The 72,089-nt window shown below is 40.6% G+C and overlaps 2 protein-coding genes across 3 annotated transcripts; both read right to left on the bottom strand.

Annotated features, from left to right (window-relative positions):
* Positions 1-26,697: 26,697 nt before the first annotated feature.
* LOC119732605 lies at positions 26,698-39,624 on the bottom strand. The gene is made up of 3 exons (XM_038206181.1): positions 39,291-39,624; positions 31,885-32,152; positions 26,698-27,056 (listed from the first exon to the last, which is right to left on the bottom strand). The coding sequence occupies exons 2-3, from the start codon at positions 32,099-32,101 to the stop codon at positions 26,713-26,715; spliced, it is 561 nt and encodes a 186-aa protein (XP_038062109.1). The 5' UTR covers positions 32,102-32,152; positions 39,291-39,624; the 3' UTR covers positions 26,698-26,712.
* A 5,658-nt stretch (positions 39,625-45,282) lies between these two features.
* On the bottom strand, positions 45,283-49,447 carry LOC119732398 (dual specificity protein phosphatase 10-like). 2 transcript variants are annotated; one of them, XM_038205886.1, is made up of 3 exons: positions 49,379-49,447; positions 47,832-47,928; positions 45,283-46,653 (listed from the first exon to the last, which is right to left on the bottom strand). In XM_038205886.1, exons 2-3 carry the CDS (start codon positions 47,904-47,906, stop codon positions 45,595-45,597), a joined length of 1,134 nt encoding a protein of 377 aa, XP_038061814.1. In that variant the 5' UTR covers positions 47,907-47,928; positions 49,379-49,447; the 3' UTR covers positions 45,283-45,594. The 2 variants fall into 2 exon arrangements, with proteins under 2 accessions (XP_038061814.1, XP_038061815.1); XM_038205887.1 differs by lacking the exon at positions 49,379-49,447 and adding an exon at positions 48,220-48,833.
* Positions 49,448-72,089: the final 22,642 nt, after the last annotated feature.

The following is a 72,089-nucleotide window of genomic DNA, read 5'->3' as shown; positions in this document are numbered from 1 at the left end:
TGTGCCTGCATTTGATGAATGCTCGGGATCAAAATATCGGGCAGAGATTTGAAAATGGGTACAGTCCTTTCATGAAAAAAAAATGACTCACAGCACTTTGTGCCATTTACAAACACAATTAAAACATATTCGTGGTATAAATATTTTCATTCGTACAGGATTGCTTGCACCTCTTTTGTAGTAAGCAACACAACTGTTGAACTGCTATTCCATTTATTTTTATCCCATTACAAACACAATTAGTTTTTTATTTATAATTATGCAAATTTATTCATTTTTCTCCATTAGCATTTGTTTATCCTTTAATCTTCTTGTTTATCGCTGCTCAATTTATTATCATCTACTTTTTTTGGGGGGGGGGACCATCACTTGATATTTTGCCTGACCCAATAAAAGCATGAGGTTATTTTCTAACAAGTTAGGGAATAACGTATGCCATGATAGACAAGTAAATGTATGCATACCACAAGAAAACATGGCTTGCAAGCAACATCACACCGTAAATGTATTACCGCAAGGAGAGCAGACTATGAGGTTCGCATTATGTGTTTTTGTTTCATAAACACCTTCGATGGGCTCATGCATAAATATGCGCCATAGGAGCCGATGGAATGATTGAAGTATCCTCTTTGAATCTGATTTGCACCCTGCTCTAAATCATCGATGGAGTGCCATCCTGCACGTAAAAAGGTATGTGTAGACCGTCATTCCTTCCCAGTGTTTCACAAAGTGGGGCATTTTGCTGTGCATCTTTTGGGCCCAAACTAGAGGATATTTAGGACAACAATGAATGAACAATTACGAGACACTAATCTCAACGAACAATATTAACTATGAAAATGAAAAAGCTGCAGACTGTTTCAAATTCAATCAGCCGTCCCCCTTCTAAAAATTATGGCTGTGGCTGAATCACTTGGCTTGAGCTAGAGTCTAGGGCCCAATTTCTTGGCTCTGCTTATGGTTAGCAAAAAAATCCCTGCTTACAATGGCAGAAATTTTTTGGCTTACGTTAAACGTATTTCACGCGTTAACGAGGAATTTTGGTTTATGCGCATGCGTACATCCCGTAACTGCGGATTGTGTGCTTGCAGGGTTGAGCACAGAATTTTTCTGCTAGCGCGGTTAGCGCAGAATGGTGATCGTAAGCGCGGAATATTGTTAGCGGAGCCATGAAATTGGGCCCAGGTTACTACGATAATTACAACTAAGTAAAAACATACCGACAAGAGATGTAGTCATACTCATAGCCATAGCTCAGTAAGCCTGTTTTGAACATTGCCCAAGACAAATATTTTCAAACAAATAGGCGGAAGGCCCCATCTCTCATAGTTACCTTTCTAAAGAAAAGGTAATGTGAGTGCACTTTGGCTATAGATGAAGTCTACGAAATTAACCATCCCGCTCGAATCCCCAGACAAAGATCTGTCAGACCTTAACAAGACGACACTGATCAACGTTATTGCCTGCTGGGTTCGCTTGTCATCCAAAGAGCCACTCAAAACCGAGGTGCACGTCTCAAGCTTGCCTCGCTCGACCATCGTACCGTGTACAATTCTATGTACACACACCGGTGGATGAAGAATCCTAAAGAAAGGAACGTGTCGGTCCAAAGTGCAACACTCTTGTGTTTGCGCTTTCCATATTTTACAGCCGAGGCTACAGCTGTCATTATTATTGACTGTGCAATCAAGGCTCAGATACTGCAGATTTTGAAGTCACTGAGTTTGCACAATTCACAGTTACTGTTGCTTAAACTATATAAACCCTCCTACTATTTAAACAGTCACGGACAGTCAAAATTCACTTGTACTTGCCCTACTATACTTTTAACAAAGGCTAGTCACCAGCGGAGCAGTCATATCATATGTCAAGCAAAGTACTGTGACTAGTCAAACTGGGTCAACAGACAAAGCAGGCAAGTTGTGGTCACAGTTGTTTTATCACTCGCCGGGAGTCAAAGCATAGCTGTATCAAGTTACTTAAACAGTTCCAGCCAGTCAATCCTGCTTTATGTAGGCTGGGAATTCTTAACTGTTAAAAACAGTCACTTGTTTGTTTTTGACTAAAAGGACCAGGCACAGAATGTACCTGGTATGTTTGCAAAGGGTTAAGATACCGGTAGAGAGTGTTTAAGCAGGGGCCCATTTTACAAAGCTGCCAAACACAGCAATTTGCTGAGCATAGAAAAAATATCTTTCTCACCAAAATGGGTTACCAACCAAATTATTATGGGATTTAAATCGCTTGCGACTGGTTCTCTGTCTACATCGTGATCATCACATTTGCTAAGCAGTATTTTTCTGCTTAGAAGCTTCATAAACTTGGGCCCTGGCCCCAATTTCTTGGCTCTGCTAACCACAGAATTCCGCGCTTAGGATCACCATTCTGCGCTAACAGCGCAAGCAGAAAAATTCTGCGCTAACCTGTAAGCACAGAATCCTTACGGGATGCACGCATGCGCAGAAGCCATAATTCCTCGTTAACCCGTGAAAAACGCTTGCCGTAAGCATGGAATATTCTGCTATAGCAAGCAGGGTTTTTTCGCTAACGGTAAGCAGAGCCAAGAAATTGTGCCCTGGTTTCTTCAATAAAACAAGCCCAAATGGTAGATTTTCATCTTCCAAGCATTGGTGCACCATATGGAGACTGCATTCTCTCTACGTGCATGCATGCGACAATTTTCATTAATCATCCTTGTCATTGCAGTCAATTTAATGCCTAACCAGAATTTTCTATTTTCAAATCCCAAATAGCTATCCACAAGTGAAATTGGCTTTGCTCTTCATCCCGGGATGACGGCAGCAAGCATTGGCAATGACAATATTGCCAGCAAAAGTACTCTCACACAAGGCAATCAAACATGTATGTGTACACTGTACATTGTGTATGCCAGCAACACAAAGGGTACCGGTACTTGTATACTTCAAGTCCCAAAATGACAATGACGTACATTATGTTTTTTGTGTTAAGTGTAATCTAAACTTTTGTCACGTCAACTCAAAATGAGGTTTTGTAGCAGATCGCATGTAATGATACGAGACATGATACATTATAATTACTGAGTACTTATTTTTGGCTTATAATTCTGTTTTCAGGTCTGAAATGTGATCTCATACATTTCTCTGGATCAGGTCTCAAATATGAAGGCCTAAAATGTCTCCACAGTTCCCGGGAGCTGATCGCGACAGAATCACCCAAATTGTCAGTTTGTCTGAATCTCGACACAATCCCATGCCCCAAGCTCCAGGCTTTCAAGGCAATCATCAAAAACCAGGCGCGGAAGTCTGTGCAACAACCGGAGAGCAAAAGATCAAGAATAAGTACAAAGATGCCCTGATTGCACGCAGCAAGCAATCATCAATGCAGCCAGACTCTCTCCATTCGGCCTTGGTTACCATATGCTGCACTGTCGCAGCACTCGCGTACTTGCCTTAATGCAATCAAAGTTGTAGTCCTTTTTTTATTCCGTGACGACTATTAGCCCAGTTTGTCCAATCCCTGGCTTTTCATGAGGCTATGCTAAAGACAACGGCAAAAATGGGGCATGAATGCTCTAGTTGAACATAATCCAACCGTCAGATACACAGAATCGCTGTGGGCATGATTATGTTCTTTGGATTATGATTGCAGAAAGGATATATATGTAGAAATGGTGATGGCTGTTGTAGAGTACGTACCTACATTGGCTAACCTGGCTAAAGGGACTGCAAGCCGAGTGCAAATTTTTGGTTTATCTATGTACATATTCGTCTGAACAAAAACAGACGTGTTAGGTCAACTTTTGTACAAGCATCTTATATAATTTGACACTGCATGTGAAGACTAGTACCATGTCCATTTGATTTACATCTATATATTGTGTCTATGAAATTGGGTGATATAGGAGCACGAGCACCCTTCAGATTATTATTCAAACCCTCGCAATGACCTACATGTATATGAACCAATCCACCATCAGGGGATTTTTTTTGGGGGGGGGGAGGGAGGGAGGGAGACTTTTCAGGGCTCCCACATGCTACGCCCACTAGAATCCTGACATCCCTAAAGTGCTTCCTAATCTCACAATCCTAGAGGAAAGTACAGCCCACAAATGGGCGCTTTAACATCCATACAAAATCTAATGTCTTCAACATCAGTCCTTGATGTGATAGTGAAATTTAGCACTGTGTTTGAGTGTATTATCTCAGTCGTAAGTGCTTCCCCAACACTTCAAATCTAATCAATTGAAAACACCCAGTAGATTCTGATCTGATGGTTAGAAATAAAAATAAAAAAAGAGAGAGTCTGAAGAAATCAGTGACATTTAGTTAATTTTTTTTGTTCGAGAAGATAACGTTATCTTCCTCTGGTTGCCCTTTGGATAATGTGTCATATAGCCACGATTAACGATCAACTGTAATGGACACTGCAATATGCTGTGGAACTATTGTGGTGGGCAGTGAGTGTTGGAGAAACAGCCGTCGGGCATGTAGACCATCTTCAGTGCCTTCTAGTAACTGATTGCCGGACTGGGACAAGTTCTGATGAGGTAGTTACGCCCGGAATAGCAGTCCTGGCAATTACCAGTAGAGGTGAGGACACGTATATCAGTCACACTCCGTTGGGCTCAAAAAGAAAGAAAAAAATGAAAAAAATGGAAAGAAACCTCCAGACTGTGCAAAATGATCTCCATTCCTCTGCACTGTATGATGGCAGCTGATGTTGGTGTACACTGATAGGTGCTGGAATTGTCACCTCTTTAATGGTACCCGGCGACCCAACAAATCAGTTTCACAACCTCTGGACATTGTTAGTTACTAATCATTTCTTACCGCCGACCCCTATTGAAATAGCACCTCATAATTTATAGTTTGTTAGGAGGAGGGGGTGGTTAAATGTACACAGCGATAATCACGTAGATGGTGTCAAACTAGTTGTAATGGCACATCATGGAGTTGAGCATCTCACACAATGTAGTCTTAGATTGTCACGTTTGAGATGAATGGGATGAACCATGCCCAGAGTGGCAAGTTTGTTTTGATGGCTGTTACCGTACGTATTTTGGCAGCGTGGAATTTCACGTTGAGTGGTAGAGAAATGAAAAGCCGGCTAGAAAAAAAAAAAAAAAAAACCCAGAGAAGATCTATAAACGAAGTGTACTCAGTCCCAAAAATTTAAACTGGAACTTCTACATGTACACATCCAAAAAAAAAAAATTAATGTGTACATAAATTACTGGGAGCATGCACTCACTGCTATGTGTTACAGTCTATTAACTCTTCAGTCTGTGGTTTAGCATTACCACAATTATGTACATGTAGGTGATGGCATATTTGAAACTGATACATCTAGTATAGATTACAGATTGTGTGTACGTGCAAATGTACTTGTGCGGTGCACGTGTCTACCATTCACTTAAATTTATCTGGTTATTTACAGGTAGAAGTCACAATAAGACATAACGCGCAATAAATATTTTTCACTGCTTGTGGGTCAGACCTCAATTTATGGGTAAATGTGCTACAGACTGATCTTTGCTTATAATTAATACTACATCCATCAGTGGCACTGTTAGGGCACATTAGTGGCACTGTGATGAGACATTGTGGCACTAAGGTGACATAACAGGGGCACTATGACAGCAAATCATACTCCGTTTGCACATCAGCGGCAATGTGACGGCGCATCAGCGGTACTGTGACGGCACATCAGCGGCACTGTGACGGCACATCAGCCGCACTGTGACGGCACATCAGCGGTACTGTGACGGCACATCAGCGGCACTGTGACGGCACATCAGCGGCACTGTGACGGCACGTCAGCGGTACTGTGACGGCACGTCAGCAGCACTGTGGCGGCACGTCAGTGGCACTATTGTGGAACATTATTTTGGCACCATGATTACACATAAGTGGCACTGTGATGGCACACTGGTGACACTTCATTGACACATTTAGTGGCACTTTGATATCATATCAGTGGCACTTTTATAGTACATCAGTGGTACCATGATGGCACATATAAGTGAACCGTTATGACACATCAATGACACTGTGATGCCACATCGGTTGCATTGTAATGGTGAATCTCTATTTTTGTGCTCTGACATATATCTTCTCAATGAACAGTCCAGCTATCAAATCAAAAGATTTAAAACGGCCATACATCAAAAAATATTGGATTTAGGTGATCGAGACAAACATTTCAGTACCACTTAGCGACAGCCATAAAACCATAAATTCTTTTATCACTAATAAAAACAAACCCTTACAGGCAAGAATATGTCACTGCACATTGAACATCTAACCCTTTTATGAACCCTACAGAGTAATAAATACTGCTCCATTTGGGGAGCTTTTGCTCTTGCAAGAGTCCATATTAATTTTGTCCCCTGACGTCACAGCTACGAGTACTGTGCAAGCCAGAGCAATTTGAATTAAGTAGTTGGCAGACGGATCCTCATCGATCTCCAAGAAGCGTGTGGTCTCTTCAGGAGACACTCCAGCTACCTTAATATTTGTCTGAAGACGATGCCTGTGTTAACATTGTCGAAATTGTTTCCCTTATCATGCATGCGTTAACAAAAAAACAAAACAAATTGTGGAGGAGGCCCTTTGCTGTTGTAACAAGCAAAACCCTGCATTAAAAAGAATTAAAAAACTGTCAAACTATCTGCCGTTCAATTCAGCGTTTCCCAAACAGGAGAAATGGAAACCTGCTGACTCAAAACTTTCCCCCAAAACTTGTCCATTTACTCTCTCAGGAATATCTTTGAATTCAGAAAGGAGAAAGAAAAGTCTTTAGGCACTTGTACTTGTCCTAGTAGTAACCTAAAATACTGTATGCTAGAAGAAAGAATGGTTGCTCATTCCTTCCAACTTTACTGCATGGATTTTCTTCCATAATACAGTAAATTGTGTAAGGATTATTCTCCTTTTCATGAAAAATACCACAAGCAAATTCTTCGCATCATTTTTGAGATACTGTACATGAACTGGGGAAATTTGAGAAACGCTTGTAACAAATACTTCTTGAATTGATTAATTACAAGAAGATTTTTGAGCCAAAAATAAAATAAATAAAAGAGAAATCCAATATCAACGGCGGGGCAGATCACCAGCAAATCAGCACGAATGCTGTATCGAATTTCTCTCCCCTTGTAACATTTTTTTCCCGTCGCATAACCGGCGGTGAGCATGTAAGCGAATTGGCCAAATGTAACTTGCTGCAGGTGTAATGATGTGCAATGTAGCCTTGTTGGATATTGATCCACCGCTTGGCCCGGCGTCGCTAGCACAAGCCTTCGGGTGTCGGTGCTAATCCGGTTTGTATTGAGCGTAACCGGGACTAAAACTATAAGAAAAACAGACCGTGCCTAACAGATTAGGGTCAAATGACTCGTTTTTTTTAAGGTGCACAGTCTCCTGCCGACATGTATTGCGCCATTTTCAACATAATACCCTATGCCCTATGCCGTAATGTTGAGGAGATTACCGGAGGAAAGGTGTGTTATTTTACCCGTTTTACCGTGGCACTGCCAATGGGGTGAAATATTTCACCAAATTTAAAAAAAATCATGATTCATCAGACAGTTATTTCAATATCAATTCTGAAATAATTCATCTCAATGTATGTGCTGTACTTTACCAGTATTCCACCCATACAAGTGCATTCTACCCATGTTCATCTATAGAGAGAAAGGGATCTTACAACAAATCTTGTTCCAATTAGAAATTGTAAGCAAGCTGCAAACTAGCGTCAATAATTTTGTCTCAACTGAAGTGCACATTAAGCTTTTGCTGAAGGGATGGAAATAAAATGAAACCGCAAATGGCAAACAGGGTTTTTGTTTTTAGAATGTAGAAATACAAGAGCAGTCTCCTTACCAGAGTGTGCATGTGCTTTAAGAGTATCAACACTTGTACATTACAAACACTTAGAAAGACATTTCCTAACTATGTTGTGCACGTATGTCATCTTAAACGGCATTTAAAATATGCCATCCATCTCTGCCAGAAAATGACAACCACCGGTGCATGCAGGAAAAAAACTACATCGTTGTAAATGATGTACATGTACCAGGGTACTACAGGCAGTGATAAACTACATGTCTATGGATAAACACTCCAAACGGACAAGTCTATATTGCCACGCACTTCAATCCGTAATTCGATCGGGTCAACCCCCCCCCCCCCCCTTCATGTTTGCCTGCCAATTTGCGCTGCATGCACCACACTGCCTGGAAATGAACGTAGTATCTGACAAAAAAGGTAAATGTTTTAGAAATAAACAATACCAGGATATGCATGTTTGTTAACTGCTGTCATATTCGAACAGCCTGTTTTGAAAGTTGCGAGTCTACATGTACATTGTACATGTACAATGTACTACCTACATCCAAGAAGTGTGGCCCTTTAGGAGGAGTGCGTTCATCTGAAGTGGTTTGCTCAGCTCCACTCTGTGCGTGCCTAATGCATGCTTTCACTGGCTCTTTCAGCAGTTATTCTTTTTGCCACTCCATTGGCTGAGTACACTGCAGATGTGCGTCATCCCAGTCAAATTTTCTGGGGCTGTACGTGTACGGTGCAAACACACTTATGTACGCACATGCATGCAGTTACAAACAGGTCTATTTACTCTTCAAGTTGATAAATACACACATGTTAATTGTACAATCTTTTTGTTTTTTGCAATTCTTGCTCATGTCCAGTTAACCGAAAAAGGTAATTATGTAGAAAAGATACGAGTGTGCAAACTGTTGCTCTTCAAACAGGTCCGTTATTTTTTAACACACTTATGGGGTTAATGATGAACATTTATGCTTATTCTGATATTCTTTTTTGTTCTTCATAATTATCCATAACCTTCACAAATCCTCCAAAATTCTCTTTGCAAAATGGAAGATTTTGCAGGATTGAGGCTACAAAATGTATATGGCAAAAGCGTGCTGCTGATTTCGGAGGATGCACTGTGTCAAGGTCTTCGACCGGACCTTGTGTTGATTATGCTCAGCCGATACTCCACATTGCTCCAGGATGTCACTGGCTCGGCCATAACATATTGACAGTGATTGCCAGAGGATTTTGCAGGATTGAGGCAGTGGTCACACGTCCAAGGACCACATTCAAGAAATAACGGAGGATTTGCAAGATTGAGGCTGTATGCTATTTTTACATGGAGGCATTTGGGGGATTTTGCAGGATTGAGGTTACATCCTAGCAAAAATGCCAAGGGAGTTAGGGTTAACATACATACTGTATATTCAGTGCTGACCGAGAGCTTGATTGCAAGGAGAAAATTACAGCTTTCTCGGGTGGGACTCGAACCCACAACCTGCATTGCACTATGGCAATCAACTTGGCCACAAGTCCCCAATGCAAAATTGTTTCTTGCATGTTAATGTTCATATGCTACAGGCGTACCTATGTCAACTTACCTGCAAAATTGTCATGGTATGCAGGAAGCGTTGACCATTTGTGCCCACGCACTGCTGTTTTCACCCTAAAAGTGCTACCTACATTTACATGTATACTTTGATATCAAGGATACAACCTACAGCTATTGCGTTTGTTGAGTTACAGACGGCACGCAGGGTGATCGGAAAGGCAACTGTTTCATTGCATATTGCCCATTGAGGTTGTGAATATTTTTGTCACAAAGGGATAAAAAGAATCATGAAAGTCAGCCTTTACATGTACATGTACTTCCGGTTTGATGACCATATTAGAAACGTCCAAACTGAATATTGATTTAGTTCAGAGAAGATACGTATTCATCGTGAAGTGCAATGAAATTCTGAAAAAAATTAAAATGGCAAAGAATCAATGTATCGGCCTAAATGTGTTTGTACTAATAACACCTAACTTCCGGTTTGACAACGTCACAGGATTTGGTAGCCTTTGGTCAATATTGTATCGGATATTATTACTTGTGAAACAAAGTACAGACATAAACATGTATTGGACACGGATGAAAAAAGAAAACTGATCATACTAAATTTCTCCCTACGATAACTTCCAGTTTGATGATGTCATGATTCTGAAAACTTGCAAAGTCATTTGCGGTTGTCCAAACAATATCTAGGGGCAATTTGGTGACATTTGATGAATGGTTTTAAATTTAGAAATTCAACTGTCTTTGACGTGCCACTAGAGGGCAATTAATTCCCCTAATTTGTTTGATTGTAGTAACAATGCTAATGGGTTAATTCTTACCATATCACTTGAAAACGGTGATAGGGTTGTGCCCAATCACCCAATAAAATGTTCCGAGTGAGCCAAACAAAAAGTATCGCAACCTTCAATTTTGCTTGTCAGAAAGAAGAAAACATACTGCTTGTTTTTCTCTGGCTGTTAGCCAGAGGGTTTCCTTCTGATAGGAGGACTATGCACGTCTTAATGAAATTATTGAACAGCCACCCACCCCCTCCATTACTCTCCTCTGTCCTATGGTGTATCTAATGGAGTATGGATGACCTGTTGATCTTCTGAGAGGGGAGTCCGCCAAGGGTTTTTGTTGAGTAATTGTGTTATGATTTCTACGCTGGTTCACATGGCATTTTTGTTGTTCCCTATGAATGATCAATGTTGATTTACAATTGTTGGATCTCTGGAATTTGTAATTTCACGGACAAATTGTGTATGTTAGACATACCGGTACGTGTACATTGTACGTGTACTCCACAAAGAACTTGCAGGGATGAAACTGTCACATAAAAGATTAAACACAACGTGGAGTGACATTTTATAATAAAAAATAAATAAATACATTTTGGAACGAGTGATCGAGTGTGCCAACTATAAGGTGCTGCTACAAATTGATAGCACTTTGTTATTCTGGTTTGCAGTCATTATCAATTTATACGGAAGTTTAATAATAAATGGGATGTATGTACATGTCTGGCACTTCAAGTAGTAAGTTAAGATTAATGTGCAGGTCCATATTGTTATTACACGCGTAGGGGCTTTTACCTCTACTTTGTGAATAAGGTTAAATCAATTTTTTATCAATCCAACATTGTGGCACCGAGGCAAAACATGCCGACATTTCAAAGCTGTCTCCTCCGTGAAGTTCCAGGCTCCGTTATTCGCTGCCTGGGTTTGATTATTTCTGCAGAGACTGTTGGGGGACCCATAGCCTCTTTCAATCAAGAATAATTCTCGGAGCGCACTGCTTTATTGGCACTCCAGTGTGAGTGTCCCTTTACATGGCGAGTTGAATTCTGATCCACCCGTAGTCTTAAACTCAGATGGCAAACCCATTGCCATTCCACTAGCTAGGCCAAAGCAAAAACCAATCTTGCGTCAGCATTTCTACAAAATATAGTTCAAATTTGACTTAACTATAAGCCAAGTCTACATTGTAGGAATGAAAGCATGTTAAACACGTACATGTACCACAAGTATCGAGTTTCAATCCATGTAATACATGTACATGTATGGCGTATGCACTGCAACATTTTCTGTGAGAAATTGTGCTTCAACATTTGTTCAATATATGCAAAGTTCTGCAATAAAGGTTTAGCCCAGTATGCCTTTTCGTATAAATGTATGCTACATACATGCATGAATGAAAAATGTTTTGGGAAAAATGTTTATAAACTGCCCACTTGTTGATAAAACAAAGTGATTAAGAGGGGACAAAATCCACTCACACTGACCTACTGAAAACTTACTAAGTGTACATGTATGTATTTCGTGCTCTTCATTTTGTGTGCGTAAACATGCATGTACACTTCATTTCGCTGGTTCTTGTATTTTCACGTAACCTGTTCACTATATCTTACACAATTTTATATTTCAATGAATTCATTTTCTGCCACTACATTAAAACATCCATCATTACTATTAAACGCATATTTGATTTCATGAGCACTGAAAATTAATGTAACCTGGTATTAAAAGTCATCTTTAGTGCTGCTGGGCACCAGCTGAATCCATCTGTGGTATGCTCAACCTTGACCCGTTAATTCCCCGGTACCCACGCATCTCAACACTACTTCATGATTGATCTCCTACACCTTGGTGGGAATATTAATATTTCATTAATTTTGTCCTATTTTCAAACAGTACAAAAAAAGGCTGATTTGAAAACGACACATACAGTTGTAAACATTGTACATGTATGGACAGAATGCGTATCATGATGTGCTTTCAGCTACGCTGCGTAAAAACATCGCCTTTGTGCTTCTCTGGCCGGTAACTGAATCATTCCACCTGGGCAAAAATCTATTAATTACTAGCGAGAGCTCCCAAGAGTGCACAGAAACGACACCACCCAAGTTCAGTTTGCCTCATTTTATAAATTTTCCCTTTCAAGGTGAATATCAAATGAGAATTGGGAATTCTCTATGGCAGACCAAGCGTGACTGATTATGTTCTCCGCCTGGCACTGGAATAAAAGGCCCAGTGGCCTGTCAACAGAATCAAGTTACAGGTTTTGTTCAGATGAGGCCAGGTATTAACTGAATGGGTAGCCATTTTGTTTTCACAAGTGGGTTATTGTTCAGGTCCGTTTTACTGGCCTACCAGTGCATATTTTATGGTACCTGTGTCACCAAGTTGGTATGTGCGCCTATAATAAGGGAATAACAGTGTGAGTAGTCGGTCTTCACTGCGTGATAATGACCGGGTGTGGGGGTGACCGCTGTTAATGGACCGAGACGAAGTCGAGGTCCATTAACAGCGGTCACCCCCACACCCGGTCATTATCACGCAGTGAAGACCGGATCCTCACACTGTTATTCCCATTAATAAATACCTTTTTAACGAAATAAACAGTTAAAATGCTCCAATTTTGTGACTTTTTTCCGGCGATATTTCCAGACTTTTTTGTGTTCATGTTCATGGGCCATATTTTAGCTTAACAGCTATAACGACGTAAACTCAACAGAAACTGTTGCCGTAGCGAAACAAATTAAAACAATGTTTTCATATCTTTACCTGATGGAGGAAGCTGAAATCTCGTTTACACATTCCTTGTGTCCGGAATTACAAAGATGCTTGGTTTAGGAAAGGTAAAATGTCGGTGGGTGGTAAAATGTCGTAGATCTACGCTTTCGTCGTAAACATCCTCAGTATATACTGCACTGCTGTACGATGTCGTTTCAAAACTTCCTTACGCGCGCGCACGCACGCATCCCTAGCAACTGTGTTGCGTACGCGCGCGTCAGTCTCACGCGATGGGGGTTGAGCGCATGTGCAGTGCTCAATTGTTAAAAGCTACCGCAGGACTGTTACTATATTTTGACCAATCATTGGCTTGCATGGGGCTGAACGGGGCTGGATCAATGCTGGTTCAGGGGCCATTTATTCGCTTGATCTTTGAAGCCGGTCCATTATCACCGTTAATGACCGGCCACGTGATCGAGTCTCGACCAATCAGAAACCATCAACTCTCCAAAGTATTTATTAATAGTATTTATTTGTTCAAATACCAACAGGAATCCTTGGGATTTTCATGAAGATCAACAATGAGTATTCTTGCACAATTGTACGTACATGCAACAATAAGTTCATTTAATTTATAACTAGCCTACCCCATATCTAAAGTTAATGTTAACAGCAGATCTTAATAAAATTTCCCTGAAAAGTACATGTATCGGTACATGTAGGGCTACAAATTTATAGGGGAATTTGGTATATGAATATAACAAGAATAATGACAGGATACAAATTTAAGTCACTTTTATTTGTTCAAGTGCATGTATCATGGTAAATTTGGGAATTATTGCAATGCCAGAATTTTGCATACCAGTACATAGTGTTTACATGTATAGTGTTCAAGTTAACTGTACAAAAACTTGAACTGCTTTATAATTTCGTAGAAATGAAATTGTTCAAAAAGGAATTATGACTCTGAAAGATGCTGTATTTAGTATTAAAGCCTAAAGGAATGATTTTTACATCAAAAAGTCTGCCAACTTTCACAGTACTCACATACATGTACATGCAGCTCTGATAAAATGAAAACTACCGTAGGTGCCTCACTTTAATTCTACAAACCGCTTAATCAGGAAATAATACAATTAAACCAGCTTCCTTGGAAGATGAAAGATTCACGGGCAATTCACAGGAATCCGTAATCAAATCATGATTTCCCGGACCTCAAAAAAAAACACCCAAAAAACTCAATGATTCTGAATGGTTGCCATGACAACCACGACCATTATCACCCGAACGAGTTACGTTGCGCCGCGTTCAATACAAACAAACCTCAATGCGTTTCCGCGTCTCTGTGAGTGTCTCCATTTAGAATTTGATTAGCTTTTTGGGCTAATGTTGTTGTCTGGGGAGGGGGGTCCAAACAGTCATAATTTAAAACAGACGTCATCTTCTGCACAACATTGTAGCTTGCTGCTGTGGCTTTTTCCAATCTTCTATCTTCTTGATCCTTATCTTGTAATTTTGAAACAACTTGATATACGAGTCTGCCAGACAGAAGAATATTGTATACAGCCTCAATTTTTTTTTAATTTGGTGCAGGAGTGAGTTCATATTGATCCTCGGGATAATAAATGTTCAGAGTGAGCCGCTAAGAAGGCCTAATAAACCTGGACTTGTAATAGATAAAGGCGCCATTAAATTAAGAAACACTCGTCAGAATGTTTGCCACGATCGAGTCGGCAATTTATCATAGTGTTTGTGAAGGAAATTTCATTTCGGGGCCCGGGAGCACTGCATCACATGCAAGGAATTCACGTAATGAAAACAGAAACGACGCAGTCTCGGAGGCCAATGGGTGTGATCCTGTATCACTGGAAAACAATATGCGCTGTCCCCCGCACACCGACAGGATTTGGAACAGAGACGCACCAAAAATTCAATTTGTATTTTCCCCAAATCAGATTGGCCCAGGTATTATCACAGGACAGTGAAGGACTTACAAATGCATGGCCCCGGGGTACTATGCAGACTCAGTGCTGCGAGGGGCTGAGGGGGACAAAAAATCTGACGGCTGCGCACATCAATATGCAGACGCATGATTTCAATATTGGTTTAACTGCAAGGCAATGAACGATATGGATTTTCCCATTCCAGAAATCCTAGAAAAATATCTGCCGACTGACGCAAAGAACATGACTTGCGGGGTTGGTGGGGCTCTGGTGTGCTCTGCTTTGGGGAAAACAACCTTGCAAATATTTGCCAAGAACTCATTTCAGTTTTTTATTTACATGTACATGATGTGCATGTACTCCCGTATTGGTATGAATACAAATATTAATGTACAACATATAACGTGTGAAGCTTGCAAGTATCACATTTCATGAGTTCTGTATCGTTATTTGTACACTTATCTTGTCCTGTCTCTAGTGCTATCTGAATGTGCGTAAGAAGTGCCCGTTCATGTTTATTTATGGGCACTCTTATGCACTTTTTGAGATCATGTGCGAATAAGTTTTACGTGTGCAATAGTTTATCGATGGAAATTTCCACATAAAAATCGTTTCCAAAGCGTGTTAAAATTAAACTTCCCTAGTTAGAGATTTACCACAAAATTCATAAAATCCAGATGTCAGGAATTTGTTTTCACAACTTGAATACATTTAACCCAAACTAAGGATATGAACTTCATTGTTAAATTTATTTTTATTTCTGTCTGTGTACATGTACATGTATGTTGTTTCCACGGTAATGCACTTTGATCTTGTTGAGAGAGCTCTATAAATACTCATTATTATCATTGGGAAATGATAGACAAATATGATGCATGTAGCTTACAACACTGCGTCTTCCATTACTTTGTGAAGATTTTAGATTTTGGAGGGTGGTGTTATTAAACATCCTCGGACAAGTTGCAACAAGAATTTACAGGAGTTGAATCACTGGTCGGACTAAATAACTTCGTCCAACGGCAATAGTTGGCTTGTAGTACTGTACGTTGAATATCATGAATATCGAAAACTTGAAACCAGCGCAGCAGAAGTATACAATCCTTGGTCATAAACCCTGCAGGAAATTGTCCAAGGCCTGGGGTATCCACGGATATCGCCAAAATGAAACTTCCCACAAGTCATGAAATTTTTTTTTATGGTTCCAAAGTGCAGGACCTGCAACAGGGGGTGAGCATACATGTACTTGATATCTTTTGTGAGAAACCTCAAAACTAGATCAGTTGAGCAAATGAACTCAAAAATGAACCCAGTGGTTGACATTAATACATACATGTACACAACAAGACCATCAATTTTGTTTACGTCATGCTTAGTGTTGGGACACAGAACAATAAATCTACTGTAAAATGAATAAACTTGCTTTCCTTGCGATAAAGTCACGATTACTGACTTTCAATTTCAAACACTGGCAGTAAAGGTTGGCTGTAGTGTAATCAACCTTCGAAAGTTGTTATGGAGATGACTAAAATGAATACCCACAATACCCACAATGAAAGGTGACCCCTATAAATAGCAAAGGGTGGTTTGGCCTTGGCAATTGATTACAATAGCTGATCTCCCAAATCCTGCTAAGTTGTGTTAATCGCATTACCCAATGCTGTGTGCTGCTACATATTGGTTTGAGCCTTGGTGCCGAATGTACACAGTGTATGTACATTTTGTATTTCAATGTTATCAGATCTGAATGTGTGCCCGATGAATTTAAGTCAATATTGCCCGCGGTCAGAATGTTGTACAGTTCCTGTTTTAGCTGTTAATGTGAAGATTTCAGTTCCGTTTGCATTTGGCAGACAGGCCTGCCCCTTTAACCGAACTCCGCTGACACACTGCATGAAAGCATAAGCTTTAATCGCTTCAAATGTCTAGAGAACTTATTTTTTTGGGGCTTGTCCAATCTTGGCAGACTATACATGCTTCACTTTGTCAACACAAAGGTTTATGAAAGCATTTATTTTTTTTGGCAACAGGGACCAGACTGTAAAGGAAATCACAGGCCAGTGATTTTGAAAGGGCTGTTTTTTTTATACACAATCAAAAAACAATTTGCGGTTTCAGCGGTCCATATGTCTAATCTCAAAATGCACAAGTATTTGCAATATTTCAATCCCGAGTCGGCCAAGTTAATTAAGAGCACTGCGCCAGGACTGGACATCCAAAATGTAAACATGATGACCAAATGTTAAACTTCCTAAGTTTGAGCAGTGACCTTTGGGTGTTTGCGCTGCCAGGAACTGGCATTGGCTGCAGAACAGGTTGATATGACATACCATATGGTAACTGCGAAAAAGGTATTTTTGTTGGTTGGTTTGAGTAAAAGCTGCCTTGAAAATAATCTGGCACCTAAAAATTACCGAGGAATCGGTTTATTATGAGCAAGTTCAATCAAGGACTAATTACATGTAGTCAATTAGTTTTTGTTTTGTGATCGAACTTACACCTGCAGAAATTACAGCAGCTTGAGCGAATGATCCCTAGATTAACTGACATCTCCAGCTCAATTGCTGTACACTGGCAAATGCACTGCTATTGCAACCAGCCTTGGTCGGCTAGTTACCGGTACCCGTCTTATAAGGTTTGTTGAACTTGACTTCAAGTTAACCATCTATATGACAAGTAACCCTTGTATCGGTATGTACACATATTCAGAGTGGGACTCTGTTGGGTACTGATAAATAACGCCAAATTGGACTCTGCTGGATTCACAGACAACTAAAAATTAGGCACAGTTGGGTTCTGTTGGATTGAACAGGAAGTAACTGTTGGACCCTGTTGGATTTAGCAGGGTAAATAATTCAGAGGTAGGATTTCGATAAACCAATGATATGATGACATCAAAAGAACAGTTAGGTGTAAATGCTTTCCCTGATTTAAAAAGAGTAACACCTGATCTTCCACACCTGCTCAATCCCTTTTACAGAACCCATTTGTGCAAGGCCTTTAAAGTGAGGAGGGTCTGGGGAAACAGAGAAGAATGGATAATCCCTCTTGTGCAATCCCAGTGGGATCAATTACTGGGTTTAGGTTATGTGAATGGGGATTAGAGTGTTGAATAACCACCTTGTAATAATGTTGAATGGCACAGGATTAAACAGGTCCTCCCCAATTACATGTGCTTCAGTGCACTTTAAATCAGACATGGGAACTACCTTGCATTTGTGATGTACAAAATGTTGTGACAGGCCAAACTTTTCGAAAGTTTTAGTTCACGATCTACATGTAGGCCCCTAATCACCATCTTTAAACAACACTTTGTTTCACTGTAGGCCCTATTTTTTAAAAGTGGAATATTTTTTTCCTTCTTGGTAGGAAATAACCTCAGGATATCGTGTCATTGTCCACAGAATCTAAAATTAAATGTTATTGTTTCCTGCCAAAATTAAATGTACTCACTGTTTTACATCACTCAAATAACTTGTAGGAATGGCATGAATATTTTGAATTTCTTGCAAGATCGAACTCACTGTTTGGAGTACTTAGCAACAATGAGAACATTTTAAATTTAGGTCCAATTCAATACCATACAGATCTTTGCAACTCTCTCACGATGCATTGCATTCCAATTTCCACTGAGTTATGCAATATGCAATTCACGTTCAACCCCTGATCCTGCACCAGGAGTGCTTCCAATTCATCGACGCCGATTCAATTTGTTGTCCCAAGAGAATTTAGGGAACTACCTGCAACTCATCCATGCATGCATACATTATATTTACGAGCGTGTGTAGGCCTACACGCAAACACAAAATTCACTTGTTGGTAATTCTTCAAACACAGCACTGAATAGTAAAAATCTTTGATAGCGAAGACTCTCACTGGATCGAGTACATAACGACTTACGGGAATGGAACTCTCCAATCAATATTTTCCTGCTCCTGCAATGAAGCGTGATTAAGTGGCTTTTGTATGGTCCAAACAGCTAACGCCCTTCAGTTCATACATGGCCTTCAATGCTTGGCACAATAGGACACGCTTGGGGGTGGGCCTTTCTAGCACTGGGAATGCTTGGAAAAATCGTGACTGAATTGCTTTCGCGTCAAGCACAAATAATGATCATGTATTTTTTTAATGTACATTTGTATAATTTACAAGGCCTATGACACACTGTACATGATGGTCTCAGATCAAAATCTGTTGTTGTAGGATTATATATCAACCACCACAATATTTTATTTTAACAATTTATATGTAACGTTGATTGTTTCCCTTTATTCTCATTTCATGTACAAATCTGTTAACAGCATGAAATTGAAGGGGATATATTGTACCCCGATTGTGAGTACACTTTAGTGTAATTCAATGAGAAAGATAGTCCTTTTTTTCTGACATAAAAAAAATTGTGATTTCAATGCCTCCTCCTTTCCACCTAATTTGGCCCAATGATAATTCTGGTGCTCAACTTCAAACAAATGCAGAACGTCTCCATTTCACCAACCCCTGCTTTAACCTACATATTACATCTGTACACACTAAACCCGACACGTACCCCTTTACTCTGTAAATTGTTACAGAACTGTGCATTAGAGTCCCGGAGAGCGCGATTGGGCTATCATGTCCAGACTGGATCGGTGCAAATGAGTACAGCCCACAAGACAATGTTTGCCGATGCCTGCTGTATAATAAATATGCGGTGTCGACTTGGATGACAAGTCCTGAAGATGAGGTTTTTAACTTAGTATGGCACAGTGGCTCTCTAAGAGGAAGTTGGAATAAAGAAAATGTGCTCATATCATGTGCACCAGACCTACATGTACATGTACCTCAAGAAAATCACATTCATGCTTGAGTGTATTTCATACTTTTATATTATGGCCAGTTGGAATGGCACAGCACAAGCAGCACTTGTGATTTCCCCCTTAAAAACTAACGAAAAGGAGGAAGTTCATGGCTATAAATGTAAAAAATTATATTCTACATACAGAATGAACAATTTTGATCATTTTTTAAAAATTCTTTCAAAGTTGCGTGCGAGCCAGGTTTCCGTTTGATAATTCCTCGTTTGATAATTCCTCTTTTCTCGAAAATGGCAAAAATAGGCGCAATGATTTCGCAGGAATGGATGCATGGTCCAATTATTTATTACTTACAATCAAGTAGATATTTCATGATATTTGGACAGTTTCACTTTTGAAAATGTTTGCTAATGTCTGATATATCCATTACCTTTAAATTAACAGATAATTTGTTTTCTTCTTCGTGTTAAATATGTACTTTGGCAATCTCGATACTACAGATGCTGCATAAAGTTTGTTTTTCACCTTTAAGGAATATAGGCATTTCCAAATTATAAAGTCTTTCATAAATGTCCTTTTTTGCGTTCCAAAAATGCAATGAATCTGCACATGTATGTATCCAAATTTGTACAAATAACACATTTTCTTTTTTTTATTGGTGCAATATACTTCATTCTCTTTCGTGCTGATAACAAGTGCACCATATCAATAAATTCACAGTCATAATTGACGCTAAAAAATATCCGACAGTTTATGGCCCTTGTCAGTAATGTTATTGCACCAAAACGAAATGACCAGCTGTTTCAGTGAGTCGACTTCAGCGCAGAACGTGCGAAAAACAACACACCATCAGCTGTGCGACGACATCGAGTCTGCTCCGTGCCCTGGTTTTGTACGTGCAACTGTCTGTGTGAACTTCGTAAAAGTCACAGATGTACAAATGTACGCGTGTACTGCGTTCATATTGGAATCATCTGTCTGCTCCGTGGATTTAAACGTACTGGTAGTCAAACATGTCCTTGTACGCCTTTAAGGCTTGGCCATAAAACTGAAAGTGCAACAACCCCAATATGCTTATAAATTGTGAATTTTTTTTTTACAATTAAAATAAAAGGTATATATTGCATGATCTGCCTACCTATATTAGTAAAAATATCTTCATGCACAATCAAACGGCTAATCTAGTGGCTGATTTCTGTATTTAACATTTACAATACAAAATGTGGGAAATTTCTTTAAATAAGGAAATATTTCTTTCTTTAACTTACATGCATACATGTACACGTGTGCCTGTGTGCTGATACATTGTATCATATTCTTACACATTGTAAAAATCCTGTAAAATAGGATTGTTACTTTATAGGTCTTTATTTGCAATATAAGTGACAAGCGGGAAAAAAAATATGACTGTCCAGCAGCAAAACAATGAAGAATACTGTCGCAACTTTCAAGATTCCACATTCTGTAAGTCCCTTTGGTATATATCTTTACTAGAGAGTATCCTGAATCCGCAAAAATCCACCAATTATGTCACGCCAAAATTGTTGGATTTACATGTAGTGACTGCTCAATATGGAGGTACATGTATCCTAAATCCATCAAAATCTTGCAGTACCGCTGGGCTTACAATCCTCAATCCATCAAAGCCCCCAGTTTTCAATATGGAGGTATCCTAAATCCATCAAAATCCTGCAGCTCAGCTAGGCTTACATTTTGGTACAATCCTCAATCCATCAAACTGCCCCAGTTTTTAATATGGAGGTATCCTGAATACGCCGAAATTCTCCAAAACAGGGGTAATGGATTTTGATGGATTCCGGGAGGTTATGGTCAATAAAGATTATAAACATGCATGTATAGGTCTTCATATTTGCAGTGTGTCCACTAGCTGGTTTTTGCTTCAGATATGTGCTCACTACTATTATCGTTTCCTTTTCCAATCCTGTCAATTGGATATTGCATAAAACCATAGAGGCTAGAGCCAGGAACAGCAACTGACCACCTGATGAGGTATGTCTTGGGCCTCTGTTGGACTTTCAGGACTGACAACAATGCCCTGTAGTAATCCGTAATCCAAGCAGAAAAATGGGCAGGACAATGCCGGCACTAGTAAATGTATGCGTCAATAATCACACAAGGGCTCTCTTTCTATTTCAGGTCCCTTGGCGTAACCTGGAATGGAGTGCGTGCAGTCCGGCATGGTGACCATTCACAATGACCATTGGGTAGATGACAATTTCCGAAGAATGCAGGTGGATAAGGAATTGGAAAGTACCACAACCTCTTCAACTAGTGGTAACAGTGCTGCGGCGAGACCATCTTCAATTTAACCCTGACCCTGCTTAATCCAACAGGATCCAACCCTTTTACAATTTTTGTTGGATTCTGTTGGATGGAACAGCAACACCTTGCATATTCCTGTTGAAAAATAAGGCACAGTTGGATTCTGTAAAATTTCTGTTGGATCATGGAGGACAGTGTTCCTTCCTCCATGGTTGGTTTGAGCAGGCAAGTCATGTTATATTGTCTGGTACGCAGCAACTTGGCATGTTCGATTGTGTTGGACCAAGTTGGATTGAGCAGGGGAGTGCTGGGGGACCTATTACATTTACTTGATCAAAAATATCAAGTGAGGCATGAACTGCAGCTATACGAGCATGTAGTTAATGAAGTACATGTAGGTTTGATTAATTTTTCAATAAATTTGACAAAAATTGAAAACATTTTACTAGGATGAAATGCGCCTGCACAATACTTGAATACAACAATTAATGATAGATATAATTCGGGGGGAAATCATCCTTACTCGCAGTTGAGAGGCTGAATTGCGAAGGACATGGCTACAATGTGTTCAAGCCGAAGGCATGTAAAGGCGTAGTTAAGTTTTTACTTTTTCAATGACTGCCATTGTTGATTTATCATTTAATCACGCTTGTCTGCAGACATGGTGAGCAATTGAGCATGCATCAGCCTTTGTGAATGGATACATTTAAACGGTTCTTAAAATATTTGCTAAAGGTTTACAAAATCAAACGCAAAGTCACATCCTTAGCTTCTATTGAGCTGGGCACGTCTGTACTGGGAAGTGGAATAGAAACCTGTCTTCTTTGTAATGACTTCCCATACGGTATATGGAACTACATGTATGGCATGATATCTGCAAATTGTGCAATGTGAAAATCATCCCTTCTATTTCCTTTACCGGGGAGCTATCCCTTCAATCACAAAAAAAAATCATAACACTGAAAAGCGCTGACCAAAGTGCCAACAAAAGCTGAATGTACTACATTTCTGAGTGACAGCCGCTACCCCAACGATCCTGTAGAATATGGAGTTATTTATCACTTTGGGCCATTATTTGGCACATGGAGCGAGAGAGCCTCCGATATTGAAAAGCATTTATCACCGCCGGGTGTGTGATCCGTAATATGCGACTAACTGCCCCTAAAAATAGATACAACAAGTGCGTTGAGTTGCCAACGGATAACATGGCTTAACAATGGCCCCTGGTAGGCAGCAGCTATTCTGCCCTTTGTACGCTGGGGCAAGTTTTTGGTTTGTTTGTCCTGACCCTGAGTTCATATTTTCTGACGGGATCCTATTCTTCCTGGTGAACGCATTTTTATAGCTCAGACAAATTTCAATGAAGTAAAAGGGCCTTCACGAACCACAACTATGTCGGTTCTCTCTTCTTTTCTTTCTACACTACCTGTACGTATTGTACGCCCCTCGGCTGAATTATATTGCACTGCATGGGGCACTTGTACATGTACAGTACACAATGGTACGGATATTGTGTTCCCTTCAGGTAGTTTTGTGTTGTTTTATTTTCAATGGCTTCTGTTTGTTGTGTGAAGTTTGGGGAGTAAAGGCCACACATAATGAACTTTTGTCACACTGAACTGTGGATGTACACAGACACTGTCAAAACTAGCAACCCACGCAACACAGCCACAGACATGTACAGTACTGTACAGTACTGTACAGTTCAGGGCCAGTTCTCTGGGCCCTGTGTGGCAGGTCTACACCCACTGAAATTTTAATGGAAAAAAACCTGCTATTCCTATTCCAAACCCTGACCTCAAGGTCAAACATCACACAGGGATCCATCCAGTAAAAACTGTGGATATCTCTTGCCGTGTTTAGAATCAATCGTTGCTAACCAACTGCATCTTACAAAGTCTTCCCTTGCCTGCATTTTTTTTGATGAATTAGATATTCTGATAGCTAATCTACAGAAATTAAGTGAAGTAAGGTTATTCTTTTACACTGTAGGGTCTGATAACAAATCAAATACAAACTTATTGTTGTGCTTTACACTGCACAATATTGTTGCACAATATTATCTGAATGGTCTTTTGTTTCTTCACAACTCCTACTTCCTTTTATATTGTGTAAACGTATCATGTAATATTAATAACACCTGATATGTACATGTACATGTACTTGTAGGCTCAGTCATATGACTTGACGTCTGCTTTCCTGGTATGAAAATAATGAAATTAACCAGGTTTATATGCAACACTTGTGTTTTTGCTGTAATTTTCAGAAATGAATGGATTTGGGGTGTTAGTATTTTACAGCAAATATTGTTACACTTATCCGTTTAATATTTTGTGTTCATACTAGGCGCAGGAAAAATCAGGGAAAAAATATTGTTCTTGTCGTCTGGTTCTCTGACCCTACTTCAGACGAAACACAGCCATCTACGTCGGGGAATTGTCAGGTCAGGGAACCAGACTAGCTGGCTTGCACCCGTTCGTGGATGTGTAACCGATTGCAAACAAAATGTGGACCTAACAAAATTTGGTAAATTGGGGGAAGAGTTTGAAAAAAGTTTTTTTCAACGATAGTCGGCCGACCATGGTTGCAAATTGATACCAAAATTCCACTTTTCTTGAAAATGACAGCATGAGCACACCAGGTGCCATGATTTCACAGGATGCTTGAGACTATTTTTCACTTACAGTCATATAAGGTATTTTTTTTTATAATACTTTGGTAGTTTTGGTTTTTGATGTTTGCAAATGTTGTACATGTTGTACATGTATAGTACCTTTAATTTAAGGGAGGTACAGGAAATTGTTTCATTATACACTTGAGTTGAAGTATCGCAAGTCATGTTAGTCGTTAGGAATACACACATGGAGGAATAGGAGGATATGGTTGCAATATGTACGATTCAGGCACACACATAATTCCTGCAATGTATGTTTCACGGATGTAAATTTGTTTATATTATGCTGTTGTCTTGACGTGCGTACAATTTGCAAAATAGCAACCCATAAAAATTATCATTAAATCTTGGAATTCTTTTAGATTCGGTAGCAGTATCAAAGCCTAAAGCTATACCCATGTCAACCCACAATGGTTTTAAGTGTGCGCAAATACATGCAGTATCAAGATTGAAATCCGGTTTTCAAAATATGTGTTATTTGATGTGCACAAAAAGTTAATGGCATCAAAAGTAACAGTTAACAGGTATCATAATTCATGCAATAAATCTTGATCACACAACACAGAACAGAACTATTGATGTTTATCATACAAGATGTACATTATGTATGAAACTCAGATCCTGGCAAATTCTTTTTTTTCCCCAATGGCTTTCAACACGTAGTGCAGCTCTGAGATCAGTAAGTAATCCCTAAGCAATTTTGAGTAATGGAATGTTTTGAACATGGGGAAAATATATGCTAGCTGGAAAGAAATTATTGATGTGAACTGTGTTAAAAAAAAGAAGATAACTTGCGCAAGGTGGCTATTTGAATTAATCCATTACGTATCGTATTCACTAGGTTGAATGATGATAGGTAATTGTAAAGCACCTTGGAAGATTAAAAAAGCTTTTGGCGAGGAAGACTGCTTCTGGGTAATAAGTTGTGTAAGTTTGTATAAAAATTTATTAACCCTAACGCCCTTGGCATTGTTGCCTCCATGTAAAAATTGCATACAGCCTCAATCCTGCAAAATCCTTCATTATTTCTTGAACGTAGTCCTTGGAGGGGTATCACTGCCTCAATCCTGCAAAATCCTCCAGCAATCACTGTCATGTTGCGGCAGAGCCAGTGACATCCTGGAGCAGTGCGGAGGATTTCAAGTATAATCTTGGCCTACATGTAAATTTATGCACGGCTGAGCCTAATCATCACAAGGTCAGGCCCAAGACCTTGACACAGTGCATCCTCCAAAATCAGTCACAAATTGTTGCCATAGGGGCCTATAGCCTCAATCCTGCCAAATCCTCCATTTTGCAAAGATGATTTTGGGGGATGTGGGAAGTTTAGGGTGAAAAAGCAGCTGAAGTTTAACTCCATTGGTTTAAATCATGTAAAGACAATGATGAATTCAATGGATTTTGCCGGTAGATCTGATAACTGCAAATTTGCTACAACATTATCATAATCTCCAGGGCCTTGGCATTAAACTTTTAAAAGCATTTCTCTTCAATTTTTTTCACACTAAGTACAATGTATATATGTACCAGCACCTTTATAAAGTTGACCCCATGTATTGCTGGCTGTCAAGTTTCATAAAATTTAACGACTTTAATTTTGTAAAAATAGTCTTAGAAGTTTTTTATTGAAAAAAAGCACATTGGTTATTTACCTCATTGACAGATTTGCTTTTTTTTTCAATTTCATATCACTTGAAGTTTTTCGCCACAGTAGACAATTGCTAGTATGAGTATGAATATGATGTAAACAATAGTGAAATTTGTAAAAACAGTGAATTCATAATTAAAAATGCAAGAACAGTAACTTAAAACCAAACAGTAGTAACTTTAGAACTGAAAACGGTTAAGTTCATAATTAACAAAGCAATAACAGTAACTTTTAAACTCAACATAGGGAACAACAATTTTTAACTTTTGTGCTGAAAACAATGCAAGGAAGTAAAATCATTTTCTTGACATCACCTTGGTGGTTAAGTAAAAAGAATACCGTTGGTCTCACTCAGTTCAAAATCAAAATTATTTAGTTTATAGAATTAACCGACCCTCAAAATAATATTTGGTGGAAAATGGTGATTGGAAAATGGTTAAAAAAATGGTAACGAACACCAAAATAATATAAAATAAATAAACAAAATAAGAATATAATTGAGAACTTACCCTTTCGACTTGGGGTACTTCTTGAACTCTTGAGCGGCCATCTCCTTGGCCGACCTGAGCGCCTGGGGCTCGGCCGAGATACCCAAAGCCCTCTTGATGCGAGGCGTGCGCCCCATCAGGTTGACCAAGGAGGGCGAGGTGGGCAGGACCGATTGGAACTTGTCCAGTTTGGACTGGAGCTCCGTGACATGCTCATCCCGCTGCCGGAGCAGGTCCTCGAGGTGCCTGATGCGCTCATCTTTTTGGCGCAGCGCCTTCTGCAGCTCGGTCAGGCTGCCCATGATGTTGTCGTGGCTGGTACCGGTGGGGCCGGGGACTCCGCAGTCGCCCAGCAAAATTCCTGCAACAACACAGGTACACACACGTTTTGAGAAATAGAGCCAACCCAAAAAGCTTGTACTGTACAGTCACACACGATAGTAAAGATTCCAAAGTTAGCAGCACACTCGAAGTTGCGGTCAACACAATACAAGCTTCCGATCGACTAGCACCTGCTACTGACGGATCCGCTGTGGTGTTTCCCGAGAAGACACCTGTGCAGTCCTGCCAAACAACCGTCGATTTGGCGGGCCTCGGAGGCTAGTGATCTGGCGAGAATTACGAGATCGGGGTAATATATATATTTAGACACCCGTACAACTCCGAAAGAAGCTTCACAATGCACACAGCGTGGTGCATTCCACACACCACATCATCGTCAGATCACCGTGCAATGACCGGTTGCGTGTGTTATTTGGGAATGGGAGTCGAGCCCCACCGAAGTCACACTTGAGTACCAAGCAATAATGGAGGTGTGCGCCCACGTCACGTACACATCCAAAATCGGAACCCCGTGGAGTTACCATAGCCTGTCGACTACCCCCGTGCAAGTAACTCAAAGTTCAGCTCTGTATATCTCGCATTCTAGATTTATGATTCCAGCATAGCGAGTGCATGCATTGGAGATCCGGTTCTCAACAAAACGCTGGTTGCTAACTGCTAACACCGGCCAATAATCTAGAATTTCTTATCAATTTCCGGGAGCGCAAATGCGGGCGCTATTCACACGCACGCACGTCGCGCATAATATGATACAACCCAGTCCCTACGGCGTAGATAATTCATTTGCCAACAGCGAAAAACCAATGAAAGAAATGACACTGAACACGTTTACCAAGAGAGGATTTTATTTTACCTTTTTGAGTTCAAGTTGAATACAATTAGGCTTATTTTTTCCGTAAAGATACTCTTTTCCGTCCTCGATCAAAGGTCACAGAAAATATTTGAGCAGTGAACGCTTAGGCCTATAAACGGTGGGCTAGACTTATTGATGGAGATCAATAGCGGCTAGTAGCCCGTTCCCTGGCCTTTTCTAATTGAAAATCAAAAACAATGAAACACATCAATTCATCTCAACATTTATTTACATATTGCAAAGTGTACATTCAGGTAATTACAGAAGGTCAATTATTATACGAAAGATGTTAAATAAAACACAAGAATAATAATTATGCAAGACACAAATCTCTACGAAATTATCTCTGTCATCACTTGGTAAATTTTGCTTTACAAAATCAAACGTTAGACAATTAATTCATGAACTTGAGTAATTTTACGAATGCCCCGTATATGCATCGATACAGTTATAATTAGTGTTAAAAGCTCGCGCTGACTGAATACGTTTCAATCATTCCCTTTTTTCATACTGAGGCACCAACATTGCTTTCATTTAATGTGTTGACGAATTATCATCTAAAATAAATACTCTGGTCTCTGTCCATGTGAGAAACCTTCACACGTTCTCGACAAGCTGACGCCGCCATAAACTCCATGCACACAGAAAAAGAATGCCAAAGTTTTCTTACCCCAAGAGGGCGCCCTTACACATTTCCGCGGGACAAAAATCCCGCAGTCGCAAATTATGTTGTACTGATTGTCGTCTTTGTCGAATGTAATAAGCCTCTGTACTGATGACGTCACACTTTGTTTTCGTGTGTGTTTTGCTATGGTGCTCAGTGGACAGTGGGCCCCCACTGGCTCCATAGGAAAGTGCACTTGTAAACAAAGTGTGACGTCATCGGTACAGAGGCTTATTCACAGAATGATCAATCAGAAAAATGGTGTCTGACTTCTATATTCTTCAATATTTTTGCCACTGTCTTACTGCTACAGATGCTAGTAAAGAATATCATCGGAAAATGTCAGTCAGTCCAATTAGGGCAGAATATTAACCACAAGCCTGATGTTACGAGGTGAGTTTAGGAATGGTGCCGACTGCAAATTAGTAAAAATTTACCATAAAAGCCAATAACTGCAATAATATGGCAATTAGTGTAAACGTTGAAGCCATGCAAATCAGTAGCAACACAAGATAAAGATGTTGAATGCATGAAACTGCAAAATTATCGTATCAATAAATGCTCTTGTTGCCGATGCCCTCCAGGAAGAACATGAACACTTTTTTGGCCTTTGCAGTCACGCACAAGCCACGCACACAGGCAAGAAGAGCGCGAACTCTAAGGCCACGGGGCCATAAGGAGGCCTAGGTCCGCCGTTTCTTAATGGACAGGAGTGAATTCCCAAGGGAGACGATAATGATGCGGATAAGAGTCTTAATGGCTTTGCACCGAGGAAGTCCGGGAAACCAGCAGCGAATGAAAGGCTGGAGGCGGGACAGCGCTGTTGCATCTGCAGGGGTCTTGGACGCTTGGTATGGGCTGGGGAGATGAGGGGTCCAGTCACGATAAATGAGGAAGCTGCAACATGCATTGAAATGTTTGATTTATGAAGAAAACACAGGCTTCCTTCATCCCACAGTATTTTGAAATGTGCTTCAATATGTTTATTCGTTTCCGTATAATTATTTTTCGTGCCTACTGACATCATATTTTGTATCTGTGAGCGCCACCGGGCACGGCAGTTTTGGCATCTAAATTGCGGAAAGCATAAGTCACCTAAATTCTTGTTATGATAATTATGATGTCAAGCATGAATCGACAATACTCCAGTCCTGTCTTTATACCGGCAATAAGGTATAGGTCTGAACCGGCAATATTCCAGAGTATAAACCAGTAATTTCACATAGTCTGATCCTGATCCAGCAATTATGTCAGTGTTAAAACGGCAACATCCCCGAGTCTGAGCCGACAATGTTTCACAATCTGAATCGACAATTTTCGGAAGTCTGATCCGGCAATAATAATGCTAACTGACAACATCCAAGAGTCCAGAAAACAATTCGCAAGAGTCTAAATCTGCAGCATCCGCAGCATCCAATAGCCTGCCGTTAATATTCCATGGTCTCGACTCTTGACTGACATGAACCGGTAAAATACCAGAGTCTTAACCGGCAGCACTCAACAGTCTGAACCGGCCGGGTTAAACTGGCAGTATTCCAGATTATGAACCGGCTACATCCCAGAGTATGAACGGGCAATAAATTATGAACTGGCAATATCCCATGCTTGCAGAACGTGACTGGCATTATACCAGAGTTTAAACCGGCAACACTAGACAGTCTGAACCAGCAAAATCCCAGGGTATAAACTGGAAATATTCCAGGGTTAACCCGGCAATATTCCAGATTACAAACCGGCAATACATCCCAGAAAATGAACCGGCCATATCGCAGAGTATAATGAACCGGCAACATCCCAGGGTATGAACCGGCAACATTCCAGAGTATGAACCGGCAACATCCGAGACTATGAACCGGCACCATCCAAGATTATGAACCGACATATCCAAGACTATGAACTACGGCAATATCCCACATTATGAACCGGCACCATCCGAGAGTCTAAACCGGCAACATCCCAGAGTCTAAACCGGCAACATTCAGCAGTCTTAACAAGCAATATCCCAGGGTATGTACTGGCAATATTCTAGAGTAGCACCGGAAATATTTCAGAAACTCAACCTACCGTATCCCAGAGTATGGACCGGCACAATTCCAGATTATGAACCGGCAATATTCCAGATTATGAACCGGCAATATCCCAGATTACGAACCGGCCATATCCCAGAGAATGAACCGGCCAAATCCCAGAGTATGTATACGGCAGTACACGGGGGTACGGGTATGAACCAGCAATATCTTGGAGCGCAAACTGGTAACATATCAGGGTCCGAACTGGCACAATCTGTTCCAAGTTTTTAGCAATAACTTCATGGAGTTTGACTGAACCAAAGTTTGTTAGAGGCGTCCCAAAAGAAGCATCACATTAGAAAAGTATCTAGTAAGTATTTTGTAAGTCAATCTCTTTGAATAAACTATGCTTTAGTTTTCGATCAGTGTTCAGTGTTCAACATCCCGGTTTAATCAATACTCTCCAGGAATTCCTGCATTTGCCCTAGAAGAATAACGGCACATTTGATCGAAACGTTGAGTTCTTAGCACCTACACAACTCAAAATGCTATCCAGTCGACGAGATTATCTGTATGGTGTAACCGCAACCCACTATTTTCTCCCTATACCCCAACCATGCATCTTTTCTCAAGAAATTGCATATGGACACAGATACATGTCTCTCCCCAAAAAAGTGTTCGTGTGACTATTTTTGAGATAGACTATTTGTGAAAAATTTGGGGTTGTGCATATACTCCTAATTAGCCATGGCCTCAACCCTTATGAGTTTCATTTAATTTCAGTCACGATCACTACACAATTGTCAATTTATAACAACAACATTTTTGGACCCTGTGATCAAGTTCCTTGCCATATTCAATGTTATTTACTGTGTAAATCCTTCATGTTGTAAAAAAAGGCTGCAGTTGGGATTTTAATAATTTGCCTTGCTAGCGCTACCACTCAAGACATGGCAAGACCTCAGTTTAATGCTCAAGGGCAAATGATTCCAATCCCAAATCACATGAGCTTGTTTTTTTTCACAACATGCAGGATTTTACACAGATTACATAAAACAGCACTGAAACGGATTAAGGCATGGAATTAAGTTGGTCACAGTGTCCAAAAATGTTGCTGTGATCAATTGACAATAATTTTGCATTGATACGTGACTGAAATTAAATGACAATCATAGGGGATGAGGCCAAGGCTTAGGCGTATCTGCACAACCACAATTTGTTCAAAATTAGGACCTAACCTCATGGTTTTGTAGTTGTTTTAAAAACAGCCAAGACGGACACTTTTTTTATAGGTCTAGAAGTTCGTTGAGAAAGGACCAACCTGTAACCAATTGGACGTTCTTTTCTGTCACCGCAGACTGCTTAGCAGGCTCAACCCAGCACTCCCTGAACTCGCTCGAGGCGTTACTTGACGTTTGGCGTAGCAGAGCATCCTTGGACTGTGCATCTGAGTCCCGGGAGTCCCGCGAGCGGACGGATTGCCCACTGGAGGGAAAGACTACCGATCGCTGGTCATGACACACTAGTGCTGAGCCCATGCAAATTGTAGGAGTGGCTACAGTACGAGGGGGTTGCTAAGGGTCATCAGTCTGGAAGAAAATTGAAAAACTCATAAAAAGAGTTTGAAAAGAATTCGTGTCTTCACTTACAATTGACTAAATCATAGGATATACAAACTTACTTTTTTTGTCAGTGGCATAACTGTCCGCCATCTTGTGACCAGATCAGAATTGGGGGAGGGGTGGGGGCGCAAATATGATTTTGTTTGTTTGTTAAATGTCTACTTTAAAAAAGCTCAGTGTCCCCTTCAGACAATAAGGCCTGCTAAATGTCATATTCAAATTGAACCTTAGTTGACGCCACTGTTTTTATACTAATCTTCAAAAACTTTCACGAAAGATTCTCGATAACAACGTAGAACTTAAAAAGTACTATCTAGTATATTTAAGTGACCAATATATGTTTATCTAGGAAAGCACGACATTTAATCAAGTATTACTGAAGGCCGGATAACACTGCGGAAATGGCGTGATCTGTCTTGCTAGAGAGACACACTATAAAACCGAATTCGAATCTTAAAAAAAGAAGCTCGTAAAGAAAAGATAAACAAAAGCAGCAGAGGTTGAGGGAACAAATAGCTTGGTGAACATACACAATGTTTTCACGCGTCTTATTATACGAATACAAACATACACAATGTTTCCACGCGTCTTATAAATCTAAACCCAGCCATTCATCATTACACATGTACACTGTAGTCGTAAAATCCCAACGGTCAAAATATTACTGGCGGCTCCATAGACGACGTAGTGCTGTTGGGCAGTGATTTCTCCCAAGATTGGATGACTGTTGAATATTACAATACAGACATTTTTTTTTCACGGGATCCGGGATGAAAGGCAGAATGATGTGTATGATGAGGCTCTGAAATTGAAAATTACCATTAAAATTATGTTGCGGCCTACTACCTCCATTAAAATTTATTCTTTTGCAATGTGCCCAGATTGTATATCAGGGACAAGTGGGAAGGCATGTATTTGAGTACTCAGAGTATTTCATGGGTACGGGTAGCCAGACAAACTTGGCTCTTGGATGTTAGCAAGCGGGCGTCGGACGGCGTACGACCCCCCGGCAATGGAAGAGCTTTGAGAATTAAGACTGAGCAGGAGATTGTTGGTGTTGGTTTTGGGAATGGGAGGTAGACCGGAATTGAGAGGATGCGTGCATTGGAGTCAAATGGTTACCGTGGGCGATTACTGTTGACATATGAGGAGGAAAATGTTGACAGCCAGTCCACAAGGCCGGTTACAGTGACCGGCGCCGTAAAGAGGACGACCGGAGACTAGCGACAGGAGCTGACGAAAGCATGCATGGCAGGAAGAAGACGGATGAGACAGAGATTATTAGAAAAAGACATGGGCTGGGGAAGAGGAGAAGTTACAACTACAAGATGAGCTTAAAGGGAGAACAGTTTTATCTGGATGTAGTGATGAGTAGACGTGAGGCATACAGGAGGGAGTGACAGTTGTAGGGGGAGTCTGAACCCGTGCGACACGGGACAAATTTCGTAAACTGGCGTGCACATCATCTGACACCAGAGGGCGTTGTTCAAGACTGGACACCATTGGCCACTAGGTGGCACTGTTTATGGCGACTCTTTTGCCGACAGTTATTTGCAAGTTCGGGCAAGGACCATTAGTCGACTAGTGGTTGATTTGTGACGTAACTTACGCCTGCGCACTAATAGCAACGTGCGAACGTCTCTAGTCAAACGCTGGTCAAAATGGCATCGCAAAACTTGGGGTCCTGGCTCCCTGCTTTACGTTATGAGTGCGCGCCTCTATTGGTAACCAGTGATCGGATAGGCTACAACCAGGCCCAGTAGGCTGGTTCCAAATAGTCGAAGAGCGTAGTCAACCATCGTCGACTAGACAGAGTTCGGGCCAACTTTAGTCGAACTATGGTTAACCATTGGTCAACAATAGTTGCGCGACCCTTTCTGCACGGGCACGAACGACCGTAATGATTTGGTATAAGTACAACCCCTTAGCGACACCCCTGATCATAATAGGCTTTGAAAAGAGGTAAGTAGTCCTTCAAACATCTGAGAAGACCTGAAATTCGAAAAGCGCCCACGACGTTAAAAAATTTAAACAGATAATTGATGGTCTAATAATATTTTGGGAAGATGAAAATGCACCTGCGTCGTCGACCTTACCCATCCCTAAATTAAAATACTTTACCACCCAACATTCTCGAGTTACATTTCATATCTATCACACCTTTAATCCAAAACAAATTATACGGTTAAAGTCTGGCCTGTCCATACCGATTACTCATTTCAACAGGGGCTAATCTTGGGAATCAGGCCAGCAAACTTGCAACTGTTACACTTTTGAATTTTGCATGAATCCTAGGCGCCCGAAGTGGTTTTAAAAAACTTCGACCGATATAACCATATGCGAAGGAACTGGGTCGGAGTGGTGGCATCGCCATTCATTTTAAAAACACGAACTTCTGCCCCTCCCTTCTTTTTATCCCCAGCGACGGTCGCACTCCCGTAGCACCACTTAAAAACGCTCTGTCTCAGTTGAATATCACCGCCAAAAAAGGTCACGTAACTGTCAGTGAATATGAGGCAAATCCCTGTGCCACTGCGACTCAACCATGTACCATCAGAGCCCTGAAGAGAGAGGCAATCAAATGAGGACATCATGCCAAAGAGGTGTCAACCTGCCGCAGTCCAATTTTCCTCGTGTATCGTGACACCGATCCTGAGGCACCGTGCGATACAAACGGGTGTCACCGGATCTGCCCAACCTCGCCCCTGCGGGCTTAGAGTTGGCCCACCGCGCGTCTCGAGACTGCGGTTTATACACCGTTATCACGGAAGGTGTCATCAGTCCGCTCTTCATGGGTCTGGCTCCCTTATCGCTCTGTCGTTTATTGAACCCGCCGGCAATGCACGAAATTGAGCTACCCGTGGCATGCTTACTAATTCCTTGCCATTGCCATTGCCATTCTGGTCTCTATCTCAAAACGGACGTCAGATCGGAAACCTCGATTTTTGTCTTTGTAACATCTTCGAAAGACTGATGTGTCCTGCCGGGATTACCGAGAGCCTTGATGTCCAGAAATGACCAAGACACACGGATTTGCAATGTGACACTAGTGGAAATAGTACGCTTACGACATACGTGTGCAGCTCGGAATTAATCACTATTTTTCGTGGTCATTTCATCTGGCACATGACGGGCAATATGCATTTCGCATTCAAACCATTAAGATGTATGTGTGGCTTTAGTGAAACAACCCCACAAAATGGTGATAAAACCAGCTAGATTTCCCTATAGCCGCAAACGTATATTGTGTACCATTTCTTATGGTTCCAATTCATAGAGCTACTATATCTCTATGCTCCTTTTATAATAACACGCAAACTCTCCGTAAAAAGGAAGTTGACTACTTCTCTCCATGTAAAGAGTAAAGAGCCTGAGCGTGTCGGTCCTCCAAGGAACACAGGGTTTTTTTTCCAACAAAGCTTGGGCGTCATTTCGTTTCGGCGGCCATCATTAAACTTGTACCCGGAATTGGCAAAAATTGAATATTTGTGACCACCAAAGAGGGTTGTTGTACCTTTGAGTTTTCGTAATACTTGTTGATCACTAAGTGTCTTCGATATGTGCACAGTGTCTTTTACGGATTATTCTTTTGTATTAGAACTTTATTTACCTTTTAACAAGGAATTTGTATTTTATAGCGTAAACTGGGATACCCCCCCCCCAAAAAAAAAATGGCGACAAATATATTTATTCATTCCACATGACTTGTTTCGTAAGTTTTCGAATGCAAGCTGGGATGGCAATGCCATAATGCCGAGAAAACTAGAACAACTGAAATATTCATGAAGATTTCCCGACTACTTGGCATTCCAATTTATGCATTTTAAAACAAATGTGTTACGCATCATTCATAATTCATATATACAAGACGCAAAAAAAAAAATTCTTTTTCTTCCGGAAGATCGAATCCCCGTGTGTTTTTGTTTCTAGATTCCTTCGGACAGAAAATGCATATGGCTTGAAGGGATAGCCGGGCTTACAAATCCTCGCTTCCTGTCAATTTACCGAGCAGACCAATATCTCTTCGCGTCAGCCGGGCCGGGCCGTTCGTTGTGAGGCATCGGGGGCCCAGCGGCGATTTGCGGGTACGTACCGTCCGCCGGAGACGGAGTCACAATTTATTTGATGGATTCGTTGCCGCGCTCCATCCACTGGTTAAGTATCGTCATGTCAAATTCCGTGGTTAATAGGGCACGAAAGAGAGAGAGGCTAGGAAAGGACATACAAATGTACGACCGTTTGAGGTTAAGAATGTTGACCGAGAAATGATGTATAAAACGGAGCGGTTATGTACATTATGTTACAGTGTACATACAACAGTGACGATTAAAAAGAAAAAGTAGGCATATAAATAATGAACCTTTTAAAATGAAAATTATTATATCATATATTAATGCTGTTGAAAACAGATGTATGAATCCTGAACAAAATAGGATAAAAACTCATACATCATGCAAGCTGAGCGCTTTTAGACAATGAAGCTAAACCAAAAATTGTCGGCTGCGAGTATTTTTCTATCAAGAAAAGTGGAAAAGTTGACGTAGTGTCTACAGGCTTGTTTTGTTTTTGGCCGTAGCGTGCTAAACTCGTTTGCTACCCTCTCTAAAAGTACACTTTTGAGACATTTTGGCTCACACTTGATATTCTATTAAAAGTTTGTTTCATTTCCTCCTTTTGTTTGTATCTATAATAGTATAATGACCTGAACAGTGCGACGGTCCTGATCCGATAAGCAACGGCAATATCACGAATGAGGGCGCTATATACCCTTATCACGACGAGAAAGCGAACCAGCTAATTTCTTGCATCAGGGCATGCATCACTCAACCTTTGATCAAATCGATTTTTAAACAACGAAAACACTTGAACAAAATGTTACACAGGAAATCGTTTGACCGTGGGTGAAACAGTTTCTGAAAGTTAGGACAAGAGACGGTATGTTTGGTGTCACCGACTGCCAATAGGGCCCAGTGAACAAAATGTATATTTTAAAATACATGTATATACATGTTTTTGATTTTTGAAAAACCGTGACAAATCTAACAGTTGACTGTTCGACTGACCGACTAAACCCTGTTTGTTCAGGGTGTTCCTCTGCCCTGGAAACTCATTGCCTGTGTCTCGACAATCCGACCGAGTTCTAAAGTAACCAACCCCAGATAAAAAGGCAAACACAACCAACAAAAAGGTAGCAGATTTCATCAAGTGTGCTATTCTCTGGCCCGTACTATTTACCGCATTATAGGTCTCTTGCGTTCTGGGTTTCCAGGCACTGAAGTGAGTGCGTGCACCGCATTTGGGGGTAAAACAAGCAATTATTGCGCCACGGTATCACAAATCTGTGGAGGGGCTTGTTTTCACGAACAAACAAGCGAGTAAAACATAGCCAAAAGGTCCTCTTATAATTGGTGATAATCGAACAATCGTCTCCGATCGATTGTTGTGGGTTAGTTAATCTTTTGTCAGTTTTTTTTGGCTGAATAATAAATCAGTTTAATATTTACTGGCGTACTTATTTTGGTATCACAATCTGCAAAACAAATTTCTGTGGTTATCGTACAACATATTTGCTTGATACAAGTACTAGCGATTGAAATAGAAAAAAAAAGACCTTTCATTTCAATATCTTACAAATAAATATATAAATATATCGTGCAAATAAAATTTACCTTTATATAAAAAAGGACAACAGCCAATTTCAAAGTAATTGGTAGAAAAACTCTCATTATATTGACTTTTTTTCAACTTTTTTTTGGCTTTCAACTCGAAAGTCTATATGGGCCTATCATAATCATACACTTATAAAACGACATGTTCCAGAAGCCATAAAAATTACTCCTGTTGCAACTTGGCGAAGTTAATATTGGAATGCGTGTTATCTTTAAAAATCCCGACTAATACCAGTATAGGAGGTGATTATGTTTAACGTCATGGGTCAACGATCATCATTAATGACTTGAAAATGTCACTAGGACGAAACAGCAAACAAAATTTATACCAACATTAAAATCACAGCTCTGAACCTTTATCCATACCGGTGTGCAATATATACGAATAATGATGCCGATGAAATAAGTCGCCTTTGGATGAAGTCGCTGAAGTGCGGTCGATTTTAGTCATGTTGTTTTTCGCCATTTTTTCTCACATAATTTACACGCTTTTCGTCATAAATGCGAGTGAAGCCGACACTCACCCCCTTAGGGAAGAATGTGGGGGGGGGGGGGGTAACGGTGTTTGATTTGACGATCAATGACAGTCATAGTCATGGACTCACCTTTCTATTACCATTCTAATGGTCTTTTTGACAATTTAACGCAATTTCTGCGGGGATACGAGGTTTCAAATGGAGTTACTTTTCTTCGAAATTCAATCTCTGACTGAATAGCATAGCATTGTACTTTCGTGGTTCATACATCAACTTGGCAGGGAGTACATTATGTATACAACCTTTAACAACCTGCATAATAGAGAATCCTGAAACTGCATAAACTGTGCTTATAAATAAACCCAAAGGGAGGTTCTAAAGTAGACATTAAGCCAAAGGCGACCTTATGCATTGTGTCAGAATTATGGGTCGAGTGCGAATGGGTATCGCCGTAATTTGTATATACTTCCGGGTTTCCAAAATTATGTTGTCGTGAAATTCATTTACGGCCCTCTGAGTTCATGTAGGACATCACAAATGCAGGAAGAAAACTTACAATGTAGCATAGCCCTATTCTTTTACAAGGAAGAAACAAAATCAATACCCGAGCCCACTTCTTTTGAAAAGGCACATGCACCGTGTTAATCAATGAAAAAAGAAAGACTCTATAGAGGAACTTTGGTTTGTGTCGAATTAGGAGGAGACCTGCGCCTAATTACAGATTCGCCAGACTGAGTGCTTATGCCTTTAACATTTTGATGCACGGTTCATTAAACACGATGGATCATAATATTATGATTTAAGGAGCGTTGGGTGGAAATAATTCCTCACATACTGCAATATATGCACAGGCACACGTACAACCCTCTGCATTACGTTTGATAAGAAACGCAAAACATTTCCTACTCTAATTTGATACTTACAGTCAAAGCAACATCACTAATTAGTAGGTCTACTTACCTTGTGGCAATCATCCTGTCTCCAGATTACGAATATCAAAAAAATGGCTCAACCTGACCAAGAAGAGAAACATTCGAGTCTATGTGTCTAGCTACAACAATGTATGTCCCTCCATGCACACAACATGAACAAATCGACTCCGTGAGTTGTGTGTACTGTAGTTACCCAGCCGGCAACAATAAAAGCCCCAAAGGGGAAAAAGACAGCCGAAATAGTTTGGACTTCGGATTCGAAGAGTCAACAAGCGTCGGTTATTACCATAGGTACAGGCACACTAGTACTACCTGATAACCGTGTTGACTTGAATGACAAAAAAACCCGATGCTTCTAAGGAAGAGCGTGTCTGAATTGTATCATGAGGTGGCTGGCGTTAACCTTTGTGCCTCATTTTTCACAATTTGGGCAATTAGTAGATGTATTGTGTACCGATTTAGAAATGTTTACACCACAAAGAAAACAGATGGCGCTGATTCGGTAATCAGCCTATAGCTCCCGCGCGAAAACGGTGTATTGGACATGATGGTGTTTATTTTTTTTTATCAAGTCGCTTTATCTCTTTGGTGTTGAACCACGGATTACATACCGGACAATTCTTTGAACAAACAAAAACTACAGCAATTAATTTTGATCGCGTGAATGTGATTCACACGCATCAGAGATCAGGGGTTGTGCTGAATGCCGAGATCGGCAAAATGATAATGAAAAACATTGGGAGGAGCTAGGGCTGATGATAGTTCCAAGCATGACACGAACTAGATACTAAGCTTAATGAGTAATGGACGTAGCGGAATAAATTATTATTTACCAATAATTAATAGGGCCTATAATGTATCTTTTTGTAGGTTGTGTCATCCGATTCGACTGGAGACTGGGGCTTGGAAACCCGTTATCGTTGACAGTGGCGTGAATGGGGTCCGATTTGCAGGGGGAACTTCTGTAATAATGGAATCTCAAATGAGTTTCAACAATCATAAAAGTAGCGCTATTTTGCCATCCTCTAATTTGTAAGGGGATGGGGGAGGGGAGCACTGGGCGCCACCTACAGGCTTTAAGTGGGCTTGGAAGAAGGGGGTGGGGGAGGAAGGGGAGGGTGCCCACTGAGTTGGACACAAAAGTATAAGGCAAAGAGTCAAGAAAATCTTCATGGAAGTCAACGTGGAGTTTTCGCGTTTAAAACACTACATTGTTGCGCCCCGACCATATATTATATTTATTGTTCCACGGTTTCTCATGATAGTCGTTCTCCTGATGTTACACATCGTGCTGGACAATCGGTGTACGAAATTTCAATTTCATACATTTTACATTTCTTGACTAGTTTATCGAATACAAGTTTGTTCTTTTTGTTCAATAGTGTAGCATCACGTGTTGATGGGTGCAGGCCAGTAAATTGGTCCGAAATTGCCTACGCCGGCCTAATCACGATTTGCAGAGCATTTTGTAGGCCGTGATTCTTGATGATTTGTAAAAAAGAAGGTTGGAAGCCGTGCAGAGGATTGCAAGCTCGTATTTCTGTGAAATGTGGATGAAATTACGCCCTAAAATGGCTTTATTTTGCAATGGAGCGTAGGCGTCCATTTTGCTTTTAGGAATGATCATCTTTCGATGAAATTTTCTCCCAAAAGTCATCAGTTAACCCCGAGCAAATTACACAGAAAATGAAAGATGATGAAATTAGCTTTAATTTGATGTACGTCTTAAACACCTCAGTGAGTTGTGAGCATTTTTTCCTGAATTTCTGAAGTGGGGGCATTTATCATTGGGGTCTATGGAAATTTATTTACTGGTCTGCAACCGTAAAGACTTCCGTCAACGCGGATCACGCTCTGCCCAAACAAATATGAAACACACTTTGTGGAGACGATAACTCAAGCAAAACACATTGCACTGAATTGAAATTTCGTCTAATAATTGTTTGGGACATAGGACACAAAACTATTGAAAATCGACGAGAACCCTTTCAGAATAAATTTAATATGATTTAATGAAATACAATGTACTAATGGCGAAAAATTCAATCCAAATTCAAGTCACTTTTAATTGAACAAGAAAGCACTCTTTGTGGAGACGATAACTCAAGAAAAACACATCGCACTGAATTGAAATTTCGTCCAGTCTGCAGTAATTGGTCGTGATATACGACACAATACATTTGAAATTCGACGGAAACCGTTGAAGAACACAATTAATACAACAAAAACAAAAACTACAGTGTGTAAGGGGCACTCCCGTACATTGTACCAACATCGATTTCTTCCAAAAGAGGGCGCGCTACACAAATACTGGTTACAACGCGGAACACGATCTGCCCAAACGAAGTCGGCTTTAAAGTGAACAAAAATAAAACACACTTTGTGGAGACGATAACTCAAGAGAAACACATTGCACTGAATTGAAATTTCGTCTAATAATTGTTTGGGACATAGGACACAAAACTCTTGAAAATCGACGAGAACCCTTGTATAATAAATTTAATATGATTTAAAGAAATACAGTGTACTAATCGCGAAAAATTCAATCCAAATTCAAGTAACCTTTAATTGAACAACAAGAAAACACTCTTTGTGGAGACGATAACTCAAGAAAAACACATTGCATTGAAATTGCGTCCAATAATTGGTTGTGATATACGACACCATTCTTTTGAAATTCGACAGAAACCGTTGAAGAACAAAATTAATACAACAAAAACAAAAACTACAGTGTGTAAGGGCATCCGCGTACATTTTACCAACATCAATTTCTTCCAAAAGAGGGTGGTTCGAAATTGCCTACGCCGGACAAATCAAATTCTTCAGTAGAGCATTTTGAAGGCCGTGAACTTGATGATTTGTAAAAAAGAAGGTTGGAAGCCGTGCAGAGGACTGCGAGCTCTTATTTCTGTGAAATGTGGATGATATTAGGCTCTATTTTACAGTGGAGTGTAGGTGTCGTTTGGAAATGGCGATGGGATTCATGACCGTATTTTAAGGGGTGATTATCTTCGGATGGAAATTTCTCCTAAAAGTCATCAGTTAACCCCAAAAAAAATTGAAAAGAAAATGAAAGATGATGAAAATTAGCTTTAATTCGATGTGTGTCTCTAATATCTTGGAGAGTTGTGAGTAGTTTTCCTGAATTTTTGAAGTGGGGGAATTTATCATTGGGGTCTATAGCAGTTTATTTACTAGTTTACAACCCTATGTATACGTATGCTGCACCGACCACTATTTTGTGTAGCGCGCCCTCTTTTGAATTTTTTTTTTATACTTTAGATTGAATTTTCGCGCTTAACACACTACGTTGTCGTATTAATATTATTTGTATTGTTTGTCGATTTCTCACGATTTTCAACAGTGTTATGTTATATAGTACGACCAATGATTAGCCGAAATTTCAATTCAAAAGATGCACATACGCCAAACTGGCGAAAACCTTTTCCTTCTGGGTCACTGTCAAATTCCTTGAGATTTCCCCAACTGGAAAAATATAATGGAAACTCTCAAGGTTTCCTTGAGTAGATGGGAACCCTGTTCTTTCTAAATGGTTTCTTAAAGCTTATATCAACACAAGAATTACACGATTTGAATAAGTACTCGAGTATATTTTGTGCACATTTTTTTATTATAGACAAATTTGCAAGAAACTTCCTTCAAGGGTGAATTTGATTTAAATAAAGTAATCAAACAAAAGGAATATTATTATAAAACATTAGTAAATCCCGATCTGTCAAAAACAAAATGAAATGTGGACATACTAAACAGATGTACACCGTATAGCATGTATAGGTGATGGGATTGTGCCTTTGATGATACAAGCATGGCATTTGGCACACAGTCAGAGTATGTCATGAGAAAGATATTTGGCTATAGGGCCATCGCAGATTTGTCCTTTGAAAAAATATAGGTAGAATAACAAGCAATGTCAGCCATTTTGAAAATGTTTAAACTTGCTTATTATTCTACCAATATTTTTTCAAAGGACAAATCTGCGATGGCCCTATAGCCAAATATCTTTCTCAAGACATACTGTGTACCAAATGCCATGCTTGTATCATCAAAGGCACAATGCCCCCAAACATTTCCCCTATCTGCCCCACTATTAATAGCACATCAGCAAATAACAAATATATATATATATATAGTCTAATGACTGAAATATATTTTGTACCTAACATAGAATGTACTTTGTTCTGAGAGGCTAAAAGAGCACACACACACTGTTGCAAACTATAAAGCAAAACTGAAATTTACAAAAATATGGTAGTAAAATATTTTAATTGACATTATATGTACAATGTACGGCAGGAAGGCTGGTTTGAAAGTTGATGATTGAGGCTAGTTTGTATCTGAATAAGGTCCGAGAAGCTACAAGAGCACACGTTCTATAGCACTGTTGCAAACTATAATAAAGCAAATATTAAAGGGAAACAAATATATTAGTACAATATTCAAATATAAATATGTACAATGCACAGCATGGGGGGGGGGGGGGAAGGGTTGAAAGTGACCTATATATAACTGTTGCAAACTATAAAGCAATGGAAAGAATTCCATACTGGGCCACCTTCAGACCTCCTGCCCGAAGTCTATGGGCCATGACAGAAAAAGTTAAAAGTATTTAACGGAATTTTTGCACTCCTTAAAGCTACAGTCCATCATTTGCAGCTATCCAAAAAGTAACTGACGTAATTATTGTTGAAAAACATACTTGGTTGGAAGATAGTAAGGGGACTAAACTTCCTGTGAAATTATTCTTTCTGGCAAGCTGTCATTTTGAAGAAATCAACGAAAGAAGGACTTTCCAACGGTAAGTCATAAGACGGACGCCATAACATTTACAGAATTTGAGTATGAAAGTTATTTTTGAATATCATTGAGCGTGGTATAATTTAAAAGCTTATCTTATAGCCTTATTGTCAAATGACATTTGTTTTAGAAATAACCATTCCATAACAAAGAAAAAACTGTTTTATAATCAGACCTCAGAAAATTATGAACTTCATGGAATAACCCATATACAAAGCTAATTAATGTTAAATGATTTACATGTAAATATATTTACATGTGCATGTAGGCATTAGCATATCCATTGCAATCAAGAATAAAACTGTTAAGAGTGAAACATTTGCAGTATTACACAAAAAAGACACTGTAGTCCCTTAGTTATGGAAAGAAACGATTAGTCCATGAAGCACATGTACATATATCAGCAAACTGGCCAACTTGTATCAACTGCTCTTTAGAATACAATGTAACATTGATCAGGCTCATTGTCAATCAGACTCTTACGTTTTTTTTTCAATTTCATGACATGTATACCCTATGTTAGTTAATTTGAAACCTGTTGAACTACAAGTGACTACAAGAGGATATGTTTTTTTGCTCTTCACGTTGACCAATGAACAAGGGGTGAATGATAAGTTTGTGTTTTACAGTTTAAGGAGATGAGCTGCATGTATACAGTTTTGACTGATATTATGTGCAGTTGAACTTGTTGAATGATTACACAGACAATTTTAGTTTGACATCACCAGAATGGTATTAGCAATTACTTATGCTCACATACATGATATTAATCAATGGAATACAACTCACATTCAACTTCACAAAATGTACGCACAGGTTTCTTAAATTTACACTAGTCACAAGACATTTAAGAATTTACTGTGCAGCCAGCAAGGAACCCTGTTACATCTTTCACATGACTTGATGGGAAATGCCGACCTTAAAAAATTGTGCCATTCCCAATTTTTTTTAAATTGAATCCAAAATGATTTTAAAAATCTGTAATGTAACAATACAGAAGCTGTAATGTAACAAAACGTGAAGTGGTTCATAGCTTTGCCCTCAGAACAAAAAATTGACCACATTTAACCCTAAATAATTGATACTGTCTCCTAGAGTTGAAGTCACGTCAATCACAATTCAATCACAAGGCAGGCCACAAGTAATAGGGCTGACTTTTGACAAAAGATTGCCTTTGCACAGTCCATTTGAACAGCTTCTTACTTGACTTGAGCTCGGATGACTTGTGATTGGCTAGTACTGACTTGCAACGACTTACATACATGTACATATACTGTACAACAGACTGATCCGTTAGGCCCTGCCAACTACGCATGTGGTTAACAACATGTGCACCCTTTCAATGCCACACCGCATGTTCCAGACATGCGCATCACATGCACATCACATGCACATCACATGCACGAATGTTGGACATTTTTGCACACTTCGCCATAACTCGTGGTTGTGGCTGGTTAAAAAAACATGGGGCGGGGCTTGATGGATCGGTCTATTCCACTCCTTTTTTCCTGGGTTCTTTAACTCAAGTTCATCCAGATCTCATCCGCATCAGTGATCTTCTTCCCGAACAAGTCTCTCTCCAGATCGCCCAGTTGTATCAGGAAGGCTCTGTTGGGCCTGGCCCTGGGACGCTTGCTCTTCAAGAAGGTCAACGCATCGGCAAAACTCCAGCCGCGATACTTCATCAGGAAGGACACTGTGACCGTGGAGCTGCGACTGATCCCTTGCGCGCAGTGGACCAAAACGCGGCCCTGGTTGCGCAGAGCATCTGCAACAAAGTCCGCGGCAGACTGCAGCCTGTGTTTCATGTTGGAGCTGAGCTCATCGGCATACTTCAGCTGCAGGTATTTGCACTCGCTCTCAAAGGTGTTACTGCACTCGGTGGTGACGTTGACAATGTGGGTGATGCGTAGATTCTTAATGATATCATGGCTGCTAGCGTGTCTAGCATTACCCTGATAAAGGGCGCCCTCTAGGACCTCTGAAGGATAAGTGTGGATTTCGTTAACTCGTTCCTGCTCACTGCGGATCAGCCTGTCGTTGCACAGAAACGGATACGCCGTGTGAAAAGCTCGGAATCCCCCAATCAGAATAACCGGGTCTAGCTCCTCCTCCCGCAGCCGGCTGGCCAAGCTTTGCAACACCTGGCCTGTTTCCGTCGCACTGCTCTGTTCGTCGTACAGCACGATATGGGTGTGCTTCCTCAGTTTGCCAGCGGCTAACAGACAGTCAAAATCAGTGTCGATGGCCGTGTGGTGCCTAGCAGTCATGATGTGGGATTCTGAGAATGGGTCTTGCTCGCGGGCATCCAGAATCAGCATGTATTCGTGGCAATGGATGAACGGCACAAGAAAACCGTCGTTGAAGAGGTTGTACAGGCCATGGGGAGTTTCGTAGCCATCCACTTCCTCCTGGGCTGGTAGGCTCTGGGGGACGAGGGCGCCCTCTGGTGTCCTGCTGAGGAGAGGGAGGTATGGACTGGTGGGCGTCTGCTGTTGTTTACTCTCTGCCATGGCGATGGGTGGTTCAGAAGGAGACACGGAATTCTTGACAGGAGACTGGTCACTGCTGTTTTTCTGCAAAACAAAGATCGACAGGAAAAAAAATTGTTGAAAATATGTTTTTCAGAGTTTGAAAAATTCCATATTCCATAACAAACAATACATATACCTCTATAAGGAATTAATTTTTAAAATTTTTTTGCGAGCTTTTACATGGAACAAGCAATACACAAAATCATTTTGTTGAGGCAATCAATTTATACATGTGCTTATCATCAATACCAAATCTGATCACGGTAATGGACATACTCAACAAATAAAGGATATTGAACACTTGCAATGAAGAACATCGACTGGTTTTCAAATTTTAATTCAGATTGTAAAGGGTTAGGATTTTGGACAAGAGTGTTTCATCAGAAGAGTAAGTGACTGATTTATGTATGACTGGAAGCTTGATACAAACCTGGCTAAAATTACGCCCACACAAGTACAAGTACATGGATTATTCTATAAATTTAGGGCCCAAAGTGTGACACTTTTCCTGTCCCTGTTACCTCTGAACCTTTTCCTTTGTATCATTAACAATGTGTCATTAACAATGACAGCAAATAATTTTTTTGAATTTGTTGGGTAGGTAGCTTGCTGTTATAATCACTCAAATTGGAGGACTGCAGCATTAACCCTCCGATGTAAACATACATTCTGTAGTCCTTTCAGTAAAAATGAATCAAGTAACTGTTCAACAACAAGTAAGATTTGAGGCTTTGCATGGTTCAACAACAGTTAAGAATTGCCAGCCTGTATATAGCAGGATTGACTGGCTGTGACTGGCTATGTAACTTGACACAGCTTTGCTTTGACTGTGGGTGACTGATAAGCCAGCTGTGCCCACAAATTGTCTGCTTTGTCTGTTCATGGTCTGTTGACTGAATTTGACTAGTCATAGTGCTTGCTTGACATACGATCTGACTGCTGGTGACTAGCCCGTGTTAAAAGTATAGCAGGGGAAGTGGACGGAAACGTTGACTGTCTGTGACTGTTTAAATAGCAGGAGGGTTGAGAACTGCATCCACAACTGCAAGTGCAAATCCCAGACGTCCGATGTAGTAGGGATACAAAACATGGACCCTAAATTCATAGACTGACCACATGTACATGTATGTTTTGGAGCTGCGAAAAAAAGGAACCGAATGCCCCTTTGAACTCCTCAAATAGTCACAACCTTCCAATGGCTGAAGTGTAGCCCTACTCACCAAAATGTTATTCTGCTTGTCTGGTTCTTTGCATTGGGCAACAGACGTCTTCTTCTTTGTGCACGTTGATCCCATAGCTTACTGTTGTTCGCATTGCCTGATAGTGGAAAAATAATAAATACCTACAGTTAAGCAATTGATCAAACTCTTTTTTTAAGCGGTCATTGTTACAGTTTTGAAAAGGTGCTGAACTTGTTGCCAGTAGTAGTTACATAACTCTTGCAGTTTGAATTGCCAGTTTATTGATGTACTGTAAGAGCTTAACCCACTCGACAAATGTAATTATTAGCAATCTTAGGTCCAAATACACTTGCAAAGTCAAATCTCATTCGTACAATTAAGCAAACTACAACCTTTACCCGTATGTATTTACACTAAACATACTTACCTCCCTAGCAATGCAGTGACCTTATTACAACCAAGTATCACTAACCACTAGGCAATAGGGAAGTACTGATCAGTTATGTTGACTAGATGTCGATCTGACTTGAAACAAATGCTAAGGCATAGCTCACATGCATGCAATATACAAAATGCTGCACACTATATGCATGTAATTACCGGTAGTCATCTTGTAAATCTACATGCAATGTGCATGTTTTTTGGTGGAGGCACAACTAATTCCTTAAAGTGAAGCCATCCAACTTTCTTGACACTGTGCATGTGCATGGTCTATGCACATACATGTACGCGCATAGCGTACACAATGCACCCAAGCATCAATGCCATTTGTTGACATAGACAAGCCCAACTTCAGTTAACAGTTAGACCCAGTTGAGTGATTGTTCTTTGGACTTGAGATTAAGTCAATAGTTACCAACTACAAACTGAGTTGCTGGGCCAACAGCAGCTCAGTATTTTGAGGGCTATGAATTTAGAGGTCAGACATGTTGGGATGTTTTATTAATTAAATTCGCAAATTCTGTCGTGAGAACAACATATCGATAATTGTAAGAAGGGCAACTTCCCAGGCAGTGAATCGATCACGAGGTGGACACATTAACATTCCAAGGTGCATTGCTTAATTGCCAAACCTGAATCCAAAAATGGTCGACAAGACTATTGACCGTTAATGTCATGTTTTTGTAAAACAACACTCTAAAAATAAAGCAACTAGGCCTAACCGTTTATCGCTTTTTACAATTTAAAAAAATAACAAAAAGGTCATTGTTTTTTGTGACTTAATAATAGTAATACCGCGTCATTTGACCGTTTAACAAAACTGTAAAACGACAAAACAGTCCATGGTTTGAGGACTGTGTTTGTTTTTGAGAAAATCTAAAACGGTAAAACGAAATAACGGTATGTACCGGGATTTAATAATACCCATAGTTCTACTTCTACTCAGGCCTATACAGTCATGACAGTCATGCTAATTCCGTCATGTAGTTTGTACAGAAGTTTGTGTCCGGAAATTGGCATACATGATTAATGTGGCGCACTAAAAAGGTTTATTATTTTATACTTAAACATGAACAGACAACAGGTTCTTAATGATTAAACGAAAAAAAGGAAAAACGATATGAAGTTAAAAGGCCTAGGCCTACCATCATCGTTGTATTTTGATCACGATCACATCACACTTGGTGTTTCATGTTCTTGGCTGATTAAGCCGGAACAGCGCCCTCTGTGGCTGGTTCCGCTTGTGCGGCCCGAATACCGAGATACGTGAGTTTGCAGATAAATGACCACTGACTGTGTTATATTGACAGTATAACAGAGACACAAAATTCTTGCTTATGTCGCATTTTCTCCACGACTATTGGGTCTACGGATTTTAAACTTGTTGGACGTTGTTGTCAGACTATCTAGCTCTCCATAAATGTCAAAAATTAATAGTCGAGAATTTCTCATAACAAGATACCGTCAACGTCAAGACGAGATCATATAGATGTAAACGCAGCACGGAGAGAAGCCCAAAGAGAGCTATACTGTATTGCAATTTACACACAAAGAAACTCGGGCAAAATATTCTTGCATATGTCCATTTTTCTCCACGACTATTGGCTCTACGGACTTCAAACTTGTTGGACGTTGTTGCCAGACTATCTAGCTCTCCATACATACAAAAAAGTCAGGAATATAATGAGATACCGTCAAGACGAGATATAGCAAGTAAACACACCAAGGAGTGAAGCCCACTGACAACCTCCTGTATGACAATTTATACACAGAAGAAAGAAACTCGGGCACAATATTCTTGCTTATGTCAATTTTCTCCACGACTATTTGGTCTATGGACTCCAAACTTGTTACACGTTGTTGTCAGATTATCTAGCTTTCCACATATTTCAAAAAAATCAGAAATTTCTCATAACAAGATACCGTCAAGACGAGATATAGCAAGTTAACACACCACGGAGTGAAGCCCACTGACAGCCTCCTGTATGGCAATTTACACACAGAAAGAAACTCGGGCACAATATTCTTGCTTATGTCAATTTTCTCCACGACTATTTGGTCTACGGACTCCAAACTTGTTACACGTTGTTGTCAGATTATCTAGCTCTCCACATATTTCAAAAATATCCCGCTGACAGACTACTCTATGGCAATTTACGCACAGAAACAAACTCAGGCATAATATTCTTGCTTATGTCATATTTTCCCAACGAGTATTGGGTCTACGGACTTCAAACTTGTTGGACGTTGTTGCCAGACTAACTAGCTCTCGATACATGTCTAACAAATCAGAATTTGTAATCACAATTAAGATACCGTAAACACACCACAGAGTGAAGCCCGCTGACAGCCTACCCTATGGCAATTTACGCACAGAAACAAACTCTGGCAAAATATTCTTGCTTATGTCACATTTTCTCCACGAGTATTAAGTCTACGGACTTCAAACTTGTTGGACGTTGTTGCCAGACTAACTAGCTCTCGATACATGTCAAAAAAATCAGAAATTTTTCATAACAAGATACCGCCAATACGAGATATAGCATGTAAACACACCACGGAGCGAAGCCCGCTGACAGCCTACTCTATGGCAATTTACGCACAGAAACAAACTCGGGCATAATATTCTTGCTTATGTCACATTTTCTCCACGAGTATTAAGTCTACGGACTTCAAACTTGTTGGACGTTGTTGCCAGACTAACTAGCTCTCGATACATGTCAAAAAAATCAGAAATTTTTCATAACAAGATACCGCCAATACGAGATATAGCATGTAAACACACCACGGAGCGAAGCCCGCTGACAGCCTACTCTATGGCAATTTACGCACAGAAACAAACTCGGGCATAATATTCTTGCTTATGTCACATTTTCTCCACGAGTATTGGGTCTACGGATTTCAAACTTGTTGGACGTTGTTGCCAGACTAACTAGCTCTCGATACATGTCAAAATAATTAGAAATTTTTCATAACAAGATACTGTCAATACGAGATATAGCATGTAAGCACACCACGGAGCGAAGCCCGCTGACAGCCTACAGTACTCTTAGGCAATTTAAGCAGAGAAACAAACTCAGGCATAATATTCTTGCTTATGTCACATTTTCTCTACGAGTATAGGTCTACCGACTGCAAACTTGTTGGACGTTGTTGCCAGTCTAACTAGCTCTCGATATATGTCCAAAAAACCAGAAATTTCTCATAACAAGATACCGTCAAGACGAGATTTAACATGTAAACACACCACGGAGCGAAGCCCGCTGACACTCTACGGCAATTTACGCACAGAAACAACTCGGGTAAAATATTCTTGCTTATGTCACATTTTCTCAACGAGTATTGGGTCTACGGACTTGAAACTTGTTGGACGTTGTTGCCAGACTAACTAGCTCTTGATACATGTCCAAAAAATCATAAATTTCTCATAACAAGTAACCGTCAAGACGAAATATAGCAAGTACACACACCACGGAGTGAAACCTGCTGACAGCCTACTCTATGGCAATTTACGCACAGAAACAAACGCGGGCATAATATTCTTGCTTATGTCACATTTTCTCCACGAGTATTGGGTCTACGGACTTCAAACTTGTTGGACGTTGTTGCCAGACTAACTAGCTCTCGATACATGTCAAAAAAATTATAAATTTTTCATAACAAGATACCGCCGATACGAGATATAGCATATAAACACACCACGGAGCGAAGCCCGCTGACAGCCTACTCTATGGCAATTTACGCACAGAAACAAACTCGGGCATAATATTCTTGCTTATGTCACATTTTCTCCACGAGTATTGGGCCTACGGACTTCAAACTTGTTGGACGTTGTTGCCAGACTAACTAGCTCTCGATACATGTCAAAAAAATGAGATATTTTTCATAACAAGATACCGCCAATACGAGATATAGCATGTAAACACACCACGGAGCGAAGCCCGCTGACAGCCTACTCTATGGCACTTTACGCACAGAAACAAACTCGGGCATAATATTCTTGCTTATGTCACATTTTCTCCACGAGTATTGGGTGTACGGACTTCAAACTTGTTGGATGTTGTTGCCAGACTAACTAGCTCTCGATACATGTCAAAAAAATCAGAAATTTTCCATAACAAGATACTGCCGATACGAGATATAGCATATAAACACACCACGGAGCGAAGCCCGCGGACAGCCTTCTCTATGGCAATTTACGCACAGAAACAAACTCGGGCAAAATATTCTTGCTTATGTCACATTTTCTCCACGAGTATTGGGTCTACGGACTTCAAACTTGTTGGACGTTGTTGCCAGACTAATTAGCTCTCGATACATGTCAAAAAAATTAGAAATTTTTCATAACAAGATACCGCCAATACGAGATATAGCATGTAAACACACCACGGAGCGAAGCCGGCTGACAGCCTACTCTATGGCAATTTACGCACAGAAACAAACTCGGGCATAATATTCTTGCTTATGTCACATTTTCTCCACGAGTATTGGGTCTACGGACTTCAAACTTGTTGGACGTTGTTGCCAGACTAACTAGCTCTCGATACATGTCAAAAAAATTATAAATTTTTCATAACAAGATACCGCCGATACGAGATATAGCATATAAACACACCACGGAGCGAAGCCCGCTGACAGCCTACTCTATGGCAATTTACGCACAGAAACAAACTCGGGCATAATATTCTTGCTTATGTCACATTTTCTCCACGAGTATTGGGCCTACGGACTTCAAACTTGTTGGACGTTGTTGCCAGACTAACTAGCTCTCGATACATGTCAAAAAAATGAGATATTTTTCATAACAAGATACCGCCAATACGAGATATAGCATGTAAACACACCACGGAGCGAAGCCCGCTGACAGCCTACTCTATGGCACTTTACGCACAGAAACAAACTCGGGCATAATATTCTTGCTTATGTCACATTTTCTCCACGAGTATTGGGTCTACGGACTTCAAACTTGTTGGATGTTGTTGCCAGACTAACTAGCTCTCGATACATGTCAAAATAATTAGAAATTTTTTCATAACAAGATACTGCCGATACGAGATATAGCATATAAACACACCACGGAGCGAAGCCCGCGGACAGCCTTCTCTATGGCAATTTACGCACAGAAACAAACTCGGGCAAAATATTCTTGCTTATGTCACATTTTCTCCACGAGTATTGGGTCTACGGACTTCAAACTTGTTGGACGTTGTTGCCAGACTAATTAGCTCTCGATACATGTCAAAAAAATTAGAAATTTTTCATAACAAGATACCGCCAATACGAGATATAGCATGTAAACACACCACGGAGCGAAGCCGGCTGACAGCCTACTCTATGGCAATTTACGCACAGAAACAAACTCGGGCATAATATTCTTGCTTATGTCACATTTTCTCCACGAGTATTGGATCTACGGACTTCAAACTTGTTGGACGTTGTTGCCAGACTAACTAGCTCTCGATATATGTCAAAAAAATCACAGATTTCTCATAACAAGATACCGTCAAGACGAAATATAGCAAGTACACACACCACGGAGTGAAACCTACTGACAGCCTACTCTATGGCAATTTACGCACAGAAAAAAACTAGGGCATAATATTCTTGCTTATGTCACATTTTCTAAAGGAGTATGGGGTCTACGGACTTCAAACTTGTTGGACGTTGTTGCCAGACTAACTAGCTCTCGATACATGTAAAAAAAATCAGAAATTTTTCATAACAAGATACCGCTGATACAAGATATAGCATATAAACACACCACGGAGCGAAGCCCGCTGACAGCCTACTCTATGGTAATTTACGCACAGAAACAAACTCGGGCATAATATTCTTGCTTATGTCACATTTTCTCCACGAGTATTGGGTCTACGGACTTCAAACTTGTTGGACGTTGTTGCCAGACTAACTAGCTCTCGATACATGTCAAAAAAATCAGAAATTTTCCATAACAAGACACCGCCTATACGAGATATAGCATATAAACACACCACGGAGCGAAGCCCGCTGACAGCCTACTCTATGGCAATTTACGCACAGAAACAAACTCGGGCATAATATTCTTGCTTATGTCACATTTTCTCCACGAGTATTGGGCCTACGGACTTCAAACTTGTTGGACGTTGTTGCCAGACTAACTAGCTCTCGATACATGTCAAAAAAATGAGATATTTTTCATAACAAGATACCGCCAATACGAGATATAGCATGTAAACACACCACGGAGCGAAGCCCGCTGACAGCCTACTCTATGGCACTTTACGCACAGAAACAAACTCGGGCATAATATTCTTGCTTATGTCACATTTTCTCCACGAGTATTGGGTCTACGGACTTCAAACTTGTTGGATGTTGTTGCCAGACTAACTAGCTCTCGATACATGTCAAAATAATTAGAAATTTTTCATAACAAGATACTGCCGATACGAGATATAGCATATAAACACACCACGGAGCGAAGCCCGCGGACAGCCTTCTCTATGGCAATTTACGCACAGAAACAAACTCGGGCAAAATATTCTTGCTTATGTCACATTTTCTCCACGAGTATTGGGTCTACGGACTTCAAACTTGTTGGACGTTGTTGCCAGACTAATTAGCTCTCGATACATGTCAAAAAAATTAGAAATTGTTCATAACAAGATACCGCCAATACGAGATATAGCATGTAAACACACCACGGAGCGAAGCCGGCTGACAGCCTACTCTATGGCAATTTACGCACAGAAACAAACTCGGGCATAATATTCTTGCTTATGTCACATTTTCTCCACGAGTATTGGATCTACGGACTTCAAACTTGTTGGACGTTGTTGCCAGACTAACTAGCTCTCGATATATGTCAAAAAAATCACAGATTTCTCATAACAAGATACCGTCAAGACGAAATATAGCAAGTACACACAACACGGAGTGAAACCTACTGACAGCCTACTCTATGGCAATTTACGCACAGAAAAAAACTAGGGCATAATATTCTTGCTTATGTCACATTTTCTAAAGGAGTATGGGGTCTACGGACTTCAAACTTGTTGGACGTTGTTGCCAGACTAACTAGCTCTCGATACATGTAAAAAAAATCAGAAATTTTTCATAACAAGATACCGCTGATACAAGATATAGCATATAAACACACCACGGAGCGAAGCCCGCTGACAGCCTACTCTATGGTAATTTACGCACAGAAACAAACTCGGGCATAATATTCTTGCTTATGTCACATTTTCTCCACGAGTATTGGGTCTACGGACTTCAAACTTGTTGGACGTTGTTGCCAGACTAACTAGCTCTCGATACATGTCAAAAAAATCAGAAATTTTCCATAACAAGACACCGCCTATACGAGATATAGCATATAAACACACCACGGAGCGAAGCCCGCTGACAGCCTACTCTATGGCAATTTACGCACAGAAACAAACGCGGGCATAATATTCTTACTTATGTCACATTTTCTCCACGAGTATTGGGTCTACGGACTTCAAACTTGTTGGACGTTGTTGCCAGACTAACTAGCTCTCGATACATGTCAAAAAAATTATAAATTTTTCATAACAAGATACCGCCGATACGAGATATAGCATATAAACACACCACGGAGCGAAGCCCGCTGACAGCCTACTCTATGGCAATTTACGCACAGAAACAAACTCGGGCATAATATTCTTGCTTATGTCACATTTTCTCCACGAGTATTGGGCCTACGGACTTCAAACTTGTTGGACGTTGTTGCCAGACTAACTAGCTCTCGATACATGTCAAAAAAATGAGATATTTTTCATAACAAGATACCGCCAATACGAGATATAGCATGTAAACACACCACGGAGCGAAGCCCGCTGACAGCCTACTCTATGGCACTTTACGCACAGAAACAAACTCGGGCATAATATTCTTGCTTATGTCACATTTTCTCCACGAGTATTGGGTCTACGGACTTCAAACTTGTTGGACGTTGTTGCCAGACTAACTAGCTCTCGATACATGTCAAAAAAATCAGAAATTTTCCATAACAAGACACCGCCTATACGAGATATAGCATATAAACACACCACGGAGCGAAGCCCGCTGACAGACTACTCTATGGCAATTTACGCACAGAAAAAAACTCGGGCATAATATTCCTGCTTATGTCACATTTTCTCCACGAGTATTGGGTGTACGGACTTCAAACTTGTTGGACGTTGTTGCCAGACTAACTGGCTCTCGATACATGTCAAAAAAATGAGATATTTTTCATAACAAGATACCGCCAATACGAGATATAGCATGTAAACACACCACGGAGCGAAGCCCACTGACAGCCTACTCTATGGCACTTTACGCACAGAAACAAACGCGGGCATAATATTCTTGCTTATGTCACATTTTCTCCACGAGTATTGGGTCTACGGACTTCAAACTTGTTGGACGTTGTTGCCAGACTAACTAGCTCTCGATACATGTCAAAAAAATTATAAATTTTTCATAACAAGATACCGCCGATACGAGATATAGCATATAAACACACCACGGAGCGAAGCCCGCTGACAGCCTACTCTATGGCAATTTACGCACAGAAACAAACTCGGGCATAATATTCTTGCTTATGTCACATTTTCTCCACGAGTATTGGGCCTACGGACTTCAAACTTGTTGGACGTTGTTGCCAGACTAACTAGCTCTCGATACATGTCAAAAAATGAGATATTTTTCATAACAAGATACCGCCAATACGAGATATAGCATGTAAACACACCACGGAGCGAAGCCCGCTGACAGCCTACTCTATGGCACTTTACGCACAGAAACAAACTCGGGCATAATATTCTTGCTTATGTCACATTTTCTCCACGAGTATTGGGTGTACGGACTTCAAACTTGTTGGATGTTGTTGCCAGACTAACTAGCTCTCGATACATGTCAAAAAAATCAGAAATTTTCCATAACAAGATACTGCCGATACGAGATATAGCATATAAACACACCACGGAGCGAAGCCCGCGGACAGCCTTCTCTATGGCAATTTACGCACAGAAACAAACTCGGGCAAAATATTCTTGCTTGTGTCACATTTTCTCCACGAGTATTGGGTCTACGGACTTCAAACTTGTTGGACGTTGTTGCCAGACTAACTAGCTCTCGATACATGTCAAAAAAATTAGAAATTTTTCATAACAAGATACCGCCAATACGAGATATAGCATGTAAACACACCACGGAGCGAAGCCGGCTGACAGCCTACTCTATGGCAATTTACGCACAGAAACAAACTCGGGCATAATATTCTTGCTTATGTCACATTTTCTCCACGAGTATTGGGTCTACGGACTTCAAACTTGTTGGACGTTGTTGCCAGACTAACTAGCTCTCGATATATGTCAAAAAAATCACAGATTTCTCATAACAAGATACCGTCAAGACGAAATATAGCAAGTACACACACCACGGAGTGAAACCTACTGACAGCCTACTCTATGGCAATTTACGCACAGAAAAAAACTAGGGCATAATATTCTTGCTTATGTCACATTTTCTAAAGGAGTATGGGGTCTACGGACTTCAAACTTGTTGGACGTTGTTGCCAGACTAACTAGCTCTCGATACATGTCAAAAAAATTAGAAATTTTTCATAACAAGATACCGCCAATACGAGATATAGCATGTAAACACACCACGGAGCGAAGCCCGCTGACAGCCTACTCTATGGCAATTTACGCACAGAAACAAACTCGGGCATAATATTCTTGCTTATGTCACATTTTCTCCACGAGTATTGGGCCTACGGACTTCAAACTTGTTGGACGTTGTTGCCAGACTAACTAGCTCTCGATACATGTCAAAAAAATGAGATATTTTTCATAACAAGATACCGCCAATACGAGACATAGCATGTAAACACACCACGGAGCGAAGCCCGCTGACAGCCTACTCTATGGCACTTTACGCACAGAAACAAACTCGGGCATAATATTCTTGCTTATGTCACATTTTCTCCACGAGTATTGGGTCTACGGACTTCAAACTTGTTGGACGTTGTTGCCAGACTAACTAGCTCTCGATACATGTCAAAAAAATCAGAAATATTCCATAACAAGACACCGCCTATACGAGATATAGCATATAAACACACCACGGAGCGAAGCCCGCTGACAGCCTACTCTATGGCAATTTACGCACAGAAAAAAACTCGGGTATAATATTCCTGCTTATGTCACATTTTCTCCACGAGTATTGGGTCTACGGACTTCAAACTTGTTGGACGTTGTTGCCAGACTAACTGGCTCTCGATACATGTCAAAAAAATGAGATATTTTTCATAACAAGATACCGCCAATACGAGATATAGCATGTAAACACACCACGGAGCGAAGCCCGCTGACAGCCTACTCTATGGCACTTTACGCACAGAAACAAACGCGGGCATAATATTCTTGCTTATGTCACATTTTCTCCACGAGTATTGGGTCTACGGACTTCAAACTTGTTGGACGTTGTTGCCAGACTAACTAGCTCTCGATGCATGTCAAAAAAATTATAAATTTTTCATAACAAGATACCGCCGATACGAGATATAGCATATAAACACACCACGGAGCGAAGCCCGCTGACAGCCTACTCTATGGCAATTTACGCACAGAAACAAACTCGGGCATAATATTCTTGCTTATGTCACATTTTCTCCACGAGTATTGGGCCTACGGACTTCAAACTTGTTGGACGTTGTTGCCAGACTAACTAGCTCTCGATACATGTCAAAAAAATGAGATATTTTTCATAACAAGATACCGCCAATACGAGATATAGCATGTAAACACACCACGGAGCGAAGCCCGCTGACAGCCTACTCTATGGCACTTTACGCACAGAAACAAACTCGGGCATAATATTCTTGCTTATGTCACATTTTCTCCACGAGTATTGGGTGTACGGACTTCAAACTTGTTGGATGTTGTTGCCAGACTAACTAGCTCTCGATACATGTCAAAAAAATCAGAAATTTTCCATAACAAGATACTGCCGATACGAGATATAGCATATAAACACACCACGGAGCGAAGCCCGCGGACAGCCTTCTCTATGGCAATTTACGCACAGAAACAAACTCGGGCAAAATATTCTTGCTTATGTCACATTTTTCCACGAGTATTGGGTCTACGGACTTCAAACTTGTTGGACGTTGTTGCCAGACTAACTAGCTCTCGATACATGTCAAAAAAATTAGAAATTTTTCATAACAAGATACCGCCAATACGAGATATAGCATGTAAACACACCACGGAGCGAAGCCGGCTGACAGCCTACTCTATGGCAATTTACGCACAGAAACAAACTCGGGCATAATATTCTTGCTTATGTCACATTTTCTCCACGAGTATTGGATCTACGGACTTCAAACTTGTTGGACGTTGTTGCCAGACTAACTAGCTCTCGATATATGTCAAAAAAATCACAGATTTCTCATAACAAGATACCGTCTAGACGAAATATAGCAAGTACACACACCACGGAGTGAAACCTACTGACAGCCTACTCTATGGCAATTTACGCACAGAAAAAAACTAGGGCAAAATATTCTTGCTTATGTCACATTTTCTAAAGGAGTATGGGGTCTACGGACTTCAAACTTGTTGGACGTTGTTGCCAGACTAACTAGCTCTCGATACATGTCAAAAAAATTAGAAATTTTTCATAACAAGATACCGCCAATACGAGATATAGCATGTAAACACACCACGGAGCGAAGCCCGCTGACAGCCTACTCTATGGCACTTTACGCACAGAAACAAACTCGGGCATAATATTCTTGCTTATGTCACATTTTCTCCACGAGTATTGGGTGTACGGACTTCAAACTTGTTGGATGTTGTTGCCAGACTAACTAGCTCTCGATACATGTCAAAAAAATCAGAAATTTTCCATAACAAGATACTGCCGATACGAGATATAGCATATAAACACACCACGGAGCGAAGCCCGCGGACAGCCTTCTCTATGGCAATTTACGCACAGAAACAAACTCGGGCAAAATATTCTTGCTTATGTCACATTTTCTCCACGAGTATTGGGTCTACGGACTTCAAACTTGTTGGACGTTGTTGCCAGACTAACTAGCTCTCGATACATGTCAAAAAAATCGGAAATTTCTCATAACAAGATACCGTCAAGACGAAATATAGCAAGTACACACACCACGGAGTGAAACCTACTGACAGCCTACTCTATGGCAATTTACGCACAGAAAAAAACTAGGGCATAATATTCTTGCTTATGTCACATTTTCTAAAGGAGTATGGGGTCTACGGACTTCAAACTTGTTGGACGTTGTTGCCAGACTAACTAGCTCTCGATACATGTAAAAAAAAATCAGAAATTTTTCATAACAAGATACCGCTGATACAAGATATAGCATATAAACACACCACGGAGCGAAGCCCGCTGACAGCCTACTCTATGGCAATTTACGCACAGAAACAAACTCGGGCATAATATTCTTGCTTATGTCACATTTTCTCCACGAGTATTGGGTCTACGGACTTCAAACTTGTTGGACGTTGTTGCCAGACTAACTAGCTCTCGATACATGTAAAAAAATCAGAAATTTTCCATAACAAGACACCTCCTATACGAGATATAGCATATAAACACACCACGGAGCGAAGCCCGCTGACAGCCTACTCTATGGCAATTTACGCACAGAAAAAAACTCGGGTATAATATTCCTGCTTATGTCACATTTTCTCCACGAGTATTGGGTCTACGGACTTCAAACTTGTTGGACGTTGTTGCCAGACTAACTGGCTCTCGATACATGTCAAAAAAATGAGATATTTTTCATAACAAGATACCGCCAATACGAGATATAGCATGTAAACACACCACGGAGCGAAGCCCGCTGACAGCCTACTCTATGGCACTTTACGCACAGAAACAAACTCGGGCATAATATTCTTGCTTATGTCACATTTTCTCCACGAGTATTGGGTCTACGGACTTCAAACTTGTTGGACGTTGTTGCCAGACTAACTAGCTCTCGATACATGTCAAAAAAATCAGAAATTTTTCATAACAAGACACCGCCGATACGAGATATAGCATATAAACACACCACGGAGCGAAGCCCGCTGACAGCCTACTCTATGGCAATTTACGCACAGCAACAAACTCGGGCATAATATTCTTGCTTATGTCATATTTTCCCACGAGTATTGGGTCTACGGACTTCAAACTTGTTGGACGTTGTTGCCAGACTAACTAGCTCTCGATACATGTGATAAAAATCAGAAATTTTTCAAAACAAGATACCGCCGATTTGAGATATAGCATATAAACACACCACGGAGCGAAGCCCGGTGACAGCCTACTCTATGGCAATTTACGCACAGAAACAAACTCGGGCATAATAATCTTGCTTATGTCACATTTTCTCCACGAGTATTGGGTCTACGGACTTCAAACTTGTTGGACGTTGTTGCCAGACTAACTAGCTCTCGAAACATGTCAAAAAAATCAGAAATTTTCCATAACAAGATACTGCCGATACGAGATATAGCATATAAACACACCACGGAGCGAAGCCCGCTGACAGCCTTCTCTATGGCAATTTACGCACAGAAACAAACTCGGGCAAAATATTCTTGCTTATGTCACATTTTCTCCACGAGTATTGGGTCTACGGACTTCAAACTTGTTGGACGTTGTTGCCAGACTAACTAGCTCTCGATACATGTCAAAAAAATCAGAAATTTTTCATAACAAGATACCGTCAAGGCGAAATATAGCAAGTAAACACACCACGGAGCGAAACCGCTGACAGCCTACTCTATGGCAATTTACGCACAGAAACAAACTCGGGCATAATATTCTTGCTTATGTCACATTTTCTCCACGAGTATTGGGTCTACGGACTTCAAACTTGTTGGACGTTGTTGCCAGACTAACTAGCTCTCGATACATGTAAAAAAATCAGAAATTTTTCATAACAAGATACCGCCGATACGAGATATAGCATATAAACACACCACGGAGCGAAGCCCGCTGACAGCCTACTCTATGGCAATTTACGCACAGAAACAAACTCGGGCAAAATATTCTTGCTTATGTCACATTTTCTCCACGAGTATTGGGTCTACGGACTTCAAACTTGTTGGACGTTGTTGCCAGACTAACTAGCTCTCGATACATGTCAAAAAAATCAGAAATTTTTCATAACAAGATACCGCCGATACGAGATATAGCATATAAACACACCACGGAGCGAAGCCCGCTGACAGCCTACTCTATGGCAATTTACGCACAGAAACAAACTCGGGCATAATATTCTTGCTTATGTCACATTTTCTCCACGAGTATTGGGTCTACGGACTTCAAACTTGTTGGACGTTGTTGCCAGACTAACTAGCTCTCGATACATGTCAAAAAAATCAGAAATTTTTCATAACAAGATACCGCCAATACGAGATATAGCATGTAAACACACCACGGAGCGAAGCCCGCTGACAGCCTACTCTATGGCAATTTACGCACAGAAACAAACTCGGGCATAATATTCTTGCTTATGTCACATTTTCTCCACGAGTATTGGGTCTACGGACTTCAAACTTGTTGGACGTTGTTGCCAGACTAACTAGCTCTCGATACATGTCAAAAAAATCAGAAATTTTTCATAACAAGATACCGCCGATACGAGATATAGCATATAAACACACCACGGAGCGAAGCCCGCTGACAGCCTACTCTATGGCAATTTACGCACAGAAACAAACTCGGGCATAATATTCTTGCTTATGTCACATTTTCTCCACGAGTATTGGGTCTACGGACTTCAAACTTGTTGGACGTTGTTGCCAGACTAACTAGCTCTCGATACATGTCAAAAAAATCAGAAATTTTTCATAACAAGATACCGCCAATACGAGATATAGCATGTAAACACACCACGGAGCGAAGCCGGCTGACAGCCTACTCTATGGCAATTTACGCACAGAAACAAACTCGGGCATAATATTCTTGCTTATGTCACATTTTCTCCACGAGTATTGGGTCTACGGACTTCAAACTTGTTGGACGTTGTTGCCAGACTAACTAGCTCTCGATACATGTCAAAAAAATCAGATTTTTCATAACAAGATACCGCCAATACGAGATATAGCAAGTAAACACACCACGGAGCGAAGCCCGCTGACAGCCTACTCTATGGCAATTTACGCACAGAAAAAAACTCGGGCATAATATTCTTGCTTATGTCACATTTTCTCCACGAGTATTGGGTCTACGGACTTCAAACTTGTTGGACGTTGTTGCCAGACTAACTAGCTCTCGATACATGTCAAAAAAATCAGAAATTTTTCATAACAAGATACCGCCGATACGAGATATAGCATATAAACACACCACGGAGCGAAGCCCGCTGACAGCCTACTCTATGGCAATTTACGCACAGAAACAAACTCGGGCATAATATTCTTGCTTATGTCACATTTTCTCCACGAGTATTGGGTCTACGGACTTCAAACTTGTTGGACGTTGTTGCCAGACTAACTAGCTCTCGATACATGTCAAAAAAATCAGAAATTTTTCATAACAAGATACCGCCAATACGAGATATAGCATGTAAACACACCACGGAGCGAAGCCCGCTGACAGCCTACTCTATGGCAATTTACGCACAGAAACAAACTCGGGCATAATATTCTTGCTTATGTCACATTTTCTCCACGAGTATTGGGTCTACGGACTTCAAACTTGTTGGACGTTGTTGCCAGACTAACTAGCTCTCGATACATGTCAAAAAAATCAGAATTTTTCATAACAAGATACCGCCGATACGAGATATAGCATATAAACACACCACGGAGCGAAGCCCGCTGACAGCCTACTCTATGGCAATTTACGCACAGAAACAAACTCGGGCAAATATTCTTGCTTATGTCACATTTTCTCCACGAGTATTGGGTCTACGGACTTCAAACTTGTTGGACGTTGTTGCCAGACTAACTAGCTCTCGATACATGTCAAAAAAATCAGAAATTTTTCATAACAAGATACCGCCAATACGAGATATAGCAAGTAAACACACCACGGAGCGAAGCCCGCTGACAGCCTACTCTATGGCAATTTACGCACAGAAACAAACTCGGGCATAATATTCTTGCTTATGTCACATTTTCTCCACGAGTATTGGGTCTACGGACTTCAAACTTGTTGGACGTTGTTGCCAGACTAACTAGCTCTCGATACATGTCAAAAAAATCAGAAATTTTTCATAACAAGATACCGCCGATACGAGATATAGCATATAAACACACCACGGAGCGAAGCCCGCTGACAGCCTACTCTATGGCAATTTACGCACAGAAACAAACTCGGGCATAATATTCTTGCTTATGTCACATTTTCTCCACGAGTATTGGGTCTACGGACTTCAAACTTGTTGGACGTTGTTGCCAGACTAACTAGCTCTCGATACATGTAAAAAAAATCAGAAATTTTTCATAACAAGATACCGCCGATACGAGATATAGCATATAAACACACCACGGAGCGAAGCCCGCTGACAGCCTACTCTATGGCAATTTACGCACAGAAACAAACTCGGGCATAATATTCTTGCTTATGTCACATTTTCTCCACGAGTATTGGGTCTACGGACTTCAAACTTGTTGGACGTTGTTGCCAGACTAACTAGCTCTCGATACATGTCAAAAAAATCAGAAATTTTTCATAACAAGATACCGCCGATACGAGATATAGCATGTAAACACACCACGGAGCGAAGCCCGCTGACAGCCTACTCTATGGCAATTTACGCACAGAAACAAACTCGGGCATAATATTCTTGCTTATGTCACATTTTCTCCACGAGTATTGGGTCTACGGACTTCAAACTTGTTGGACGTTGTTGCCAGACTAACTAGCTCTCGATACATGTCAAAAAAATCAGAAATTTTTCATAACAAGATACCGCCGATACGAGATATAGCATATAAACACACCACGGAGCGAAGCCCGCTGACAGCCTACTCTATGGCAATTTACGCACAGAAACAAACTCGGGCATAATATTCTTGCTTATGTCACATTTTCTCCACGAGTATTGGGTCTACGGACTTCAAACTTGTTGGACGTTGTTGCCAGACTAACTAGCTCTCGATACATGTCAAAAAAATCAGAAATTTTTCATAACAAGATACCGCCAAGACGAGATATAGCAAGTAAACACACCACGGAGCGAAGCCCGCTGACAGCCTACTCTATGGCAATTTACGCACAGAAACAAACTCGGGCATAATATTCTTGCTTATGTCACATTTTCTCCACGAGTATTGGGTCTACGGACTTCAAACTTGTTGGACGTTGTTGCCAGACTAACTAGCTCTCGATACATGTCAAAAAAATCAGAAATTTTTCATAACAAGATACCGCCGATACGAGATATAGCATATAAACACACCACGGAGCGAAGCCCGCTGACAGCCTACTCTATGGCAATTTACGCACAGAAACAAACTCGGGCATAATATTCTTGCTTATGTCACATTTTCTCCACGAGTATTGGGTCTACGGACTTCAAACTTGTTGGACGTTGTTGCCAGACTAACTAGCTCTCGATACATGTCAAAAAAATCAGAAATTTTTCATAACAAGATACCGCCGATACGAGATATAGCATATAAACACACCACGGAGCGAAGCCCGCTGACAGCCTACTCTATGGCAATTTACGCACAGAAACAAACTCGGGCATAATATTCTTGCTTATGTCACATTTTCTCCACGAGTATTGGGTCTACGGACTTCAAACTTGTTGGACGTTGTTGCCAGACTAACTAGCTCTCGATACATGTCAAAAAAATCAGAAATTTTTCATAACAAGATACCGCCAATACGAGATATAGCATATAAACACACCACGGAGCGAAGCCCGCTGACAGCCTACTCTATGGCAATTTACGCACAGAAACAAACTCGGGCATAATATTCTTGCTTATGTCACATTTTCTCCACGAGTATTGGGTCTACGGACTTCAAACTTGTTGGACGTTGTTGCCAGACTAACTAGCTCTCGATACATGTCAAAAAAATCAGAAATTTTTCATAACAAGATACCGCCGATACGAGATATAGCATATAAACACACCACGGAGCGAAGCCCGCTGACAGCCTACTCTATGGCAATTTACGCACAGAAACAAACTCGGGCATAATATTCTTGCTTATGTCACATTTTCTCCACGAGTATTGGGTCTACGGACTTCAAACTTGTTGGACGTTGTTGCCAGACTAACTAGCTCTCGATACATGTCAAAAAAATCAGAAATTTTTCATAACAAGATACCGCCGATTTGAGATATAGCATATAAACACACCACGGAGCGAAGCCCGCTGACAGCCTACTCTATGGCAATTTACGCACAGAAACAAACTCGGGCATAATATTCTTGCTTATGTCACATTTTCTCCACGAGTATTGGGTCTACGGACTTCAAACTTGTTGGACGTTGTTGCCAGACTAACTAGCTCTCGATACATGTCAAAAAAATCAGAAATTTTTCATAACAAGATACCGCCAATACGAGATATAGCAAGTAAACACACCACGGAGCGAAGCCCGCTGACAGCCTACTCTATGGCAATTTACGCACAGAAACAAACTCGGGCATAATATTCTTGCTTATGTCACATTTTCTCCACGAGTATTGGGTCTACGGACTTCAAACTTGTTGGACGTTGTTGCCAGACTAACTAGCTCTCGATACATGTCAAAAAAATCAGAAATTTTTCATAACAAGATACCGCCGATACGAGATATAGCATATAAACACACCACGGAGCGAAGCCCGCTGACAGCCTACTCTATGGCAATTTACGCACAGAAACAAACTCGGGCATAATATTCTTGCTTATGTCACATTTTCTCCACGAGTATTGGGTCTACGGACTTCAAACTTGTTGGACGTTGTTGCCAGACTAACTAGCTCTCGATACATGTCAAAAAAATCAGAAATTTTTCATAACAAGATACCGCCAATACGAGATATAGCATGTAAACACACCACGGAGCGAAGCCCGCTGACAGCCTACTCTATGGCAATTTACGCACAGAAACAAACTCGGGCATAATATTCTTGCTTATGTCACATTTTCTCCACGAGTATTGGGTCTACGGACTTCAAACTTGTTGGACGTTGTTGCCAGACTAACTAGCTCTCGATACATGTCAAAAAAATCAGAAATTTTCATAACAAGATACCGCCGATACGAGATATAGCATATAAACACACCACGGAGCGAAGCCCGCTGACAGCCTACTCTATGGCAATTTACGCACAGAAACAAACTCGGGCATAATATTCTTGCTTATGTCACATTTTCTCCACGAGTATTGGGTCTACGGACTTCAAACTTGTTGGACGTTGTTGCCAGACTAACTAGCTCTCGATACATGTCAAAAAAATCAGAAATTTTTCATAACAAGATACCGCCAATACGAGATATAGCATGTAAACACACCACGGAGCGAAGCCGGCTGACAGCCTACTCTATGGCAATTTACGCACAGAAACAAACTCGGGCATAATATTCTTGCTTATGTCACATTTTCTCCACGAGTATTGGGTCTACGGACTTCAAACTTGTTGGACGTTGTTGCCAGACTAACTAGCTCTCGATACATGTCAAAAAAATCAGAAATTTTTCATAACAAGATACCGCCGATACGAGATATAGCATATAAACACACCACGGAGCGAAGCCCGCTGACAGCCTACTCTATGGCAATTTACGCACAGAAACAAACTCGGGCATAATATTCTTGCTTATGTCACATTTTCTCCACGAGTATTGGGTCTACGGACTTCAAACTTGTTGGACGTTGTTGCCAGACTAACTAGCTCTCGATACATGTCAAAAAAATCAGAAATTTTTCATAACAAGATACCGCCGATACGAGATATAGCATATAAACACACCACGGAGCGAAGCCCGCTGACAGCCTACTCTATGGCAATTTACGCACAGAAACAAACTCGGGCATAATATTCTTGCTTATGTCACATTTTCTCCACGAGTATTGGGTCTACGGACTTCAAACTTGTTGGACGTTGTTGCCAGACTAACTAGCTCTCGATACATGTCAAAAAAATCAGAAATTTTTCATAACAAGATACCGCCGATACGAGATATAGCATATAAACACACCACGGAGCGAAGCCCGCTGACAGCCTACTCTATGGCAATTTACGCACAGAAACAAACTCGGGCATAATATTCTTGCTTATGTCACATTTTCTCCACGAGTATTGGGTCTACGGACTTCAAACTTGTTGGACGTTGTTGCCAGACTAACTAGCTCTCGATACATGTCAAAAAAATCAGAAATTTTTCATAACAAGATACCGCCGATACGAGATATAGCATATAAACACACCACGGAGCGAAGCCCGCTGACAGCCTACTCTATGGCAATTTACGCACAGAAACAAACTCGGGCATAATATTCTTGCTTATGTCACATTTTCTCCACGAGTATTGGGTCTACGGACTTCAAACTTGTTGGACGTTGTTGCCAGACTAACTAGCTCTCGATACATGTCAAAAAAATCAGAAATTTTTCATAACAAGATACCGCCAATACGAGATATAGCATGTAAACACACCACGGAGCGAAGCCCGCTGACAGCCTACTCTATGGCAATTTACGCACAGAAACAAACTCGGGCATAATATTCTTGCTTATGTCACATTTTCTCCACGAGTATTGGGTCTACGGACTTCAAACTTGTTGGACGTTGTTGCCAGACTAACTAGCTCTCGATACATGTCAAAAAAATCAGAAATTTTTCATAACAAGATACCGCCGATACGAGATATAGCATATAAACACACCACGGAGCGAAGCCCGCTGACAGCCTACTCTATGGCAATTTACGCACAGAAACAAACTCGGGCAAAATATTCTTGCTTATGTCACATTTTCTCCACGAGTATTGGGTCTACGGACTTCAAACTTGTTGGACGTTGTTGCCAGACTAACTAGCTCTCGATACATGTCAAAAAAATCAGAAATTTTTCATAACAAGATACCGCCAATACGAGATATAGCATGTAAACACACCACGGAGCGAAGCCGCTGACAGCCTACTCTATGGCAATTTACGCACAGAAACAAACTCGGGCATAATATTCTTGCTTATGTCACATTTTCTCCACGAGTATTGGGTCTACGGACTTCAAACTTGTTGGACGTTGTTGCCAGACTAACTAGCTCTCGATACATGTCAAAAAAATCAGAAATTTTTCATAACAAGATACCGCCGATACGAGATATAGCATATAAACACACCACGGAGCGAAGCCCGCTGACAGCCTACTCTATGGCAATTTACGCACAGAAACAAACTCGGGCATAATATTCTTGCTTATGTCACATTTTCTCCACGAGTATTGGGTCTACGGACTTCAAACTTGTTGGACGTTGTTGCCAGACTAACTAGCTCTCGATACATGTCAAAAAAATCAGAAATTTTCATAACAAGATACCGCCGATACGAGATATAGCATATAAACACACCACGGAGCGAAGCCCGCTGACAGCCTACTCTATGGCAATTTACGCACAGAAACAAACTCGGGCATAATATTCTTGCTTATGTCACATTTTCTCCACGAGTATTGGGTCTACGGACTTCAAACTTGTTGGACGTTGTTGCCAGACTAACTAGCTCTCGATACATGTCAAAAAAATCAGAAATTTTTCATAACAAGATACCGCCGATACGAGATATAGCATATAAACACACCACGGAGCGAAGCCCGCTGACAGCCTACTCTATGGCAATTTACGCACAGAAACAAACTCGGGCATAATATTCTTGCTTATGTCACATTTTCTCCACGAGTATTGGGTCTACGGACTTCAAACTTGTTGGACGTTGTTGCCAGACTAACTAGCTCTCGATACATGTCAAAAAAATCAGAATTTTTCATAACAAGATACCGCCGATACGAGATATAGCATATAAACACACCACGGAGCGAAGCCCGCTGACAGCCTACTCTATGGCAATTTACGCACAGAAACAAACTCGGGCATAATATTCTTGCTTATGTCACATTTTCTCCACGAGTATTGGGTCTACGGACTTCAAACTTGTTGGACGTTGTTGCCAGACTAACTAGCTCTCGATACATGTCAAAAAAATCAGAAATTTTTCATAACAAGATACCGCCGATACGAGATATAGCATATAAACACACCACGGAGCGAAGCCCGCTGACAGCCTACTCTATGGCAATTTACGCACAGAAACAAACTCGGGCATAATATTCTTGCTTATGTCACATTTTCTCCACGAGTATTGGGTCTACGGACTTCAAACTTGTTGGACGTTGTTGCCAGACTAACTAGCTCTCGATACATGTCAAAAAAATCAGAAATTTTTCATAACAAGATACCGCCAATACGAGATATAGCATGTAAACACACCACGGAGCGAAGCCCGCTGACAGCCTACTCTATGGCAATTTACGCACAGAAACAAACTCGGGCATAATATTCTTGCTTATGTCACATTTTCTCCACGAGTATTGGGTCTACGGACTTCAAACTTGTTGGACGTTGTTGCCAGACTAACTAGCTCTCGATACATGTCAAAAAAATCAGAAATTTTTCATAACAAGATACCGCCGATACGAGATATAGCATATAAACACACCACGGAGCGAAGCCCGCTGACAGCCTACTCTATGGCAATTTACGCACAGAAACAAACTCGGGCATAATATTCTTGCTTATGTCACATTTTCTCCACGAGTATTGGGTCTACGGACTTCAAACTTGTTGGACGTTGTTGCCAGACTAACTAGCTCTCGATACATGTCAAAAAAATCAGAAATTTTTCATAACAAGATACCGCCAATACGAGATATAGCATGTAAACACACCACGGAGCGAAGCCGGCTGACAGCCTACTCTATGGCAATTTACGCACAGAAACAAACTCGGGCATAATATTCTTGCTTATGTCACATTTTCTCCACGAGTATTGGGTCTACGGACTTCAAACTTGTTGGACGTTGTTGCCAGACTAACTAGCTCTCGATACATGTCAAAAAAATCAGAAATTTTTCATAACAAGATACCGCCGATACGAGATATAGCATATAAACACACCACGGAGCGAAGCCCGCTGACAGCCTACTCTATGGCAATTTACGCACAGAAACAAACTCGGGCATAATATTCTTGCTTATGTCACATTTTCTCCACGAGTATTGGGTCTACGGACTTCAAACTTGTTGGACGTTGTTGCCAGACTAACTAGCTCTCGATACATGTCAAAAAAATCAGAAATTTTTCATAACAAGATACCGCCGATACGAGATATAGCATATAAACACACCACGGAGCGAAGCCCGCTGACAGCCTACTCTATGGCAATTTACGCACAGAAACAAACTCGGGCATAATATTCTTGCTTATGTCACATTTTCTCCACGAGTATTGGGTCTACGGACTTCAAACTTGTTGGACGTTGTTGCCAGACTAACTAGCTCTCGATACATGTCAAAAAAATCAGAAATTTTTCATAACAAGATACCGCCGATACGAGATATAGCATATAAACACACCACGGAGCGAAGCCCGCTGACAGCCTACTCTATGGCAATTTACGCACAGAAACAAACTCGGGCATAATATTCTTGCTTATGTCACATTTTCTCCACGAGTATTGGGTCTACGGACTTCAAACTTGTTGGACGTTGTTGCCAGACTAACTAGCTCTCGATACATGTCAAAAAAATCAGAAATTTTTCATAACAAGATACCGCCGATACGAGATATAGCATATAAACACACCACGGAGCGAAGCCCGC

The sequence above is a fragment of the Patiria miniata genome, unplaced genomic scaffold (assembly GCF_015706575.1).
Source record: "Patiria miniata isolate m_02_andy unplaced genomic scaffold, ASM1570657v1 HiC_scaffold_24, whole genome shotgun sequence".
NCBI lineage: Eukaryota > Metazoa > Echinodermata > Asteroidea > Valvatida > Asterinidae > Patiria > Patiria miniata.
This window is presented reverse-complemented; position numbering and strand designations above follow the sequence as displayed.

What these genes read in the sequence shown, in the direction of transcription:
- LOC119732605 (XM_038206181.1), bottom strand. Translation starts at nt 32,101, where the DNA reads ATGGGCTCAGCACTAGTGTGTCATGACCAGCGATCGGTAGTCTTTCCC. An exon ending in GAACGTCCAATTGGTTACAG is followed by an intron (nt 27,057 to 31,884) that starts GTTGGTCCTTTC and finishes GTGTTGTTGCAG; the next exon opens with GAATTTTGCTGGGCGACTGC.
- LOC119732398 (XM_038205886.1), bottom strand. Translation starts at nt 47,906, where the DNA reads ATGGGATCAACGTGCACAAAGAAGAAGACGTCTGTTGCCCAATGCAAA. An exon ending in ACAAGCAGAATAACATTTTG is followed by an intron (nt 46,654 to 47,831) that starts GTGAGTAGGGCT and finishes TTTGTTTTGCAG; the next exon opens with AAAAACAGCAGTGACCAGTC.